At 37.2% G+C, this 58337-nt stretch overlaps 2 protein-coding genes across 2 annotated transcripts; one reads left to right on the top strand and one right to left on the bottom strand.

The window, feature by feature from the left end:
- Positions 1–13868: 13868 nt before the first annotated feature.
- On the bottom strand, positions 13869–34868 carry LOC127410837 (cytosolic phospholipase A2 zeta-like). The gene is given in 20 exon segments (XM_051646040.1): positions 13869–15526; positions 15528–15771; positions 18214–18400; positions 18511–18677; positions 19829–20008; positions 20192–20290; positions 20862–20999; positions 21517–21634; positions 21788–22010; positions 24658–24794; positions 25223–25361; positions 25505–25539; positions 25759–25875; positions 26707–26873; positions 32862–32919; positions 33327–33369; positions 33528–33568; positions 33689–33820; positions 34089–34225; positions 34569–34868. Coding segments are annotated over 20 exon segments (2520 nt in total). The 5' UTR covers positions 34660–34868; the 3' UTR covers positions 13869–15459.
- A 12235-nt stretch (positions 34869–47103) lies between these two features.
- Positions 47104–53014, top strand: LOC127410845 (ventral anterior homeobox 1-like). The gene is made up of 3 exons (XM_051646054.1): positions 47104–47320; positions 49961–50148; positions 52472–53014. The coding sequence occupies exons 1-3, from the start codon at positions 47104–47106 to the stop codon at positions 53012–53014; spliced, it is 948 nt and encodes a 315-aa protein (XP_051502014.1).
- Positions 53015–58337: the final 5323 nt, after the last annotated feature.

Here is a 58337-nt window from a genome sequence, read left to right as displayed (position 1 = left end):
TTCATGGTGGAGTTTTTATTCCCTTTAAAGTCCGTGATGATGTTAATTCCCTGCCACATGCTTCTAGAGTTGGTGGTGTTAAACTGTCCTTCAATCTTGCTCCTGTACTGATGTTTTGCGGTTCTGATAGTTTTTCGGAGGGCATAACTGGCTTGTTTATGCTCCTCCGCGTTCCCGGAATTAAAAGCGGAGGTCCGCACATTAAGTGCCGCGCGAACATCGCTATTTATCCATGGTTTCTGATTCGGATAGATCCGTATTGTTCTGGTCGGAACCACGTCCTCTACGCACTTTCTGATGAAACACATTACGCTATCAGCGTAAAGCTCGATGTCGTCATCAGAGGCGGACCAGAACATCTCCCAGTCCGTGTGATCAAAACAGTCTTGTAGTGTAGAATCTGATTGGTCCAACCAGCACTGGATCGTTCGGAGGGTGGGTGCTTCCTGTTTCAGTTTCTGCCTGTAAGCGGGCAGAAGCAGAATGGAAGAGTGGTCCGATTTTCCAAATGGTGGGCGGGGGAGGGATTTGTAGCCATCCCGGAAGGGAGAGTAGCAATGGTCCAAAACCCGGTCTCCTCATGTGTTGAAATTAATGTGCTGGTGGTATTTTGGTGCGAATGATTTTAAACTGGCTTTATTAAAGTCCCCGGTCACAATGAACGCGGCCTCAGGGTGCGCGGTTTCCTGCTCACTTATACTCCCATACAGTTCCTTGAGTGCCCGGTCTGTGTCGGCTGATGTAGAGAGTGTGTTAATTTGTATATTAAATTACCAGGAAAGTAGAAATATTTTATAATTATGCTTAGCCTTTATCAATTTTTTTCTAATGCCTGATGTAAAAGTATCAACCTTTGTAGAGCAATACTTCAGGCAGAATATTCCCACCAGTCACAAACTTCAGAAAATTGTGCATCATACATTAGAATGAGAACACAACTATTTCTGGGCTTAAAAGAAACAAGAACTAATTCAATGTGGAACACTGTATCTCAAAAGGAGTACAATGTGGCCCCCCATGTGCTACTTAAAGAAATAGTTCCCTCAAAAATGAAAATTATCTTATCATTTACTCACCCTCATGCCATCCCAGATGTGTATGACTTAATTTGTGTTCTGTAGAAGAAATAAAGATTTTTTAGAAGAATATTTCAGCTCTGGAGGTCCATATAATACAAGTGAATTGATTAATCCATGACTTCAGAAGTTATATGATAGGTGTGGGTGAGAAACAGATCAATATTTAAGTCCCTGCCCAGTTGATATGCAATATGCATGAAGAATGTGAATCACCAAAAACAAAATAAGAAGAAAGTGAAAGTTAAAGTGGAGATTGACTGAGCAGGGCGGAGAATTTATAGTAAAGATTGACTTAAATATTGATCTGTTTCTCACTCAACCTACCATATCTCTTCTGAAGACATGGATTTAACCACTGGAGTCACATGGATTAGGCTACTTTTATGCTGTCTTATGTGATTTTTGGAGCTTCAGAATTTTGGCATCCATTCACTTATATTGTATGGACCAAAAGATATTCTTCTAAAAATCTTTATTTGTGTTCTGCTGAAGAAAGAATGTCATATTCATCCAGGATGGCATAAGTGTGACTAAATGATGAGGGAATTTTCATTTTTGTGTGAATTATTCCTTTAAAGCCCAATGTTTTTTTTTTTATTATTATTTTTAATTTTTTTATTCCTTGCATTGTTTTTAAAATGTTTTATGCGCAATAATAACTCTCTCAGTCGGCATTAAGGAAAATTTAGACTCTACACATAAACTGATTTTAATGTAATTGTTTCATACATTATGATATTGAAAATAACTTTTTCATCTTTTCATTTCTGTAATCATGTCGTCCTTTTATTTTAATTTTTTTAATCAGATTCATGTAGTGTTTACAGTATCATAGTTGAGTGATGTATTTTAAAAGTTGTCAGTCCCAAACACTTATAAAATACCTATATTTTTTATTCTTTCTGGCAAACAGCCATAAAAGGGAATGTAAATTACGGTATGTGTGCTACATTTTTAAATTGCAGCATAGAGCTTTTATTATAAAGGGGCATAGCTTTTGCAACTCAGTACTCAATACTCACTACTCATGAGTACTTTTAAATGAGCTACACTTTTACTCTTACTTGAGCAGTTTTTAGGACAGGTACTTTTACTCTATTCAAATTAAATTTTTTTAAGAAGTAACAGTGCTTTACTTGAGTATTATTTTTCAGTACTCTTTCCACCTCTGGGTAAGTGATTCCCTCTCCAAACGCAGCGTGAGCCATTCACGTTCAGTTGTATCATGGGCTCCCTCGTACACTTAAACTTATTATACAAATCATAAGGCATGTTTTTGGCTTACCATCTCACATTAAGCTTAATTCATTAAAATTCCACATGGACTTTGGACTTTTCTTATTTCACTACTATCCAAATACACAGCTGTGTATAGGATTTTACCAAAAATTTACAAATGCATCTTATGCAGATAAACCCGGCAAGTGTGTTTCTCATAACGTGTAATGTTATCCATGTTTTAAAACCAATAAATTATCCGTTATGTATTTTCATGTTTTGTAACTAGCATGTTGAATATTTATGAAAATATGTCATATTTGCTATTGTTGAGTTTCATTTTGAATGTCCAGAATGTTAATGAAGGTTATTTTCTAATATTCCTTAGCGTAATTATGATATTAAAGCTCATGATTAAAACATGTACATTTTGAGCAGGAAACTGAGAACAAAAACTCAAAAATCACCTTCAGAAAGATGGACAGAGAGAGACCACAGGCCCTCTGAAAAGCCGCCTCTGAGTGGCTTAGAGCCTCTTTGGGTGTGAACAAATTGAATGGGTTAAAAGACTAGTCTTGACTCTCTTGGCTCTTCTCTGCTCTATGGCTTTCACACACTTCATCGACTTCAACGCCAAACAACCAAAGCAAGTGCCTCCAGACTTTCCCTGAAATCTGGTGCTTTCTTTAATATAATTTGTGTAACCCAATCTCATATCATGGCATGCTAAATGAAGTTTTTCAAAAAGGGTTTGTTCAAGGCAAGGGCTATAGACTCCATAAAGTTAATTTTCCATTCATCTTCTATCAAAGCTCACTTACCAACCCGTGTTTATGTTTGTTTGTCTCTGTGTTAGTTTATTTGTTTGTTAGTTTAATTTTATGTTGTAGATTAGTTAATAAAGTCTTGTTTGTATTCAAAGAGAAGTTGACTGTGTATTTGATTGAATCATATTGGTCCCTTGAAATCTGTCTGTGGCAGTGGGGGCGTGGTCAAGCGTCCGTCCGGAAAGAGAGAAAGCGGTAAGGGTGCTTGCACCTGAGCTAGATTATGTGTAACACCTGTCTCTAATTCCAGTGAGCATGGGGAGAGCGGCATATAAGCAGCCACACCACCAGCAGAGAGAGAGAGAGAGAGTCTGCACAAGGAAGGCCACAGTGCTCCTGAAGCTGCTACGTTTAATCTGTTATGTTCTTGAAGCTGATGTGTTTAAGTTACTACGTGCCTGTGAATCTAATGAGTTTAAGTCTACGTGCCTGTGAAGCTGACGAATTTGTGAAGTTGTAAAGCAATGAAGTGGCCGATTAAAAGTCCTACCTGAGCCTGGAAAAACCTGCTTCCCTGTGTTCTCCTTCCCTTCTTTTTGTAAGCTGTTACACTGTCGATCATAAGCTACATGATCATAAACAGAATTTCAATCTATTTGTGATATTATTTTCAATGGCCATGAAAGTAGTATTACTGTAAGAATTAATCTTATGTTCCGATCAACTTATCGCTGGCCAAAGACTTTGATTGGACGTAAACATTGATTCTTTTAATATTCCCCAAATCAATCGCTAATTCCCTTATTGAGCTAAATTCCTTGCATATAAATTATTAGCAGATACAACGAGCCTGTTGTATTACATATTGAATGGTGGAGAATTTGAATTATCTCGCAAATATTTCCCTACATTATTTTGGTGGTCGAATGCGGCCAAGATTCTTAAATGAATTAAGAATTTATTTATAATTTATGACATTTCATTTGTTTATTTATTTCAAGCTGATGAATGCTGTTTACTTCACCTGTTTCTGGGGTTTTCCAAAGAATAATGGTAATTGTTACACACAGCCCACAGATGTACATTTTCTGTAGAGAACTGACCTTATCATCTAAAATTAAGCATTTTGTCTGCTTTTGTCCATGTGTGAGGTTATTTATGTCAAAGAGCACAGTGGGCCTAATCTTGTCAGCATCATATATGTGGAATTCCATAATGTTCTAAGGAGACAAGAACATAGTGGTGAGGACAGTTTAGATGGGCTCAAAAGCTTAAAGTTCACACATGTGCCTCTAAGCATTTTCAGTTTTGTGATCTTACAATATATCAGATATCTTCAGGAATATTTGCGCAGTTAAATGACTTGTGGCACTCAGAGCTGTCAAAAATAAGCTGAATCAATTCAAGGCCTGTTTCATGACACAAACACAGAACAAGTCTGTCTGAGGTAGATGTCCCATTAAACAGTATTTATAAAGCATATCCATTTTTATGCTGGCAAGAGAGCTGGTCTCACATAAATCATATGACTGATTGAATTTCCCTCGCAACACCGTGACAGTATGGTTCCAATACGGCAGGAGCATTCTCTGTGAAACAGAATAAAACCAAATTAAATTAAAGAAAAAGGTCATTTTCAGTGATATCTGTTTTACACAAACTGTTTTGTATTGGTGCAAAATTCACAGACTCACTTCTATCCAATTTTGTATAAATACAGGTGGATCTATGGATAAGTTACTGTAACAGTTATGGAAAGGAGGAAGCTGGGGCCAGCTTGACAAAACACGTAGACATTTATTGTTGCATTTTTCAGTCGCACACAATAAGGCCGCTTTTCAGCAGTACACAAAAGGTTTGCTTTTCAGCAACACCACACTGACACGCAGATACACACAGACAGCTTCACACATCTCTCTCTCTCGTCTGCTGCTGTCTCCTCTCCTCAAATACTCCCGCCGCCCCTCACTGGAATGTGAGACCGGTGTGGCACACAGGTGGAGCTCATTCACCACTTATCTTCCCGGCCCTGCCCTGCTCGCCACATACCCCCATCACCAAACTCAGGTTGGGGAATTCTCTGGCCTGTGACATACTCCCCCCCATTTCAAGGGAGGGAGCGTTGATGCATCGTGATGGTCTGCGGATCTGACCCACACGTGCCTGGGAGTGGAAACAGGACGAGGGAGAGGAGAGGGGGAAGAGGAGAATAGAGAGAGAGAGGAGGAAGCTGAGAGGAGAGAGAGAGAGAGGAGAGAGAGAGACGAGCTCACTGACCCTGGACATGCCGTAGACTGGCCCTCAGCTCGCTGTCCTGCTTCCGTCTGTGATGCCGGGCGATGGCACTGGACCCCTCAGCCATCCCTTTCGGTTACCGGTTGATGCAGTGCTCCAGTACCACCGGATGTGCACTCCCTCGGCGTCGCGATCCTCAGTCAGCGGCGAGGACTCCTTAACGGCGTGTCCTTCCTCCTTCCTGGGTTTCTGCAACAGTGTAACAATTATGGAAAGGAGGAAGCTGGGGCTGGCTTGACAAAAAACTTAGACATTTATTGTTGCACATTTCAGTCGCACACAATAAGGCCGCTTTTCAGCAATACACAAAAGGTTTGCTTTTCAGCAACACCACACTTACACGCAGATACACACAGACAGCTTCATACATCTCTCTCTCTCTCTCGTCTGCCACTGTCTCCTCTCCTCAAACACTCCCGCCGCCCCTCACTGGAATGCGAGATCGGTGTGGCACACAGGTTGAGCTCATTCACAACTTATCTTCCCGGCCCTGCCCTGCTCGCCACATACCCCATCGCCAAACTCAGGTCGGGGAATTCTCCGGCCTGTGACATACTCCACCCCCCATTTCAAGGGAGGGAGCGTTGATGCGCTGTGATGGTCTGCGGATCTGACCTGCACGTACCTGGGAGTGGAAACAGGATGAGGGAGAGGAGAGGGGGAGGAGGAGAATAGAGAGAGAGAGGAGGAAGCTGAGAGGAGAGAGAGTGAGAGAGAGAGGAGAGAGAGACGGGCTCGCTGACCCCGGACACGCCGTAGACTGGCCCTCAGCTCACTATCCTGCTTCTGTCTGTGATGCCGGGTGATGGCACTGGACCCCTCAGCCGTCCCTTTCGGTTGCCGGTTGATGCAGTGCTCCAGTACCACCAGATGAGCACTCCCTCGGCGTCGCGATCCTCAGTCAGCGGCGAGGACTCCTTAACGGTGTGTCCTTCCTCCTTCTTGGGTTTCGGCACCAGCGTAATAATTATGGAAAAGAGGAAGCTGGGGCTGGCTTGACAAAAAACGTAGACATTTATTGTTGCACATTTCAGTCGCACACAATAAGGCCGCTTTTCAGCAATACACAAAAGGTTTGCTTTTCAGCAACACCACACTTACATGCAGATACACACAGACAGCTTCACGCATCTCTCTCTCTCTCTCGTCTGCCGCTGTCTCCTCTCCTCAAATACTCCCACCGCCCCTCACTGGAATGCGAGATTGGTGTGGCACACTGGTGGAGCTCATTCACCACTTATCTTCCCGGCCTCGCTCTGCCCAGACGCCGTTCGGCCCTGCCCTGCTCGCCACACTTACACAGAAATTTGTTTTGCTCATGTTTCATGAATAAGGCCCAATATGTGTAATTAACAGTCTTTATAAGATCTACACTACTCTAACACATCATAAATTGTAACAGTTATTGATCAATAGCAAATTCTCAGTTTGGTTCATTGTTGCATTTGGCAGTTTTTCTTGTGTGTGAAGTAAGAATCTTCTGGCATCATGTCACAACGAATACTGAATGAAACCTGTGAGGCCCATTCATCACATAGCTGCTTTTTGTTGTGAAGGTTAGGTTAGGTTAATGTTACAAAACAAGTTCATATAGTCAAATATCTATGAGACAAAGGTAACTATGCTCTGCATTGTTGTCTTCTCAGCAGGCAGGGAATTCAAAAGATTAAATGAAAATCGTGCAAGTCTATGTGAGATATAACACAAAAAAACCTGAGAAACTTGTTTGTTTCCAGCCCATTGCACCCTGTTTTGGGTTTGCCTTCATATTTGTCAGTCTGTTATGTTTAATCAAATAATTGAGGGTGGGTTCATATTTGCTTACTAGTTTGCAGTCATCTTCCATTTATAGAATATGTTATTAAAGAGGTTTTCAACTTTCAGAATATTTGCCACCCTCTGTTTGTCTAATATAAGATAATAGACCATTTCAAGGACTATTCGTTGGTTTAAGGAAGTGACATCTTTGTTCCTTGAACATTTCCTTGTAGTTGTCAAACTCATTAAAAATTCATAGTGACTTTAACACAAGTAATATTACTAACGTAAACACTATTGTCATAAAATTTCATTATTAAAACAAAGTTGTTCTGTGACTGGATGCTCCCTGGATGCCCATGAACTGCGGCAGTGAAGCGAGATGGCTAGTTACGTGCGGTACTAACAACTGTAGCACACATTTTATCTCTGGTAATTTAAAATTTCTCATTTTAAAATATTTTTCAGAACTAATTGTAAGTTTGATAGGTTGAGCTCTAAAAGTGACTATAGATCAATCCCATTACAATGAATTAATCTGTGCAAGTCATTTACTATTACATTTCGGCATTTAGCAGATGATTTTATCCAAAACGACTTAGAAATTAGGAAAACCAAAAAGAAATCCTAACCTTGTCTGCAGGTCATGCAGACAGCTTCATTGAACGGCTTCATTTATTATAATAGGAGCTATCCTATATTCCGCTGAGGAAATAATTCTGAGCATCTAAACTATGAGACAATTTCATCGCCTCTCTTGCTTAGATGCTCAGCATCAACAGCACGTCTGGATAAGAGCCTTATTTAAAGGATCCGGCAATGATAATGGAAGGGCTCCAAGGCCAGTAGTGTTCTAAGTCCTACAGTATGTTATTGTTTACATCCTTGAAATGGTCTATATGTCTAATTTGTTTTGCCTCTCTCGAGTATATGCCTAAAACTGTGGTAGTATTTCATTTGTGAATGAATCTGTGTTTTTGAACTAATCTATTAAGTGAACAAATTGTTCATGTTTACTTCCATCAGTCTTGAAAGGCTGAGTGTTTTTTAACGAATCAATTAAATCAACAATTCAAACTCACTCCTTAATTATTACACTCATTTTTCATCACCTACTGGTATAAATATGTAATCTGGAGAAATGGTCATTACAGTAAATGCATCAGTGAATGAATCTGAATGAATTGGTGAATGGATTCAAAAGACTTGAGTCGGTGGATGAATCACAATCCTTGTAATCTCGCACCCCCACAGTTTGAAAACTATATTACAAATCCTTGCTTTAAAACCCCTGTGCTAAAATGTATTTGCCAGATAAAGATTAATGTAAGGGTTACCCTGACAACCACTAGGGGTCGCTATGTATGTTTATTGTTCACTTCTTGTCTTTCGTTTGCTTATGGGTTTTGTAGTTCTTTTCCCTGTCTGTGTTCATTGTTTCTTATGCTTATTAGTACCAGGTGTTTCTTGTTTTCTCATTAGTTCCTTGTATATTTAATCACTGTGCTCCCCTGTGTTCCTTGTCAACTCTTTTCTTTTGCTGGATGTATTTAGTGTGAGTTTCAGTTCTGTTTTTTTTTTTTTTTTTTTTTTTTTTTGTCTTGTCTGAGCTTTGTTTTGTATTTTACCTTTTCTTTAATAAACTGCCCTTGGATCCACACCCTCACTCTCTGAGACTCCACTACATTACAATTCACATTTCATTCCCTTAACTGAAGGGAAGCCAAACTAGAACTGACAATGCAGCTTGCTAAGTATAAGTTATCAAAGGCTACATGCCAACATTGTTATTGTATGCAACATCTTCAGTAGGCTGGTGACAAAATTCTTTACTTCATTAATAAAATGATGGTGATACAACTGGGTGGTTCCTACCCTTAAAAAAACACTTAAGATTGAGAGCAGTGTGATCATGTCATGGTTGACAGTTTCCATGAGTAACTGTTTTCAGTTTTTATTTTTTTATTTTTTTTTTTCTTGTCAGTTACATTCTTAGAGTAGTTGTGTGTGCATTAAAACACTCCTCTGTCCACACATTCCAGCCCAGCCCTGTGTCATTCAATAAACTTATTACAATCCTTCCACCCTTAGGTAAGGTCATAATCTTTCTGACTCAGATTCCAATCTGAGAAGATTGAGCCATTCGGAACCATTAATGCTTGAATTTTTTTCGTAAATAAAGCTTAAATGTTTTTGTTTCAGATGATTTTGTACATGAAATGCTTTCATGCAATGGTGGAAACAAACCAAAACAAATCTAAACCAACCAGTATTTTTACTTCGTTACCGTACTTAAGTACATCTGTACTTTTACTGAGTATTTCTATTTTGGGAAACTTTTACTCTGGTACATTCTGAAGCAAAATATCATACTTTATACTCCACTACATTATAGAAATATATGTTGTTACACGTTACTTTAAAGTGGAAAAAAGAAAAGAAAAAAATAATAAAGACGGGCTCCAGAAAGCAAGCCAATCAGCACAGCTTTCAACTGGCTGATTTGCCCTGAACACTTGTGTTAGGTATGAATGAATTAACATTACATTTATATAGCACTTTTCTGACACTACACTCAAAGCACTTTACACAGTGAACAGGGGACTCTCCTCAACCACCACCAGTGTGCAGCATCCACCTGGATGATGCAATGGCAGCCATAGTGCACCAGTATGCTCACCACACATCAGTTATTGGTGGAGAGTAGAGTTGTAGAGCCAATTAGTGGATGGGGATTATTAGGAGGCCATGATTGAGAAGGGCCAATGGAGGGAATTTAGCCAGGACACAGGGGTTACACCCCTACTCTTCATGAGAAGTGCACTAGGATTTTTAATGACCACAGAAAGTCAGGACCTCAGTTTAACATCTTATCCAAAAAATGGTGCCTTTTTTAGAGTATAGTGTCCCCATCAATATGCTGGGGAATTAGGATCCACACAGAGCGAGCACCCCCTGCTGGCCTCCCTAATACCTCTTCCAGCAGCAACCTTTGTTTTCCCCAGGAGGTCTCTCATCCAAGTACTGACTAGGCTCAACCCTGCTTAATTTCAGTGGGCAACCAGTCTCAAGCTACAGGGTGATATGGCTGTTGGCAAGTAGCATACCTGCCTAGCAGTCATCAGTTTCCCACCAAGATGGCAACAGTTCAGCAACACCCTTGGCCTTATTTAAAAGATTTATTTGAGCTTCTTGAAATAAAAAGGACAGTGTTGTCATTAAATGTCTCCTCTGCCTGCCCAGTCTCCATATGATTTCGGCTTTCAAGAATTCAATATTAAATTTGAAAAAACACATCGAGGTAAGACAGTTTATTATATTTTAAACCTAGGGATTAGCTAGGTAATATAACCTGTTTGCTTCTAACTGGTAGGCATTCTCATGTTTAAGTATTCAGTAGTTTCAAGGAGCTTTGTAGCCAATATTTGTTCTTAATTATATGTCATTGGAAAGGTCTTCTATATTTTTATTTCTATATTCTATAAATTTTATAGCGACAATAATCTCTTAATGTGTATCAGGAGTGAACATCAAAACATGCAAAAATCAAAACAGAAGTTTATGCACACATTTGGTTTATTGTGTACTGGCAATGCACAGATCATGCAATTTCATCTAAAAACAATAAAACACTTTTAACCCTTAATGCTTACTGATGGTCCATCACCTTTTCCAAAGCTGAGATGCAAGATATTATCTTTTGAACAGCAAGAATGTTCTAAAACAGCAGAATATTTTAAAACAACAAAGTTCCACCGAGTCACACAAGGAACAATTGTGTCAAGTTTTATGTCAAGTTTCATGCAGTGGAATCCACTGCATCAGCAGGAACAGTAGAGCGATGGGCTTTGATTCATATTGCTCCACATTTCGCAGTTGAACTATTGTGTACCCTGCGGGCAGGACCCTTAGAGATGGCGTCCACTAGATCCTTTGAAGCAATTAAGTTCAATGTGTGAGTTGCACACCATTGGTATCATTTCATTCTTAAAAATGAAATTATCTCTATAGATCCAGTGGTTACACAAAACCCTCCCCCAACCCCTCTCTTCTGAAAACACTTAAAGACTTACCGAATGTATATGGTGTTGATTTACAATGAAACATGTAAAAGACTGAAAAAACGAGAATAATTAGTATGATCAATAAATTATTAACATAAATTATTAATTTACTACCGTTGCCTTGTTAATATGTAATCATGTAATCTATAAAAAAGTAACTGTAATCCGATTACGAGTATTTTAAAATGTAATTTAATCCAATTACAAGTACTTGATTTTTGTAATCTGACTGTGTAATCCAGAATACAAGTAATCTGTTACTACCCAGCACTGTGTATACTATGGAATGCCCAAACAAATACACATGATATGCTTGCACTCACCAATGTGAAACAGAGATCGATACACCTTCATTACTCTCACATATACATACAAACTAGAAGCATGTGCATTCACTTATGAAACGCTCACGCATATACAAACTTAACGCATACCTACACTTATTAAATGCTCACTCACGCACGCACACAAACTCAATACAAGCATATACACCTACAAAATGCTCACACATATACATACAAACTCTATGCAGGCATGCACACTTACTAAACATTAATGCATACATACAAACTCTATGCATGCACATCCACTTAGTAAACTCACACATACATAAACTCATGCTTATACACTAATTTATCATGCACACATACATATACATACTCACATACTTATTATGAAATTCTAATGCAAAGACACATTCTTTAAAATCTCTATGTATGCGCATGTGATTTCATATGTGAAGGTGCATTAAATTCTCAATGTAAACGGAAGGCATTTCAGTGTAAAAGGAAGTCTCCACCAAAATCAACATGAATTTAAGAGTGATCTTACTAGTTTTAAAGTTTATTAGTGCTTTACTTGCATCTGAACATTCATTAAATTGACTTGCATGTTATTTCTATCCTAATGAACACTGTTATTTAAAATAAATAAATATTGCTGCCAGTGTACTACAGTTTTTAGTTATTTGAAAAAAAATCACTAAAATTCACAAAAATGTCATTTTCACATTCCAAAGGTTGTGGTAAATTCTCAGTGGATAGACTGACTTACTACAGGTTATACAATGTCTGATTATAATGTATCACCTGTCCTATTTAGTCTTGAAGCAAGAGCTTTGGACAGGACTTTGTACTCAAGGCACAAAAGGGAAACAGGCCTTCAAATGGCAATGTTTTGAAGATCACCCTTTTAAGGCAATAGGGTGATGACTGCTCTTCTGCAGCTAAGTGGCAGAAAGCCTTTTTCGAGGCCATCTTTAAGCACTACGAGATCTTTTCCTATAATGGGCCAGAATATTTTGTAAAATTAAATGGGTAAACCATCAATCCTGGGGGATTTCCCATTATCCATACTCATCAAAATTTTATGGAGTTCCTGTAATGACAGAGAGAGTTGCAGTTTAGCATTGATCTCTTCATCTCACCTTTGGCAGACCATCATATAAACTATTAGCAGCCATTTTCTCTTCATCTGCTAGATCAGTTGTACATGGCTTTGAATAAAACTGTGCAGCGTGTTGCCTTATCTCAGCAGGATTAGTGAACTCCTGCCCAGCATCCGAATGCAAGAAATGAACAATTCTACTCTGACCATTTTTTTCCCTCCAAGCTAAAGAACAACTTGGATGGGGCATCCATTTGTGTAGCTTTCTGACTATATCTATATATATATATATATATTTGTACTTTTCCACAGTCCCACCACTGCTGTAAGGAGCTATACATATATTTCTGTTGTTTACAAACATCCCAAAAATAAAATAAAAGTATCTTTAAAATTATTGTCATCCAAAAGAGATGTATTAATGTGCCAATTACAGCAATTGACCTTACAGCAATAACTTTTATATTGCAGAGGACAGCACTGTGATCTGAAAAACCTACAGGAGTAATTTTGCAATACTTAAAAAAATATTAGATTCAATTTCAACTCATTATTTACAGGTTCACTTTATTTACAGGTAACCTGATCTGTGCTTATTAATTTTGTCTGGGCAGATGCGAATAAGATGACCAATTTTTCCACATCCAGAACACTTCATCGTGGTGTCAGACGTTGCAAATATAACATAGTCAAAGCCATCTATCTTAAATTTTAAAACCAGGTCAAGTTCATCTTCGCCATTCTTAAGAATCATATAAACCTGTCTTATAAAAGACACAAGATGTTTCACTAATGGTGATTTGCATCAAAGCTGAATTTGTTTTACTGGAGGAGAATAACTTTCCATAATACGACTGTTCCGAAACAACAATTTCATCTTTCACAAATGGAGTAACATTGGAAAGTAATATTTTCTTGGAGGGAGTGCTCAAAGGAAACATGGGCATGAGTGAACCAATTCAACACCCAGGGCTCGAGTTGAGGGGGGATGTGAGGGGATGCCATCCCCCTTGTTGCAAGTAATACTAAAAACCATCCCCCTTGTAAAAACACCATCCTCGCTTACCATCCCCTTTAGATCAATTATGTCATGTATTACTAAGAACTAATGGTGCAAGTAAAATATTTTATTCCCTACATTTGATAAATAACAGATACTGGTGATTAGCCGATCAGAATTAGATTATGACACGTTTGGGGTTGCCAGATTTCAAAAGATGAAATCTCCCAAACAGATCTTTACACTTTCACAGTTTGGAAATATTCTGCCAGTGTGACGCTTTAGTTGTGCAATCTGGCAACCATGAGCACGCAAGCTATCTCTCCACTGCGAAAAGGCCCGGTTTTCTGAAAACACCAACAGCAGGTATGTCGGAGCAATTGGTTGACATGTTCTTTCTAGCGTTCTTTCAAAAATGGCCAAGAGAACAGTTAGAGGAAATCTTTTGTCTTTCTTTAAAAAGAAGAGAACAGAAGGTAAGATACTGCTATGACAAATGTACAGTTACAGCATGTGCATGTTTTTAACTCAAACACTTTTGTGTGTAGAACAACTTTTAGCACCACTGTTTAAGCATGCTTCAAAAAGCCCAAACTTCCATTACTAAAAAATGTGTGTGTGACAGTGAGCGAACAGTAAACTTTTTCATGACCATATGGATTATATTCACAAAATTCATCATCAAATTCAATAACAGAGGGTAACAGGTGCATATTATGGCCACGTGTAAGGGACAATGACGTGACAGTAATTTTTTTGTCCAGATCTGTTAAATTAAAAATACATAAAAAAATAAATAAATAAAAAAGCAAAAGTAAAAAATGTGGTGTCCAGAAACATCAAAAAAATTAAATAATAATAATAATAAACATCAAAGTCTCATTAAAAGCTGAATTCTTGAAAAATGAAATGTTGGCATGACTACTGCAGAATAATCTTTTATTGTTATTTCTTAAAAATAAAGCAGTGAAACAACTGTGTTTTAAAATATGGTTAATTGTTTTAAATGGTTTTGTCCACCAAATCAAAGTCATGTGGTGTAACCAGTATGTAGGTAGCCATTGTGTTGCTTATGTTGACCATAAAAACCATAAAACAGAGAGGACACCTTGAGATCCTCAAGACTAAGTGTGAAGCTTTAAAAAAAAACATTTGATATTCATTTTGACTTTTTATGAAAAGGGCACATCTTGTTCAGTTTATGTGGTGTAACCCTGAGAAAACATAATTTTGACTCAAAAATGCATAATGTTTTGTTTTTGTTTTTTGAAATTAATGATTAAGTTATTTATATATATATAATATTATATAATATGAATACCTCTCATGTATTCAAGGTGCAAATTAAGTATTATTATACTTTTTACTTGGTTATGTTTACACCACATGACATTTTTAAAGTAATTTTATTTTTACACAAAAATTACACTTCTATTTTAAACTAGATTTTTAATAGATTCTTATTTTTAACACCTCGGACAACATTATACATTTTTGACAGTGCTAAAAAATAACACAATTGTATTGTTCATTCGAGATGCCGACACAATGTTATGACTTACAACATCACCAACAGCCAAACAAACATCCTCTACACTGACACTGGATTTTATTTTCACTCCATCTCAAATCTCTTATTTATGTCTAAAATACTAGAAAAGGTAGTATCTTCTCAACTGTGTTTTACATTTTTACAGAAAAAAACAAAAAACAAAAAAACAAAAATTGTATCTGTGAAGAATTTCAGTCAGGATTTAGTCCTCATTATAGTACAGAGACTGCACTTATCATCTGACCACTGTTACATTTCTCTTCTAGTGCTTCTAGATCTTAGTGCTGCCTTCAAGATACCATAGGACTTTGTTCTGAGGAGTACCCCAGAGCAGCATTTATCAAAGTCTTCTTGCTTCTATCTTTTGTGTTTTTTGTGATCCTGGTTTTGGTTGTGGTCTTTTTACCAGCCTTAATCTCTTTTCTGTTATCATTACCTGTCTGCCTTTCTCTGTTTCTGTTCAGAACTTTGTTCAGCATTTTTAAAATTATGTCTTTGTTGTTTTCGATGTTGTAGGAGGTGAGGTTGATCAGCTTCTGGAAGTCCTCTGGTGTGTAAGTGAGTTTGTGAGTGATATATGGAGAGGTGTTACTGTTAAGGTCAACATCAACTGCTCCCTCCCTCAGCTCTTTCTCACCCTCTCTCCTCACTCCTATTGGACACACAAAAAGATAATATTACATAATTATTATTATTATTATTTCAGTAATGGTGCACATTCTTTGTTTTCTGTCAGCTGGGCACAATCAACGCATAGTTAGATGTGCAGTGTAAACGTGACTGTAAAGGTTTATTAAATGTATGCTGGGAAGACAAGACCAATCACAATTCAGTGTGATGTAGATAGGAGACCAGAGACAATTCATTATGCAAACACAATGAAATATATACTGTATATTACCAGTGTTGGGTGTAATCTGATTCCAAAGTAATTAGTTACTTATTACTTTTAATTCAATAAAAGTAGTGTAACATAAAATTTTTAATTCTTGTAATCAGATTACAGTTACTGATTTTCAATTGAGCTAATTTTAAGGACATTACTTGGGATTGCACATATTTCTAATATAATATTATTTGTGTGAAAATATTTAAAATATAAATTATGATCATATGTACATCTATTGGCATTTCTGTGACATCTGAAGGCATGCGACAATGAGCAAAGAGGAATAATAGACATTATTTTTAAACTCAATGAGCAAAAATACCTTTAGGAAATACCTTAAAAGTAAATAGTAATAAAGTAATTAGCTGATTACAATTTTAGAGAGTAATTATTTTTATATATATATATGTACAGTGGTGTGAAGAAGTGTTTGCCCCCTTCCTGATTTCTTATTTTTTTGCATGTTTGTCACACTTAAATGTTTCAGATCATCAAACAAGTTTAAATATTAGTCAAAGATAACACAAAATGCAGTTTTTAAATGAAGATTGTTGTTATTATTAAGGGAAAACAAAATCCAAACCTACATGGCCCTGTGTGAAAAAGTGATTGCCCCCTAAACCTAATAACTGGTTGGGCCACCCTTAGCAGCAACAACTGCAATCAAGCATTTGCGATAACTTGCAATGAGTTTTCTACAGCGCTGTGGAGGGATTTTGGCCCACTCATCTTTGCAGAATTGTTGTAATTCAGCCACATTGGAGGGTTTTTGAGCATGAACTGCCTTTTTAAGGTCATGCCACAGCATCTCAATAGGATTCAGGTCAGGACTTTGACTAGGCCACTCCAAAGTCTTCATTTTGTTTTTCTTCAGCCATTCAGAGGTGGACTTGCTGGTGTGTTTTGGATCATTGTCCTGCTGCAGAACCCAAGTTCGCTTCAGCTTGAGGTCACGAACAGATGGCCGGACATTCTCCTTCAGGATTTTTTGGTAGACAGCAGAATTCATGGTTCCATTTATCACAGCAAGTCTTCCAGGTCCTGAAGCAGCAAAACAGCCCCAGACCATCATACTACCACCACCATATTTTACTGTTGGTATGATGTTCTTTTTCTGAAATGCGGTGTTACTTTTACACCAGATGTAATGGGACACACACCTTCCAAAAAGTTCAACTTTTGTCTCGTCAGTCCACAGAGTATTTTCCCAAAAGTCTTGGGGATCATCAAGATGTTTTCTGGCAAAAATGAGACGAGCCTTAATGTTCTTTTTGCTCAGCAGTGGTTTTCGTCTTGGAACTCTGCCATGCAGGCCATTTTTGCCCAGTCTCTTTCTTATGGTGAAGTCATGAACACTGACCTTAACTGAGGCAAGTGAGGCCTGCAGTTCTTTGGATGTTGTTGTGGGGTCTTTTGTGACATCTTGGATGAGTCGTCACTGTGCTCTTGGGGTAATTTTGGTCGGCCGGCCACTCCTGGGAAGGTTCACCACTGTTCCATGTTTTCACCATTTGTGGATAATGGCTCTCACTGTGGTTCTCTGGAGTCCCAAAGCTTTAGAAATGGCTTTATAACCTTTTCCAGACTGATAGATCTCAATTACATTCTTTCTCATTTGTTCCTGAATTTCTTTGGATCTCGGCATGATGTCTAGCTTTTGAAGATCTTTTGGTCTACTTCACTTTGTCCTATTTAAGTGATTTCTTGATTGCGAACAGGTGTGGCAGTAATCAGGCCTGGGTGTGGCTAGAGAAATTGAACTCAGGTGTGATAAACCACAGTTAAGTTATGTTTTAACAGGTGGGGCAAACACTTTTTCACACAGGGCCATGTAGGTTTGGATTTTGTTTTCCCTTAATAATAACAACCTTCATTTAAAAACTGCATTTTGTGTTTACTTGTGTTAGCTTTGACTAATATTTAAACTTGTTTGATGATCTGAAACATTTAAGTGTGACAACATGCAAAAAAATAAGAAGTCAGGAAGGGGCAAACACTTTTTCACATGTACACTTACTGTAAGACTGAAATGATTAATTATCTATTTTAATAATTATTTAAATCTTTTTTCTATAGTCTATGCATTAAGTGGTTCAGGCTGAATTAACAACACAAGTTTAATACTTAGGGGTTCAGAACAGAAATGCAGTTTTCTATTACAAACACCAATCAGGACTGTGGCAGATGAGTGTTTACAGCACTTACCAGGAGCTTTGAACTGTTTGAATGAAACATTCACCAAGGGAAAGTGAATCACTATGGGAGCCTCTGGATTATCTTTATCCTCAAACACATAAACTTCCTTTAGTGGCTCTGACTCCACCATTTTGAAGTCGATCTTCGGAAATGGAATCTTGCGATCAGTGCAGTATTCATGAGATTGCTTCAAGACCTATAGTACACATACACAAACATTGCAAAAACTTGAATTACGCACAGAAATCAATGTTCTGTACTCATGCAATGCATTCAGTCTTAACTAATCTTTCAGGTATCCCTCACCTTAAACTGTTCCTCCCAGGAAAAGTTTAGAGACAGAATAATGTCCACATGTCTTTGAGAGCGTACCACAGGAGCGAATCCTGAATTTGAAGCAAATCCAGAATCTACCAGGCTTAGCACAGGATCAACTGGTGTCATGTTGTTAGGAAAGGTATCTGGGTGTTTTTCTGTAGACATAGAAGTCATTTTATTACAATAGACTGTGCAAACACCATCAGCATTTACAAGTGTTTTATTTCGTGCAATGACAAACATTGCCAAATAATATTTTCATGATTAAAGCAGACTAAGAAAATTGCTGCAACATCAGTTAATTGTACCTTCAAATGATTTGGGTTTATCACTGAGTTGTAATGATCTAGAATGACTGATATTTGATGACTGCTATTTTATAACTCATTACTCATCAGTATGCATTGAATGTAAGCAAAGCATTGTCATTGTACAGCAAAATATGCCTCTTCAGGAAGATTACATATTTCAGATCCTCTGGGATGTAAACAATAAAAGGTATTTGGTAACACTTAACAATTAGGTTCCATTTGTTAAGATTAGTTAACCACATAAGTTAACATGAACTAACAATAAACAATACTTTGACAGCATTTGTAAATCATAGTTAATTTCAACATATATTAATACATTTTTAAAATCAAAAGTTGTATTTGTTAACATTAATCCAATATGAACTAATATGAACAAACAATGGACAATTTTATTTGTATTAGATTTATAAATGCTTTATATATATATATATATATATATATATATATATATATATATATATATATATATATATATATATATATATATATATTGTTCATTGTTTGTTCATAATACCAAATGCATTAACTAGTGTTAACAAATGGAACCCTATTACAAAGTGTTTCCAGATACTTTATTTTAAAGAAAACTATTGAAATATATTTTAACTTGCAGTATAAAAATAAAGAAAAAATTATGTTATTCAGTCAATGGGCCTACATAAAATATGTTGATGAAAAGTAAAATTGCTTATTACACAGTGCTCTCCAATACTTTATTCTGATTAGCCAGTCACATTCTGTGATAAAATATTTTTTATATTATGACCAGTTGTACGCACTGTGCTAGTTTCATGTCTCTCGTAGCACTCTTCGGCCTTCTTCTCACATAATAATACAAAAATAAATTACAATACAGTATATGACATAATGCACAGTCAGTGGTAGTTATCGCAAAATAAACCCCTTCAGGATGATATACCGTACTGTAATGTAACTGTTAAGGAAACATAGAATGCAAACTTGAAGTACTACTGTATACTAGTGCTGTAGACCTTTCCATGTGATGAAGCCAGTGTTCTCACTGTAGTCCCTGTGCAGATTCAAGCCTCTCAGGAAGTTGTATATCTGGCTGATAATGGGGCGGCTGTTCAGAAAGCCACTCACCATTTTAGCCAAGTCAGTCACAGGGCTGATCATGTACGTGCAAAGTGCTGTTGGTTTACTATCAGTTTCTTTACGGAGGATGACAAGGAGACAGAAAATTGCGATCATCACATTGTGTATAATCATGAAAGACTCAAAAGTAATTGGTATTACAATTAATTAAAATAATTCATAATTATAAAAATGATAAATAATTAGTTGGGTGTACTGCTTAAGTGGACATAGTGTTTGAATGCATCACAAACTCTCACCTGTGTTACTCACTCCTTCTGTAGTCCATGAGGGGGCAACTCCAGTGGCATAACTCCAGATCTGTGTCAGATTTATTGAGAACACACTGCTCCACAAGCCTACATATGTAAATAAACACAAACATAGACAGTGAAGTGTATTCTTAATAGAATGGAACTTAGAGACCTCTGGATAGTTAGGGTATATTTCTGTAAAGTCACTGTTTGTATTATGTTTTATTATTATAATGTGTTTTTATTTTGCCTCTGCACTATTTGCAGGTCTTTATTAGGAAAGCACGTTGTGCTGCACTGTCCTCTATTGTATAGTTTTTATAATTTGTCATAATATAGGTTTGCATTAACCTATACTCCACTAGCCAACTATCTTTGCTATTGTACCTGTAAGACCTCCTAGTAAATTACCTCTGTTACAGTTGACTGACCTCTTTGCATGTGAAATGACATTGCTTTCTTATAGGTTGGAGGTTTTCTGTTGGGTCCAATATAGTTGATCCTGCCCCATAATGATATGACCGCTTTAAAATGTATCATTTGTTTTTCAAGAAAGTAATGGTTCACAAATGTTCAGCACAACATGCCACCTTTTCACTTCTCTTCATTATGGTCTTTACTTTTTCTTTGGTTTTATGCCTTCATTATGTGCTAAAACTCACACAAGCAAACTCACCCAGCAGCATGGACAACCTAGGTTCAGGAAGTTTCTTGACCATGTGACCAAGGTAATATTCACTCCCAAAGTTCTGTGCAGGTACAAAGGCACCATACTTGGGAAATCCAACCTCATATGGGGTGAATTCACACCATTCTAAATGTAAAAAAGCAACAAAAAAACAAAACAAAAAAAATGAGAGAAACAAATTAGTACCACTTTCAAGAATTGGTCCTATAATAAAATCTGGTTCATTATTGTCTTATCCTTTTTAACCCATACAGTGCAACTATTCTAAATTGATGTTATGTAACTCTCTTTGTATAAGTTTAGAGCCAATAGCTGAATAATTTCAAAAAGCCACACTTTTGACTAGTCATAAAATACGGTCCTCTTTGCATCTTATTCTGGTCAAGAACCACCCAATTCAACAGGAAAAGCCCATTTGACCGATACAGTATATAAAGTGATCAACCACAATTTTAAAAAATATGATATGAAGTGGTGGAACGTGTAAATGTAGCTAATCAGGTTGGAGCTTGCGATTTTGGAAAGCTCTTTCCATTTTTGCATGCAATATCATCAGATGGTCCGTGAATGGTCCATGGGCATGCCATATGAGGATGAGACTACAGTTGTAGCTGAATGGCTATCATCTACTGTTAGTACATACCAGCATCCACTATACTTTCTGTCTTGCCATTCTTCAAGTTGACAGCACTGAAGATGGGTAGAGGGTTCTGGCCTTCTGACAGTGTCTTCTGCAGTTCAGATAGTGTACCCATTTGTTTCTATAAAAGCAAAGTAGCATACAGTATTTCAGATCAAGGCCATTTCTAGCGATCTCACCAAGGGCGCCAAAATGGTCAGAAACAGCCCTGTTTCAGATTTTCATATAGATACATTACTGACAGCCTAAAAAAATTTTTTTATATCTTCAGTACCTTCCCTTTGATGAGATACTCTATAGCCAGACCCCACATGTCAATGAGGGAGACAAGGTGTCCTTCTTTCTCTCTCTCTTCCAGTTTTTGTTTGTAGTGCTGTAGCTGCTCACGGGAAAACATGGTGAGCATACCTTTAGAGAGCTCCTTTTTAAGAAACTCCATAAACTTATCATAGTCACTCTTTGACCAGTTAGGGTCTTCATAAAGAGAAGATATAGCCCTGTAAGACAAAGATTACAAATGTAACATTGAAACTTAACAACAGATCTTCAGTTTTTAATACCAATGGTGGTCTAATTATTCATTCAGATCATGGTGGTGACCCATGCACCTACTTGTATTGTTCTTAAAGGAATATTCAGTGCAAGTTTAAAACAAGTTAAGCTCAGTCGACCGCATTTGTGGTATAATGTTGATTGCCTTAAAAATTGTTTTTACTTGATCCTTCTGTTCTTTATTTTTTTTTAAATTGAGGTTGTCAGGATCCAGCTACTTCTGTTGGTTTAGTTTTTGTGGCTGGATTCTGACATCCATGTTTTGTTCTGTCTTGTGTGAACACATGGCTTTGGATTTGTTTTCATAGCCATGTGTTCTTGTGTCTTGTCTATAGTGTGTGTGTGTGTGTGTGTGTGTGTGTTTTGTTTGGGTTTTTCATTGCCACTTGCTCTTCAGTCTTGAGTGATAACTCTACCTTCTTGTTTGCTTTGTTGTCAGTTCATTAGTTGCACCTGCCTTCCTCGTTACCCTCCTTGTTTTCTCTCATATAAAGCTGTTCTGCCGTGACATCAATTTGTAGGAGAACCTGGATTTTCCTATGGGGTTTTTCAACTTGTGAGAAAAAATAAGACCTGTGGTACACATTACTTGATGATATGTGGATATTTTCATACCTCAAATGTGAATTTTGAAGCCTGTGTGTGTGTTTTTTTTATTTAATTTTTTTATAAAGTATGCAATTTAATATAGTTTCAAAATTCACGATTGAGGTATGAAAGTGTGTAATATATGTTGTAGAACAAAAAAATCCACGTATTGTCAAGTAATGTTTATCACAAACTTTATTTTACTCAAACTCCCTTTATAAAACCCTATAGGAAAATCCTTAGGGAACCCATAATTAATTATCTTCCGGGTTTGTGGTCTACCACCTGAACAGTGCTATTTAAGCTCCCCTTGTGTTCAGTCTTGTGTGAGATTGTTTTGTGAGTTCATGAGTTTGCAAGTCCATGTTTCCAGTCGGTTCCTGTACTCCTCGGTCAGTCCTTAACATTGTTTTGATTTATCTTGTTTGTGTTATTTTCTCCCTCGTGAGAGTGTTTGTTTCTGTTTTTGATCATTTTAATAAAAGCCCTTTTTCACTTGCCTCCAGCAGTTGGGTCCTCGCATCTCTCAGAGAGTCCGTGACATAACAATCTGGCCAATTTTGGACCCAGCTAAGGCAATGGTTCAGAAGAAGCTGGTCTCTCATGGCATCACCCAGTACAAGAACTCTCAATGGGCGACCCATTGGCATTTACACCAAGGAGCTGGTGCATGAACCCCACAGGTGGTGCTATGATGAGACCTGTCTTAAACATGTCTTCCTGTCGGGCCTGGACATCCTGCTCAGTGCTGATGAGCTGGGTGATTTTTTTTTTTTTTTTTTTTTTTTGGTCATCATATTGGGACCTGGTGGACCACTTCTGTTGGATTGCAGAAGTGGAAGTCCTGTTCAGGCAATTGAACTCCAAACCTGACCACTCCTCTCTGCCTGTGCCCGGACCATCCCTGGGCTCTTTTCGGGCTTCCCGCCACCACAGGAGAAGGAAGCTTGTTGAACGCTAGGAGGCGGCTGAGCCTTTCCCGCCGGTCCCGCCTTGGTCTCTGCCTCCGGCTCCACCCTGGTTTTTCCCCTGTCTGTGTTTGTGTCTGTTTTGTTGGTCTTGTCTTTTGTTTGATGTTCCTTTGGGGGGGCGTTTACTTGAAGCATTTACAACCCCACCCTCTCTTTTGCCTTGTTATCAGTAAATTAGTTGCACCTGCCTTCCTTATTACCCTCCTTGTTTTCTCCGCTATTTAAGCTCCCCTCGTGTTAGGTTCTGTGCAAGATTGTTTTGTTTATCTTGTTTGTGTTATTTTCTCCCTCATGAGAGTGTTTGTTTGTTTCTGTTTTTGATCATTTTAATAAAAGCCCTTTTTTACTTGCCTCCTGCATGTGGGTCCTCGCTTCCTTCAGAGAGTCCTTGACAGAGGTTTCAGTGAGGCACTTACAATGGAAATGAATGGGGCCTTAGATTAGTTCTTCTGTTAAAAATGTATTATTTGAGCTGTAACATTGTTTAAGCCAATGTTTTTGCAGCAGAATACTAAATTACCGTGATTACAGGGTTTATGGCATTATGTCATCATGGTAATGAAGTTGTAAAATGATACATAACTTTAAACAGAAAAGGTTGTTATTTTATCACACTAAAATCATGTTGACCTGCAAATTGTTTACATCTTGTGGGTATAATTTTAAAACAGTGAGTATTTTAAAATTTATGGATTGGAAGTGATATGGGGCCAATATAAGTGCTTCACTGTAACCCAGGTTTTTGATTTTTTTTAAGAAAAGGAGGGACAAGCTGAATGTTTTTTTTTTTTTAAGGTAATCAACATAATGCAACAAATGCTGTCGATTATATGCTACCTTTTGCCATTTTTACATGTAAGATATTACAGGTATTTAGACATTAGTCCCTTTATGAAGCAGCTTTTCTTTGTGGAGACCACAAAGTAGGACAATTTTTACCATCATTGTGAGTATATCATTTTGGTGATCCCTACAAGAAATAAAAACAAGACCATCTAACTAGTTTTGGGCATTTAGTGCTCCTTATTCTCACCATGTAGAACCAGAAACCCCTGTGATGTAGCTGACTGCGTCAAGGAGTTGGAGCTTCTGCAGGCCTTTTAGGCTTCCGCATGTGCCAGTCATCGCTCTAGACCCACCCCCAGAACACACCACAGCCACCAATGGGACCTGATCAGTCATATCAGACACAAAACTGACATGATCATCAAACATTCTTCTGTTTGTTGCAGGGTATTTGTTGACATTGTAAACATATCAATTGCACAACATTCACTTGAGTATAATGGGAGTGGGCCATTGGGGTAAAAATGCTGCACTATATTAAAGGTGAAGTTTTTAATGTTTATATCATGTCGTTTGAGTGTCACCAAACAAATAACTGTCTCTGATTGGTTGGATAAACATAATTGTCCTACATAATTACACACAACACCTTTAAGTTTTTTAATTAGAATAAGCAGCACATGTTTGTGTAATAGTAAAAAGTAATGTTATATTATTAATTAAGTGAAACAATCCTTTCTGTTCTTTGTGGAGTCTAGGTTTTAGACTGTCTTTATATGGATATACAGTATTTGTGTTTGCATTTGTATTACCTTGCTGGGTTCAGGTGGAAATTTGAGATTCAAAGCTTTCTGTAGAGCTTGTGACACAACTTTTCTCCTTTTCACCAAAAAATTCTTTTCTTCTATTGGGATATCAAAATCCAGACGTACATCTAGATCTTCATTAGAGCTTCAAAACACACACACACCATTTGCAATGTTTCAGTGTTTTGCAAGCTTAAAATGCTTTGTTTTCCACAAAGGCCTACTTAAAAAATGTTTTATTGAATCTATTACTGGGGATACACATAAATTAATTCAAGGTTTTTTTACCGATAGTCTGTTTGGAGCTGCAGATCAACTTTTTCCTTTAAATAAAAAAAATAATAATAAAAAAGATTTATTAAGACTAAATTCACATATTTCAAATATACAAATTAAAACATGATATATGTATAGACTGAGAAACTCATTATGAAAAAATGCGGAATAATCTCAGTAAACCATTTTTGGAGTTCCATAGACATGTTTAATCAATTAATAATCTACAACACAGTTGTAAAAAAGTTGATTTTGCCAGTACTCACCTCTCCAACAGGCAAAGAGACTGTAAGATGGTGTTTGGCTGGCAGTGGTTTTAAAGGGATTGAGGATCCAGTGTTTACAATGTTTGCTGTTGCACAATCCACTACGTCTGTTGCAGCCTGGACATACAATAAATATTTAATCAAATAAACATACAGTACATTTAAAGCTTTTATTAATGTCTTCTTTTTTGTTCAAATCTATAACTCCACATGTGGGGCATACAAACCATTTTAACACAACTTTTAGAAGCAAAAAAATAATATACATATTTTTTTATTTAATTTGTTTGTTTCTTAAGGGGGTCACACACCAGACGCATCTGGCAGATGACATCGTGCAGTTCTAAAATCCGAAACAACTGTTTTCAATGAAGGTATGCACACCGCTGCCACTCGGCGTATGTCGGCGGCACCAAGCTACGACTCCGGAGGCTGCTTAAATTTCTGCCGTGCCACGGAGCACAACTCGCTTATTTTCCAATAAATTCAGCCCAAATCATTATCAAAGGACATAGATTATTTACTTAAGCGTTCTTCATTCTTGAAGAAGGGAAAAACCTTGGTAACTTTTGTGTGAACTGTCTGAGACCTGAACCACACTGACGTGCCCCGTGTTTGATACCTGTGCCATGTCCAAGCCACAACACGGCTTAGTGCTTCTCATCCAGTGTGCGACCGCCTTAAAAGTGTTTTTTTTTTTTTTTTTTTTAATTTTTTTTTTTTTTTGCTTTTAAAAGTATATGCGGTGTATATACTGTATATATTGCATACTGTGTGTGTGTGTGTGTCAAGGGCATAAATTTGGCTTGAACATTGGGGTGGTTGCAGCTTGAAACATTTACATGTTTGGTATAAATAATGGGGGGGGGGGTTGTAAATGCTTGTTTTAATTATTGGGTTGGTACCTAATAACATTTATCAGTAAGCATGGTGTATTTAGAGGAATACCTGTGTTAAGGAGATAACAGTCTCAGAAGTGAGATTGAGTTCAGTTTCCAGGTCTCGGTTGATGTAGTATCGTAATGTCTTTAGGAAACTAGAGTTCTCCTCAGAGTCTGAGATCACGAGATCCTCTTTGTATGCCCCTTTCAGCTTTAACACCATGTTCCGCATTGCTAAAACACACAGAATCCGAATAAACCTTTGTTTCACCCCCAGCTTTTATGCCTGTCCTTAGTGTCAACTGCAACAATTTGTTTATATTTGCGGTGACACTTTACAGTAGGGTTCCATTTGTCAATGTTAGTTAACAGTATAAGTTAACATGAACTAACAATGAGCATTACTTTTACAGCATTTCTTAATCTTGGTTAATGTGAATTTCAATAAATACTAATTGTAACACTTGGGACATTCTCCCTAGCGGCCACTAGAAAGATAAAGACTTTTAGTTTGAAGATTGTGTTTTGTTTCTGTTGTGTCTCTGTTCCCTGTGTTCCCCTTGATTGATCCCAACTGTGTCTTTTTAACCTTGTTAGTTCTTGTTCATAATGCCCTTGTGTTCTCTCTGTCTTTGTCAGTTGTTAACCTTTCATGGATGTAACGGCTTGTTCTGTTGTCGTGTTTTGAGTTCTTTTATGTTTATTTCTCTGAGTTTTAATTAAAAAGCCTGCACATAGATCCTCCTTCTCTCGCCTCTTTCCTGCAAACATTACACTTATATAAATAAATCAATAGTTGTATTTGTTATTAATTATTATAAACTAACATGAACTAACAGTGTATTTGTATTAACTAATATTAACAAAGATTAATAAATGCTGTAAAAAATATATATTGTTCATGATACCCAATTCATTAACTAATGAATGTTACCATATTTGCTTATTTTATGAAATAGTGAGTCAACAAAATTAATTTATATGTAGAACACAGCAAATTCACTTCAATATTTTCTATTATGTTTTATTGACGTATATATTTTGAATAAATAAAGCTGCACTATGTAAGATTTTTTGGTTAAAAATGAACAAATTTTCATTATTGATTGAGTTCATAAACAATCAGTGTTCAAAACAATGTCCTTACCTTACAACGATTCACTAAGGTAAGCCTATAAAAGTAATTTGTATTTTGAGCAGTCGGGTTCGATTTGGCGCAAAATCGCTGGCTTATGACGTACATCCTTACGTCATTACGTCATGTCCGTGAACTTAGAAAGAAGAGTGTGGCAGCGGGGGCGTGGTCAAGCGCCCGTCCGGAGAGAGAGAAATTATGCCTAACACCTGTTTCTAATTCCAGTGAGCATGGGGAGAGCGGCATAAAAGCAGCCACACAACCAGCCGACGAGAGAGAGCCTGGGTCCAGAAAATTATTGTTGTGAAGCTGAAGAGATTATTATTGTGAAACTAAGAATTTATTATTGTGAAGCTGAAGAGATTAGTGTGTGAAGCTGTGAGCGCTGAAGTGTCATTAAAATTCTTACCTGTGAGTGGAGCAACCTGCCTCCCGTGTCCTCCTTATCGACCGCCTTCACATACAGTCTGTCTTGTTCCCATGTAAACAGTAAATGGCGGTAATGCACTGTTTTAGTTTGCAAGTAGCCGTTAAAAAGAAGAAAGAAACTACAGTTCCCTTATGATTCAGTTCACTCGACATATGGGAAATCCTTTTCTAACAACCTAGTTGAAACCCTTCTACAATAATGGCAATCCTAATATTGGCTATAGCGTTTAAGCCTCGCCCTTTTAGGTATATAAGTGGATGCACAAACACCATTACTCAGAATTTTCTTCCTTCAAGACTGCGAGCATCTCTCTCGTCTAGAAGCCCTCTGCAACTTCGCCGTCAACATACACAAGTCAGCGGGTGGGATCTTCTGGCAACGAGAAGACTCTATGCTCCCCTGCAGTTTTCTGGTGAACATTTACTCTGCCTCGCCGCTTGACGCTTCGCTGGTGAACGGGCCGCTTCAGCATCCTGATTCCCCACAGCGCTTCGGCCGGAGTTTTGTATCCTTACAAGTTTATTGTTGATATTGTGTGTATATATATATATATATATATATATATATATATATATATCACAAAAGAGCTGCTTGCATGTACGTGTCTTTTTAAAGAAGTCATTCCACAAGTGTTCCAAGAGGCACATCCAGTCATCAGACGGTCATAATAGCTGTGTTCGATGCTTGGGCCGCGGCCACTCTGAAGCAGCTCTTATGGAGACAGATTTCCCTCACTGTGAGAGCATGAGTCTCAAGACGCTTTGCTCTCAGATCGACCTCATTCTGAGGGATGATTCTACCTTACACGCTCTTCCCCTTCTGTGACTCCCGAGGGATAACACGAGGGGGCACGGTGGGGCCGAGAGTCTAAGCTATATGAATCAGAGGTGGATTTCGTGTTGGCGCAAGCCCTCCAAGCCTCTCGATCTTCTCTTGAAGAGGCTTCGCCTATATATTATATGTGTGACGAGCTTCCCGGTGGCAAGCAGGAAGTCTCAGTCTCATCTAGCGAGCGAGCCAACGCGCCCATTATACTGCTCCGGGGATGCGTGGCGGGTCCGCACAGCTACACAATTCAGTTTGTACGCCGGCCACCTTGCTCTCAGTTTGAAATTAATCTTCCCTACCAAATTCACTAGGTGGGGAAATTAATCATTACATTTAACACTTGAGGTGTGCATGTTGAATGCTGTCACCGTCCTGTGTCGTCTGTGTCACCCTGTTATTTTCATCCCTCCCAAATTCACTAGGGAAATTAATCATTACAAATCACACTTGAGGTGTGTATACTGAATGTTGTCACCACCCTGTGTGGTCTGTGACATCCCAATTATTTCCTTCCTTATTACTAATCACACTTTTAGGCATGTATTGAATACTGTGCACAGCTGGTTCCCGGTGGTGAGCGACGCTCAGTCTCATCTAGCGAGCAAGCCGACACGCCATTTTCCTGCTCCGCGAATGAAGGGCAGGCCCTTACAGCCATGTCCGACTGGGTTTTAAAGATGGTCGGACATGGCTGCACGATTCAGTTCATACGCCAGCCACCTTGCTCCCAGTGTGATGTTAATCTTCCCTCCCGAATTCACTAAGTAGGGAAATTAATTATTACTTATCACACTTGAGGTGTGTATTGGATGCTATCACCGCCCTGTTTAGTTTGTGATATTCTAATTATTTTTCTTCCTCCGTGAACTGTTGTCACACCAAGGAGCGATGCCGAGTGAATGGAGACTTCATCCTCAGACTGTCCTGAGGATTTGGCTGGTACTTCAAGTCCCAAGCTCCGCTAGGTGTGGATGCAATGGCCCACAAATGGTCTGCAAAATGCAAATACGTGTTTCCCCTGGTATGCCTCCTTCACTCTGTCATATACAAAGTCCGAGAGGACAATGAAATTGTTCTACTGGTTGCGCCAAAGTGGCCGAACCAGTCCTGGTGTCTAGAAATGATAGAGATTCTGGATGGCTCTCCATGGGAAATACCGCTGAGGAGGAATCTCCTTTCTCAAGTGCAGTGCACAATCTGGCATCCCCAGCCCAAGTTGTGGAACCTGCATGTGTGGACCCTGGACGGAGCACGCTAAATGACCCAGAACTGACCCATTCAGTTATGAACACCAATTTACAGGCTAGAGCGCCAGCAAAGACACAGTGAACTGCCCTATACCTGAAATTCGTACATTTCTTTAAGAGTGATTGGACGCAGGGCTCACTCCGTCAACGCTCAAAGTTTATGTAGCGACTATCTCTGCGTATCATGCACCGGAAGCCGGCACCTCTAAATGCAAACATGATTTGATCATAAAGTTCCTTAGGAGTGCGAGGCAGCTAAATCCCCCTCACTCAGCTACAGTCCCGACTAGGAACTAACTTTGGTTTTAAAGCACTCGCGGAGCCCCCCTTCGAGCCTTTGGACTCTGTTGAATTACGTGCTTTCTCTTAAGACCGCATTACTGCTGGCTCTGGCCTCAGTAAACTGCACTGTTGGTCAACAATTCAAACCCATAAAAGGCTATGTGCCTACGGTTTTATGCATGTCTTTCAGAGCTCAGGTGGTTCACCTTCAAGCCTTTTTCTCTCCTTCATTTAATTCGGATGAGGAACAGTCCTTGCATTTGTTATGCCCTGTGCGAGCGGATGAGGAACAGTCCTTGCATTTGCTATGCCCTGTGCGAGCGCTGCACACATACATATTTGAGTGCACCCACCAGTTCAGATTGTCTGACCAGCTCTTTGTGTGCTATGGAGGATGCACAGAAGGAATGTTCATCTCCAAGCAAAGACTTTCTCACTGGATCGTTGATGCGATCGCCCTGGCTTATGAGTCGCAGGGTGCCAATTGCCCAGTTGGTGTTAAAGCACACTCAGCTAGAGGCATGGCCTCTTCATGGGCATGGACATATGGTGTGTCCTTACAAGACATATGTTTTGCTGCAGTTTGGTCTTCTCAAAACACATTCTCAAGGTTTTACAACCTAGACGTAACGTCTCTCTCTCTTCCCAAGTTCTCTATGTCTAGAGCGCTTGCTATTTCGTTAGCCGAACATTACTTCTGCCCTTTTTAAGTAAAGGCTCCCCCGTCAATTTACACAACCATCTGCATTCAGACCATTGTAATTTTCCATAAAGTCCCAAGCACTTCCATTATTAATAAAACTTCCTTTCCGACTGGGTTGGTGAAGGGGTTAATTCTTACTATATGACTATAGTTTATACATCTATTCCAATGTTCCCCTCCTGGCTCACAATGAGGGTTATTCACTTGAGGCATACTCATGTCAGTCGCCATCCCGCAGGACTACGGTGTCATGTTCTTTTGAGTATTATGCTTCGGTATCCCTCTCTTAGAGGGTTATGTCAAGTAGTGCGGCATGCTGGGACTCGTTTTCCCATATGCATCAGCATGACGCAATGTCAAGTGAACTATTAGGTATGTAACCTCGGTTCTCTGAGATGAAGGGAACGAGACATTGCGTAAGCTGGCCGCACTACAGACTCGTAGTTTTTTAGGTGCGAGCGATGCGCTCTTTGTCTCTCAGTCAGAAAATTCTGAGGAATGGTGTTTGCGCGCCCGCTTATATAATGGACAGCTTCACGCCTAAAAGGACGGAGCTTAAACTCCATAGCCAATCTTAGGATTGGTGTTATTGTAGAAGGGTTTCAACTAGGTCATCGGAAAAGGATTTCCCATATCCGTCAGCATGACGCAATGTCTCGCTCCCTTCATCTCAGGGAACTGAGGTTACATACATAACCGAGATGTTCAGTTCAGTCACACTCACACTCTTCCGGTGTTAACTGATCGCGATGTATCTACATTGTCAGGGGGATATACTTTGACATGTTTACTTATATTTATGACTTCTGAAATTGACTGTTAACTGTTATATTGCATTTTTAATCATATTTATTTTCATGTTTAATAAAGTATATTTTATCACCATCATTATTGAATCCTCGTTTTATGTTTTTAGTTTACTGTGTTATTGTGTGCATTCATAGACATACTATTTTAGTATTACGATTCACTTGCATTATCAACTGAGGCTGTACAATATTATATAAAAATAATAAAGTCTTCCATTGAACTTGTATCAGCCATATCATGAGTATCACCACTAAATTGATAAGTGTAGGTCAATACAAATATTAATAGTAGATAAAACACTTGAAAACAATGTATTAAAATATACTGGTAGTGATTGAGGTGATTGAGTCTTTACGAAAAAGCGCTTTGAGTGTAGTGTCAGTAATGCGTTATAAATGTATATTCATTCATTCAAAATATGTGAATACGAGTGTTGTTTATCTTCATCAAAGCAAGTAATATTTCAGTTTTAAATGTTTCATCGTATAACATTATATCAACATAAAAATAGCACGTTATGACTCCGGCTCTGAATATCTCCAGTCAAGGTAAGTTCAAATCATGAGATTCATCCACCAGAAGAGTGAAAGTGCTGAAACACGAATCATGTGTAGTGTTCTTCTGCAAATTGCTTGTAATTTTGAGTTTCAACCACAAATTTCGCTAGAGCACAAAGTTACGTAGTGCAGCTTTAATAACAGTATTTTTATTTTTTTTGTGGACATCAGAAATTGTACCATTTGCATAAAAAAATATATTCTCATGTGCATGGAAAATTTGTATGTACCTTCAGAGTTCTTGAGCAGCTTGTCTACTTCAATTTTCAGCTCACAAAAAGGACCTGCCTGATTTCATGAGAAAACATAATCAGCTTATCTGATAAAGGTTGTCTACAACATCTTTATTATTATTATTTTACATTTAAAGGGTTTAGTTGTGATGAGTGTGCTTGCCACCTAAAGTAAAACTGGAAAGCTTTATATTTAATTTTACCTAAAGGATGCCTTTAAACCCTCTTATAGGTGTAACACTGCATCAGTAAATACAAGTAGTGTTTCTTTTACCCCTGCCAAAAATATGTGTATCTGCTAAAAGTTAATTTTAGTATTTTTTGGAGTACACTAGCATATGGTCAACCTCAAAGATAACATGAACAGAAGCCACAAAACACCTATTTTGATTTCATTGGGTCTTCAAGCAGTCTGTAGCCTAACCCTTAAACAGATAACAAAGCTGTAGTAAAGGTTCTTACCACCAACACTCCATTAGAGATGCAGGGCACTTGGGTCTCAGAGCTGCAATAAATGAACAAAGGCAAGAAAGCTACTTAGTTCAGATGTATGCATATAGAAAAATCAGGACATGTCTCTCATGAAAGTGCACTATGTAAGATATTGTAAGTAGCACTTATTGTTGCAAATGTTCCAGAACCTACTAATGGTAATTTACTCACCTCTTTGTGATCTCTAACTCCACCCATAATTCATCCTTTGTCTGAGAAACAAGGTACATCACAGTGACAGATATCAGATAAGTTTCCTTTCTCTGCTGAAAGGTCAAATTTTTGCTGCATATTTTTACTACTGACGGTTTATATCTCTACATAACACTGACTGTATCATTTATAATGAAGCATTTTGTCTCCTTTTTCCCAGGTGTGAGGTTATTGATGTCAAACAGAATGGTGGCGATGTGGTCGTCTCTCATGAATGGGTCCTCATCATAGATCAAGAACTCCAGAATGTTCTTAGGAAAGTGAAAACAGTCAAAGTGTTGATAACCTTTTTTAGTTTTAACAACCGGTAACTACTACTAACTCAATTATATCAATTTTAAGTAGAGACTAATGACCACAAGAAGGTAATAATGATACAAAACTGATAGCAACAGTTTTTGGTAATCAAATGTCAATACACCATACCTTTATTAAATAGTTTGACACATACTCTTGGAAAGCAGAATAGTGAAAGTTAAGAGAATTATTGAAAAAAGAACACTGTAAGATTAGGTTTACCTTTACACTGCTGTGAAGCCTAAAATAGAAGGTTTCATTCCATTCAGGTGCATCACTATTTGGGATGGTCTTGGTGCGATTTGTACGGGCAGACGCAGTGGGTAAATTTAGGATGATATAGCAATCAGACGCAGACACTTGGAAAAAGTAAGGAGTTAGCATTTAGAAATGAACCTTTACCTATTTATACACATAAAGTACCTCAATCCTCACATAGAGAGATTTCAGTTAGTGTTAGTTGTGGAATTATAAATTAAATTGTGGGGAGCGCACAGGTACAACACTGTATAAATGGGCACACTCAGTAGTCAACAGTGCAAGTATGAAGATTTTTCTCATCAAAACTGCAAGCACAGGTTTGGACTTGTCTGCTGTAAGCTTTCCTGAAAACACCCCATAATTCTGCTAATAAGATTACATTAAAAGTTGTCAATCAATATAGCATTTTTTTATGCTGATAAAAGCAACTTATTGTCTCACAGTAGTCAGATGACTGACTGATCTTTGCACGTAAAACTTTGACGGACAGATTCCAGTATGGCTTGACTTCTCTCTGTTGAAAAAAAACCATAGATAATGGTGACGATGAGAAATAAACTGAAAAATCTCCTTCAGTTCTTTTGTTTGATTTCAAAAGTAGTTTTCATTATACATTATGCAATACTTGCAAGATTTACATTGTTTATAGACCAAAACAAGCCAAACATTACAATTCCCACACTTTAGATAATAAAAGACAACATATGTTGCAAAACAGTGCCACTTTGCAAAGATTTGTTTAGATTGTATAAAGTTCTTTTAAGAATTCCTCAGAGGAAAGGAAACTAGCCTACCTTGAGCATTGTTGAAAGTTTGTGCCGAGATCTCTTTGCACAAGCTGCCTGTGAAGCACAGTAAAGAGTGCTACATTGCAAAGGTGGTGCACATTTACGTAGTCAGCTTGAAAATCTAGTTTTCCTGCTTTTCCGATAAACATTCCAGTTATTAATCCCAGAGTTACGTATTGCTTTCTCTTCTCAGAAAGCAAAGTCAACCTTCTGCTCTGAACGCTTATGCCATTTGTTTCATAACTACATTCAAATATTAACAGGATAATTCAGAACAAGATCGAAAAGGACATAATATTCTACAGGGGATACTGGGGCTAGTTTCATAAGGGCTATATTTCAGTAACTATAAGGTTTTGAGTCAAAAGTCAGTTTACACAAAGGTGTGTTTTCTATAGCATGTTGGGGTTAAACACCTTGTTTAAAACCTTCTTAAATGTGAATCATTTTTGAGAATTACATCCTAACTAAAACTACTCGAATCTCAATTTCAATCTCAAAATCATATTTTTGTAGTAGCAGTTGGGCAAACAACACAATAAAACCACACTGGCAAATATTCAGGAAAGAGTCAATTATGTAGGTTTTAATTGAACGTTTGAACTATTTGTATTTTTGTTAGAGAATGATTAATACATGTAAAGTGGGACACTTTCAGATAATTTGTTTTTGTTTTTAAATATGATTCAAATGGCTACATTATTGCCATGCCACACTAGTTTATGATGAACTTAATGCTGATTTTAGTAATGGGAGAATTTACACAGTATGAATTTACACAGTCATTATTTACCAACCCACCCTGTATAACTATCTTTCTTCCATGGAGCACAAGAAATTCTGAAAAATGATGACGCTACCAGTACACCACCTAACATTTTTCCTTACATGAGAGTAAGTAAATGATGACAGAATTTTCATTTTTGAGTGAACTTTCCTACTTTACCACCTGTATTCCCCCTAGGTATCATGTTGAGAAGTTGCATTATTTCAGTACAAAATCATTTTCAATGTTTTTCAATGAATTTTAAGTGGACTACTAATAAATTTGTCCAGTGGTTCAGAAAATACTCACCCAAATCAATTGATACGAAGAGGCTATGCCAGTCTAGCTTCACACGAATCTTCTCATGAATATGTTCAGTGGCTCTGCCTCTGTATTATAGCTATAAATCATACTGTTGTTTCAGGGTGCTTCCTCTTTCAAACATATATCACAAGGTAGGGGGTCATCAGAAATAAGGTTGGTTTTCTGATGCATTAATATTCACTTCCCAATTCTAAGAAAGTGTAACATTGTCAGTCTTAAATCAAAAGAGAAAATTATTAGTTTTTACAATTAATTAAAGCACCCATTTGCTTTTTTACCAATTAAGCTTACCTCTACAAACCAATCTAGACCTGTTTATGTCTAATAGTTTGTTCAGCATTTCTCAAAGCTTTTAAATGAAGCCTGGTCTTATGAAAATTACATGATTGGGCAACATTTTTGCTAAATTATATTATGTGGTTCCTCAAACTTATTGCGGCAGCTCCGGGGTGAAATGTCCACTGTGTGGACCTCTGAAATGTTTAATCAAACTATCAGTTGAGCTGCTGTGCCTTTTTATTGTAGTCAAGCTTGTAAATGTAGTTGGTAATGTAATGCAAATGTTACAAATGTATTGCCTTACAAGTCATGTGCTATATTAAAACTGTTTAGATGTCATAACATAGTTGTGTGAGGAACAAGAACTGATAATCTGCCATTTTACTCATGATTTAGTGTGAAAGTGAATAGAAATCATTGTTTTTGTAGCGCCTCTGGTGTCTGTTTCACCAGGAAACTGCAGTGATATGCAACGAGTAGTAGTGGATCCTGGCATAGGCGGCTGCCTATGTTGTGCCTATAAGGTGACCCGAGTTGTTCCTGACAGGCAACTCAGCCTTAAAGGATCTATATGGTTAAGAGTATGAATGTTCATGATGTATTCTTACATTATGAACAAACATAAGATAATCATGATCAACAGTATAATATATATATATTGTTACTTCATTTCTATATTCATTGTCTAGTTATTTTTATATAAAGGGATAGTTTACCCAAAAATGAAAATTCTCTCATCATTTACTCACCCACATGCCATTCCAGAAACATGGCTTTCTTTCTTTTGCAGAATACAAATGAATATTTTAAGACAAGTACATTGACAGTGAATGGTGTGAGAAACCACCACATCTGAATGAGTGTCATGGTCAAATGATTACTGACTCTCTCACTTGTGTAATAACGATTTCCTGGCTTCATAATGTCTAGAAAAGACTATGCAGCACCCCGCAACTCCTCCACCTGCATGCTGAATGACCCAGGGTTCTCACTCAATGAGTTTCCATGACTTTTCCATGACCTTTCCAGTCATGATAACATAATATTTTTTTTTTTGTTTTTTTTGTTTTTGTTTTTTGCATTATTATTACTCACATTAATTGAAGAACTACATTGAATAATAATAAATAAATAAATAATAATAATAATAATGGAGGAAAATGTATACATTGTATAAATCATATAAATTCTAGCCTAAGATCATGTGATTTATCATCCACCCCTGTACCTTTTTTAAACTATATCATATGGTCCTTTATGTTAAGTTGGTTACTCTACAACGCTCTTTCAAGACCATGCAAGCACACATACAGAATCTCCCTCATTCATTATCCAACAAGAATCCTTGGTGAGGAAGAGTAAAAAATGCATCACTTTGTTTTGATCTACAAAGGTCTCCCTCTACACTACTTGTATCACTTAGCTGCAGGCTGATAGCAAAACAGTTACCATTGCAAAGTGACAGCTCCATCCGCAAACACGCACACTTTCACGCATGTGATGCTGCCACACAACCACAAGGTGGAGTCAGTCGATAAACTGTAGGAGAATGATGGCAGCTCACCTCAAACACTCTGGAGATTACTTTGGGCTTAATATAATCAAGGTCAGTGTTTCAAACCTCATCATTTCTCTATCCCTCTCAACCAACCTTGCCTTGTCTTCTATTTCATTTTACTCTTCACAATTGACTACAGATAGTGTTTCAAATAACCAACCTGGTCTGCAATCCCTGCCTATTTTGATGTAGTTCAATCAAAATAATAATACAAAACACATTTGACAGTGTGGTAATTTCAGAATAGATTATGTAAAGGTGGCCTGGCCACAGACTTTGCATTTTACTATAGTTATGATTTTGAATGCATTGCTCATTCTAAGAACTGCAGTCCCAGTAATTCACACAGACAACATGCTATAAATGACAGACAGAAGCGGCCTCCTCTGCCCACACCTGCAAAACGGTTTCTGCATTTTATTCCACAGCATGTCGCATTAATTCATCCTCAAACTCGTATCAGTGGTGGAACAGACTGAGGTCTTTAGGATGCTCCTATAAGTAGAGCTTTGTGGATGAAATGCTGAAACCAAGCTAAAGTGGGACAGTGGAAGGGGGAAGGGAGATCTTTAGAGAGGGTTTACAGCCTAAAATGCTGACTGATATTTAAGAACTGAAAAAGATCCTGCTGTGAGCATAACATTTCTAAAATTGTCAGGAAATGCATCTTAAAACTGTACCGCTTAGTTAAATTCTTTTCTTATTGGAAAAATAATAGAAAATTGTTAAATCTTCATTAAAAACAATGTTTTCAGCTTTGTTGTTTTTGTGATTGCATCCTATTTTCTTAAAAAATAAACAAAAAGACGGTAAAGCTCCGTACTTTTTGGACTCTTTAAAGAAGTTTTTATTGTTGTATTTTAATGATAGCTTTAACCATAAAATGCATATTTTACATTTATCCCTATAAAATGCGTATGTGGATTGAAAAAGACCCAGGTGAAATCTAGATGCTTATTCTTTATCAATCCAAAAAAAAAAAGTAAAAATCTTTTTTTTATGTATTTATTTAAATTAAATGTAATGATAATTGTATTACTTATGTACATTTTTAAATGGTTGATATATCTTGTATTCAATTCTGAAGAGCTTCACACACATTGAAAATGTAGTAGTAGTGGTAGTAGTAATAGTAGTTTTGGGTGACAGTATTAACATATGGCTGAATAACAGTCATTTGGGCAATTTCCATGTTTGATGGTAACATATGAACTATCTCAACAACCCTACCCACACAAACACATCAAATCTTTTTTTTTTTCTTCTTCTTCTTCTTCTTTTTTTTTAAGTTATAAACATGTACAATGACAACCTCATGTACTCTACAATTTAGCTGCATCATTATTGCTACATTACTTTATGTATCTATATTTGTTGTTTGGAATGGTTAAGCATACTGAAAAAAGAAAGGTTGCAGAGATAAACACACTAAGTAGTGGTCCAGGAGCTAAAACCATTGTGCCCTTGCTGTGAACTAGTTGTCCTCAGGTTGCTCCATGGGCACTGTCACTGTAATAGGCATAATGTCATGCACTTTGGATAAAAGCATCAGCTGAATGACAATTTGTTATATTACATACTATACATTAACATGAATTTTGTTTTTAATAGCTATTTAATTACATAACAGATGGAAAATGAAAACAGTTAATGTATTACAAATATAATACCAATGTTACGTGCATTGAATATACGACCCATATATTCTTTCTAGGGGTAATGTTGCAAATATCTATTAAAAAAAATATTAAACAAAATGTTAACATAGTCAGTTCACATGATCAAAGACACCATAATTAAGGAATATCTGGAGTGTGAGAGGAAAAGACTATTTCATGTAGTTAAAAAGTAGATGGCCGTGTCATTTTTGACCCACATATTTTAGGGATAAAGTGCAAAAATGCTGTTTACTCATTAGCAATCTCAGTGCCTTTTCATAGGCATTTTTGCATATTTAAAATCTTTTTACATATTAAGACATTTGCGTTATTAAAGCTGGTGAAGCCCTCATCGAAAAAAAAAAATAATAAAAAAAAAAATAATAAAAACAAAAAGCACATATTTCTTATCTCTTTCCAGCCAAATACAGAGCAATCTGTATGCAATATTGTATCCCACAAAGCAATGCGATAGACTTGACCTTTTATTTCCAGTTTGATGAATCAACCAGAAGTAATTTTAGCCATCAATTTTAACATCTCTTTGACCAATTGTTTGATCGGACTGCCATGTGTAAAACATTATTAAAAAATTACAAAAATTGTTGGAAGTATACAGTATAATGTGCAGTATTCAGTGGGCTAGTATTTCATTCCCAATAGCCTCAAAGTGTTTAAAAAAGAGACCAGCTGCAAACACCCCTCCTGCTCCACCTGTGGGCCTGTAATGACTCTGACATCCCACATTAGAAATCACAAAATGTGCTCTGATGAGAACACTCAACCTGTACACACACACACACACACACACACACAGAGAGAGAGAGAGAGAGAGAGAGAGAGAGACTGCAGGTCAGACTAGCACACTTAGACAAATCTGTCCCCCCACACCCCCCCCCCCCGTACTGATATGGTCTTTTATGATTTGAATATGGTCCCTGGCACTGATTTGAACAGGAGAGCAAATGCTGAGAGATGGTATTGATTTGCTATATCTAAATAAAGGGCTTTAGATAACAAGATGAGAGAGAGAGAGAGAGAGAGAGAGAGAGAGAGAGAGAGAGAGAGAGAGAGAGACAGAGAGAGAGACAGAGACAGAGACAGAGAAAGAGAGCAATGACCACATACCCCAGAACAATTATCTGAAAATGATTTCCATTTGAAAACAGCCAGAAATATGTCTAATGCCTAGAGAAGATAGAACCTGCCAGCTTTTTTGAGCCATTGCATGTAAAACTATAAATATGTCATCTGCTTGAAAGAATGTTATAAAAATTAAGCTATGTTGCAGTTTGTCATTACAGTGTTGCTTATGTTGTCTGAAAAGACTCAATTTGATTTATTAAGAACTTTTCACCATATTTAGTGGCCCCAAAAAGTACTTGGATATTTTAGCCATGCTAAAATGGATGAATGTCATTGCATTATATAACAAATGTCAAACCAAATGGCATTTATTTTAAAGACAACAAAATCACACTTTTCAAACAAAATGTATTAGAGAAATAAGTTTGCTGGATTTTAAATGATAAAAAAATATACTGCATTTTCAAAATGAAGACGTATTTAGACACTTTCTGGTTCTCAAACATATTGGACCATGTCCATAGTTAATGTCGTGAACTACACCATCACTCTGCTCAGGCATTTGTATGAACTTGAGAGGAACTGACTGAAAAAATGTCCTTGAGACCAGTTAATTCTCTAGCGTCATTTGTCTGCAGATGACACTTTGTTTGATATTATGCTATTTAATGAAATGGCATTTATATATTTTAAGTGTGGCCTAGCTGTCCAAATACTTTTTGCCTCGACTGTATACAGTGTAAATATTTTTTAATATTTATGTTATTCATAATATCTATTACATTTTAGCAATCCAAAATATAAATATAATCCCTGGAAGAAGCAGGAAGATAATTGTAGTTCACAGTAGCCTATGTGTGTATGGGTTTTGAGGAGAAATGTGTGCATTTAAGGTATGTGTGTGGGCTTGCGTGTGAGAGTTTGGGGTCTAAGATAGGCTCATTATTGACCCCCAATTAATTGTTTTGCATAAGGAATTACAGTGAATTACTACTGATATGCAGATGATTATGCTGCATGCACTTGTTCTACAATCTAAGTCCCTTAAATCAATAGCAGTTATGATGTGTTTAAGTTAGTTAGTACCATATGCCTTTAAATATGGTTCAACATATTTCGTTACATTTCGTTACAGCTCTTAGTGTTGAGTGTATACTACTAAAGTAGCCATGTTTGATTTCACATGTCATTTTGGGGCCCAAACTCTAGAACTTCATGATACTCTTACTGACAGAAGCAGCTGCCTGTTTCACTCCCCTCCAACACAATCCACCAGGCAAAACTGCCTTAAACGTTAAAGAATGAACCTTTTTCAATTCATAGTAACCTCACTAATTGTCGCTTGTCTTGTATGTGTTAAAATTGTGCCCAGGTTTTGGCTGTGATTGGTGTCCACGCACATTTGATAAGCTAGAGATGGCAGAAAGGTACCAAGAACATTAGCAGAATAAAGGTGCTAGCAATACAGAAGAGAGCCTGCTTAGCTCGACCTATGAGCTATTAAGACCAAGATAGGACTTAAGTCTCTCTTTTTCTCTCCCTCTCTTTCATTTGTAGCCAAAACACACTTTGTCTGTTAATGGGTGTATTATCAGTGTCTGGGGGTGGAGAGTGGGGTTTGCTGAGAACACATTAGTGCAGTTTTTCAGCAGAAGTAGATATGTGATGTACGTGTTAATGTGTCACCACATAACAGTAATGTAATTCAAGTTTTTGTTTTTTAAACAGGGAATGCATTGAGATTACTTCTACCCATAATATGAATCAGTAGGTCGAAGACATTGCATATTTGCCCTGCAGGAGTATTTTTATTTAAAAAATCACAGTGTAGTGTTTAGTCATATTTCTGCAAACTTGACAGAGCTGCTAGACTGCTGATCAACTGTGGCAATATGACGACAGTAGTGTTTGGTATGTACTGTATATTGTGTGTTGCTGCCTACTGTTCTATATCTGAACAATCCCTGCAGGAAAATCCAGCTTAAGTTGGTAGCTGTTTTGGAACATGTTAGCTGGTCCAAGTTGGTCATGAGCTAGTCCAAGCTAGTCCAAAATGGTCCTTAGCTGGTCGACCAGCTAATGACCAGCTTGGACCAGCTAATGACCAGCTTGGACCAGTTAGAAACCAGCTCCCATGTCCCAAATCACAGCTACCATCTTTGAGATTAAATAATTAAAAAATGTAAAGGTGCACTCAGAAATATTTGTTTTTATTTTGAGCTGACACCTAGCAGCGTAGATACAGCATCAAACTACAAATGAAGTTCTCAGTTACCAAAGTATTATGCTATTTGCAGTCAGTCATGATTAATTTATTCCATGAGTAAAAACATCCAATTACAGGGCATTATCTAGATAAAACAAGTAATATTCGTCTGGACATGTGATCTCAACATGGTGATGCTCATGAATGTGCACCTGCACCATACAGTATGTAGAATAAACCAGCTTTTCTCTAAGATTGATATGACTAATCTTTATCTCATGTGAGTGTATTCCATTTTAAACATATATTATTTTATTCTACAAATACTATTTTTTTCCACCTAAAAGTTTAACAGTGAGCAAAAAATAAATAAACAAAATCACAGTGCACCTTTACTGAATGTTCATCGAAGTCTTAAAGACATTTCTGAAGCAGATCAATCATATCTAAAATTAGATTTTTTTGGTTAAGCAAATGTCTTTTTTCCATTATGTTTATGCACACCATATTATCTTTTACTCAAAACCATAGGGGGTGTGTAAAACGTTTACGTTCCAAAGGCTGTGCAATTTAAACTGTGGGGAATGTGCCAACAATGGCCAAACTGAAAGGAACTACACAAAACTGAAAGGAACTACACAAAATGTGCCTTTCACTACTTTAGGTATTGTCATGTCATCCCTTTATTTCTTATTTATCTACTGATATGTCTCACCATCTGTCTTTTTGTCTCAGTCTATGCGTTTCCGCCCATCTCCTCTTTGTCCCCTCTCCTATTTTGGCACTGAAGTGTTTTGTTGTCTCTAAATAAATTAGATGTGTGAGTTTTGCCATTCTGAAGCTGGGGGCTTTACTTACCATCCGATGGGAGGCTTTACCAGCAATGACACAATAGAGGCCAAACAGAGGAAGAGGAAACAGCTATGATATTGTTCTGGGAGCCACGATGTCTGGTAACAGCTACTTCATTAGGGAATCTTATAGAGATCTCATAGGGAACCTTAACAAGGTTATTTACTAAGAAGAAGAAAAAAAATACACAACAGTTTGTTTGAAAGCACAAGAAATATCATTTCATTCAATCAAAAGATTTCAAAATGTTATGACAGAAATTACTAAGCTAATTATCAGGCTATATCAGTTTTTAATTTGGAGCTTTTTAGCTTACAGGACAGTAGAAACAAACAGTGGCGGAGAGATAGGGAATGTGATTGGGACATGACCCAGACTGGATTCAAACCTGAGTCCCGGTGAGCCTAAAGCTCTAACAGTATACTGTATGTTGCGTATGCATGCATATCTTCTGCATACCTTCTCCAAAATATACATTTCATACAAATGTGAGCCAGCACAGATCACTAAATTGGTGTCCACTGAGGTTTAGACTCATAGGAAATGCCCCCTTATACCACTCACATGATTATAATGAAACTACAGTGGAATTTGTTACATTATACAGAAAAACTTGCAATATTTGTAAGTACTGAAAGGTTGGCGAGTGTTTTACGTAACTGCATGTTGAAACATTTAATGAAATATGTACCTATAGAATGCCTAAAACAGTAGTTACCCTTTAGCCTAATTCCTTTTTGCAAACTTCGTGTAACAGTATCATTGAGATTAGAGCAATCTCATTTTAAATATTGAATATTTTTATATAAAATCTTCAAAAATACATATTTACCTATATTTACATTTACATTTATCCAAAGTGACTTTTCATTTCAAAGTTATTTATCAATAAACTGTACGTGTTCCCTGGGAATCAAAGCCACAGCCTTTGCGTTGCTATGGATGCACTGCTACAAAATCTGTGTGCCGATACTGATATCCAAGTATTAAAAAACACTAGTACTGACAGTTTGGTGGTTCTGCTTTTTTAATGCTACCTCATTTGTAATCACTGTTAATACACAACTTCGAAAGAAATGTAAATAATAACTTGAAAAACTTTATTCAACAACAAAAGTTTTGTAAGTTTTGTCTCAGTTATGGTATAAACAAAACACTAAAACAAAAGCACATTATTAACTCACCTTAACATTCTTAACTCACATTTACTGAATTCCGAATAGTCTCCTGTCAGACTCGCATTAAATTGGTAAGATTTTTTAAAATTTTTCAATGTTATTAACTCACATTAACTGAAGTCTGAATGAAGAATTTTTAATGATTGCAACTCTGCTGTCACTGTCACCCATTTCGCAGTAATTCCACACAAGAGACATTTTCTTAAACACAGCATGAGTTGTAGACTATTTGTCTAATGTGTTTGTATGTCCTCTTTTGATTGAGAGGAAATAATCAGCCTTGATCATAGGCTGTTTTGAAACAACTAGCTTTTATCGGACACTTCCGATTATTGGCCTAAAAATTGGCGCATCTCTAGTTGCTCTACTAGGTGAACTATATACAATGTAGGAGACCTACAGTCTCAAAAGCAACAAATATTTGAAGATGTCTCTGTAACGCAATCGCAAGGCCTACAGTATAGTGTCCCACAGCTGCATCTGTGTCTGCGTGCAGGACAGCTTCATCTGTACTCTTTTGTTGACCTGGAATCAGCTCGGACCACAGCTGGTACATGTCCCACCAAAACTCTTTTCCCAAGCTCAGCGCAGAATCGCCCTCCTGCCCCAGCAGCCCCCTTTCCGTCGCTCATCTTACCTTTTCTTTAAACAATCCCTCCCCTCTCATCTTTTCTTTAAACAACCTTTCCCTCTCTCCAACAAGCTGCCCCACACACTCGCTAAATGAAGTTAGTCCAGCCCCCCCAGCCTCTTCTGCTCCCAACCAGACACACTCACAGAATTGTTTGTTAATAGTCCAATTAGATAATTACCATCTTTCACTCCTTTTGCTCTCGGTTTCCCATAAAGGAGTGAATGGCTTCAGGAGGGGGGGAGTTCAACATGAAGAGGGCCTCTGGCCCTGCAAGGTGACAAGAAGGGTCCAAGCTTGTTCCTTGCTCACAACCATTGGCTTGAATTGAATCATTGTAGCCTAATCAATGGTCTTATTGGATTACAGACCACTGCTGTTCCCCCAGATATTGTTGCGTTGACAATGAAAATAGGCGAGAGACTGAGTGGGTGGGTGTGTAGTGGTGTGGAAGGAGTTGGAGAGAGGAGGAGGAGGGGGTCGTTTTGGTGTTAGCGTTGGGATCTCAGGCAGGTTGTGTAGGTTGAGTTTTTTGTGTTTTAACAGACGTATTTTAAGGTAAGGGTAGATCCTGCATGCGTTCCGCTAGTCTCTAGGGCTGTGTAGGGGTTGGAATGATTGGAGCTTGCTCGTAACGGTAGGGTTTTTGTTTTATTAGTGATACCAGGTGAATGCGGTGGCTGTTTCACACACTGTCTCTGCGTGAGAGAGTTGGATTGTGTTCATCTCCTTTCTTTGCGAATCTGTGTTCATTAACACTACAAATTCCAATCGAAGTGGATTCTGTTATTTTCGTATTCTAGGTCTCTCCGCCTCCCTCACTGTGTCTCATTCTCTGCCTCTCTCTCTCTCTCTCTTTCTCTCTCACTCTCTACTCTGTACCGATCTTTCTCTCTCTCTTTTCGCTCTGTGCCTGTATTAGCTCCGATGTGTAGAGGGTGCAGTCTGTGGTTTTGGGCCGTTCATTATCTGGGGGAAGATTCATCAAAGTGTGCGTAAAGTTAGCTGGCCACAGCCTGACCAAACATCCAGGGCCTGAGAACAGGGGAATGGCTTTGGAGAACCAAGGCATCAAGGAATGAAGTGGAACTTTTCTAGCGGTTCTTCGGCTCTGTGATTGTGCGGCTGGTGTGTATTGCCTCGTGATCCAAGACAAATCATCTGCTTTGATTCAGTGTGAACGAGGGTGGAGAGGGGGGTCAGAGTGAGTGGACCCCTTTATCAGGACAACGTGTATTTCCCAAACAGTTTAGAGTATTCATGAGGTTACGCAAATGTGGAGGCAGCCAAATTACCGTAATCAATTGAAGCGGTGAGCGTGCGTCCGTCCACAGCTCTGATTACCCAGAGATCAGCCTGATGTGAATGTTACAAGGAGAGGAGCTGTTAAATTGCTGTTGAATTTGGGTGAGAAGTCTATGATCATTGGGCAAGTGAGTCTGCACAGAGATAATAGGGCAGATCAGTGGACCGGGCAAGTGCTGGAGGCATATTAGCTATCTGACTCAGACTCCAAGCTGCTGTTTTACAAAAAGACCAAACAACATATTACCCAGAATAAGTGGTGCACAAAACCCAAACGGTTATTCCCTCTATTTCTGCCCAAGAAGGAGAAAAAGAAGGCTACATTTTCTGAGAGGATAAGAGACTATGGAAGTCCGCTATAGCCAAGACACAGAGTCCGGAATGCTCCTGAAGAATGGACTTAAAGAGGGGAAAGAGGGAAAGGATTCCCAGGGAAACATTTCAAAAACCTTCCTGAAGGACCAGCAGGAGTCCTTCTCTCCAACGGGACCGGTGGAAAACTGTGAAAAGAGCCGCACAAGCTCAGGAGATCCTGATTACTGCCGGAGGATTCTAGTTCGAGGTAAGTTTAAAAACACTCCAGAGGAGCATTAAGTTCATACTGCAAAAAAAATAAAAAAAAATAAATCACCTTACCAGGAACTGCTTTTATTTGATAGTTTTTTTTGTTTGTTTGTTTGTTTGTTTGTTTGTTTTGCTCCATTTATGAGGGTGTGTATAGATTTGACTGCGTGCAAGTGTATATGATGCAAACTGATATACACTGAATAGACAGCAGATGAGAATGAGATCTCCATTGAGGAAAGAAACTTCGATTATCAGCTCTTATGGCATGCCTTGTAGCTTTATGACACAATTCCTCCAAAGCCTCTTTTCAAATATTTGAAAAAGTTATTTCACATAATTTTTAATATTTATTGCGATTAGGAAAAGAAACAGCATATATATATATATACATATATATATATATATATATATATATATATATATATATATATATATATATATATACACACTACCAGTCAAAAGTTTTGAAACACTTGACCGAAATGTTTCTCATGATCTTAAAATTTTTTGATCTAAAGGCGTATGCTAAAATGTTTGAAATTAGTTTTGTAGACAAAAATATAATTGTGCCACCATATTAATTTATTTCATTATAAAACTAAAATTTAATTTAAAAAAAAAGTTTTTGAAATTGATGAATTGGACCAAATAATAAAGAAAAGCAGCCAATAAGTGCCCAACATAGATGGGAACTCCTTCAATACTGTTTAAAATGTATCCCAGGGTGATACCTCAAGAAGTTGGTTGAGAAAATGTCAAGAGTACATGTCTGCAAATTCTAGGCAAAGGGTGACTACTTTGAAGATGCTAAAATATAACACAGTTTTGATTTATTTTGGATTTTGTTTAGTCACAACATAATTCCCATAGTTCCATTTATGTTATTCCATAGTTTCAATGACTTTACTATTATTCTAAAATGTGAAGAAAAAAAAATATAATAAAGAATGAGTTAGTGTTTCAAAACTTTTGACCGGTAGTGTATATAAAATAATGACTGAAACTGGAATTTATTTTAGCACTGTACAGTATGATGTCAATGTTTTTTTAATTTTTTTAAGTTTTTTATTTTTTTAAGTTCTTTTTTTTTTTCTACACTTATATAGCGCCTTTTTTTAACCTTAGTGGTTCCAAAGTGCTTTACATTGTGTCTCATTCACCCATTCACACACACAGAGTTCATACTGCTAGTTTGACTTGAGTTATAATTATTTTTGCTCATAACTTAAGGGATAATTTAACTTTGTTTACATAACTGATCATGGTCCCAATGTTTTAGATGGTCAAATATAATCTCTGCGTTTCCTGCTTTGTGAGATTCACTACTGTTTTTGGTCATCCTAACAAAAATATTGCAAACTGAAACAGTATTATTGAGACTGTAGCAGCAATTAAATGTTTAATATATAATTTTTCATATTACATTTTCAGAGAGGCTATTATAATGCTTTTGCAATCAGCTAGAAACAGTGTTTGTCTATATTTGTATTAAATTACTAACATAGTTGTGAAGCCCCTCCTGTTTGTGTCAGCTGATTGTGAAATTAAGGAGAGCAGTCAGCTTCATTAATTTATTTAGGTTGTGAAGTTAAATCTATGTCAAATTCAGAAGCCTGCTGAAATATGAGAAAATTAACCTTATGAAATTATTGTGTAATTTCTTCAGTCATGATTCAACAGCCAACACTGTAATCCAGTATCCAGATTTAAAACATTTATGTGCACTGATATTTTGTGAAGAAATTGTCACAAAGCTTTTAATTTAGAATGTATTTATTGATTTATATGAATAATTGATGGTGATTTTATCACGCAGAAGAAAATAATAAAAAAAAAAGAAAACTAAAAATGTGACTGTTGATATTAAATCTAACTCACCAGTGTTAACTCACTCACTATTGTGTATGTTTTTAAATGTTATTTATTTTTATAGTTTTTATATTATACGTTTTCTCAGAACACCTTTACTTCATTGTCAGTTAAATGTTTTTAGTAACCTTACAATCTGTTTTGAAAAAGTAGACACATTAGAAATATTTGTAACTAATAGACAGAAATTTCAGTATTATTTTGAATTGTTTCTTAAATTTTACATTCTATTTTACACAACACATTTTATTTTACTCCATGATCAATTAATTAAAAAAATATGTATTTTTTAATTTTAAAATCATTTTTAATTAATACAATAATAAATAACCAGTCTGCATTTGTTATGCATATTTATTTGCTGCTACATGCCTACAAACTGTTGCAATTTTAAGAGCCACATTTAACAGCGAAAAAAGTTATGCCTTTAGTATTTTAAGTATTAGTATTTAAAAGTATTTCCTTATTTTAAATAAAGGCATATTAATGTATTGTGAGTTAGATATATGCACAAAATCTGTATGATTCTTATATTGTTTGTGCATATATATATATATATAATTTGTTTTTGTTATGAAAGCATATATGTATCCTATATATTTCACAAACAAAAGATAGCACTTTTACCATATTTGAACTATCATCTTTGTAATTTATATGCAGATTAGTTCTGCTTATTGTAGGTGAGGATATTTAGATAATATTCATATAGCAAATGTGAAGTTTGAACTATTTGCTGAAAGCATTTTTTCCCCTTCATAAACAGATGCCAAAGGTTCAATTAGAGAGATTATTCTGCCGAAGGGTTTGGATCTAGACAGACCAAAACGCACTAGAACCTCGTTCACAGCTGAGCAGCTGTACAGACTGGAGATGGAGTTTCAACGGTGCCAGTATGTTGTAGGACGAGAAAGAACTGAGCTTGCACGACAACTAAACCTGTCTGAAACACAGGTACACTCACATGCACATATCGATACACACAACTATCACAAATGCACAGAAACAAGGGGCGAACAATTGAAGGCTACTGAGGCAAAGAAATACACATACACAAATGAAAACCAGCCTATATGTACAACGATAAACCCAGACAAACACATAAAGTATCACACACATCCTTGTGACACACATCCTATTATCAACTGATGTATCTGATCTAACTGCAAAATATCATCCTGACATTTTTCCAGATAATTCCCTTTTTGTGTCCTTACTAGCAGTGCAATAGTTTGACAGTTTGTTAAGGCCTGCTTTTAAAAAAAATAAGCCAAGCGATGCATTTGTGGCACATGCTTTGCACGGGGGTCAGCAAGAGGTCACCAGCTTGAGATTACATGACTGAACTGTACATGCACTCTCTCTCTCTTCCTCTCTCGCCCTCTTTTATCTCTCTCTTTCGCTGTGTCTCCCTGGATAATCTGCAGTGTGGTTAAACTCTGCCCTATGCCTGACTGAAGTAGTAAGGCTAATTTTGAAGCCATAGTGTTTATTTGTTTATTCATTTGTAACAAACAGCATAATCAGTTAGTCTGCATGTTCAGTGGCACACACCTGTGACTAAGTACTGGGTTTAATAGTAAAAACATGGTAGCTCACAAAAAAATAATAATTATTATTATAAAATAAAATGATACATTTACAGTTTGCAGTTATTAGTTTTACAGTATATATATATATATATATATATATATATATATATATATATATATATATATATATATATATAGTTCTCACATTTTTAAATCATCACTTATATGTATTATCTTTATTGATTTGAGGACTTCCCTAATTGAAGACCCCGAACACCTGTAAACTGAAAACGCTCTCAACGTGTCTAATTCTGTTGGCCATTTGAACCCTGTCACTTTCTATAACATCATCACTCCACTAATGACTTTAAAATTCTTCTGCTCTCCTGTGGGGGGAAATTACAACATTTAAAGCCCTGAGACAGATCGGTGCTGCTAACACAGGAAGGACAATAGAGTTAGCTTCACTAATGCCCTCTCTAATACCCCGTGCAGCAGTGCAGTTCAAATCCATGCCTTGATTGCATTAAAGCTTCCCATGTCTCTTCTTGGCCGCCTGATGAGGAGGGTGAAGTGCCCCTTAATGACGCCTTCGTGAAATTAACATTTAGTTCAAAGACACAAAATGTTCTGTGGCAAGATCAAACAAGGAAAGTCATCCATTTATTTATTTGGTAGGGTTGAGAATGTGCTGTGAATGAAAATTGGTTATAATAAGGAAAATATTGCATTTTTAAAAGATGCGTAGGAATTGCTGGTAATTCAATGTTTCCTCTTTGGTACAGAGTATCCACAAAACATTGTGATAAGGGGATTGAACAAGAGGGGTCACTTGAATAACTAAATAAAAATGACAAAACATGCAGTTTAGTTGTGATTTAGACACAATGCCTGGTTTAATCTAAATTTAGGAACTAGTATTCCATTGCAACACCACTGCAACTACAAAGGCATGCACCGTGGTAACAAACAGCTCTCTGTTAAATAGAGCTGGACATTCTTTCTTGAACAGTGTAATACAAATACAGAACTGATGATAATGTTGCAAAAGCACAATCATAAACTTTATATAGGATTACAGCCATTGCTGTATTTTCAAAATCAATGCATTTAAGCTCTTTATTTTATAGGTTCTTTATTAATATGACTGTTAAACTGTGAAACATTTCTGAGATGTTAGTCATTCTTGTTCATATTCCTTCATATTTATTATCAATCATTTTAAGTACAGTGAATACAAAGTGGGTCTCTTTTCTATATTAAAATTAATATAAATAATATGATTTTTTATTATTCTATTGGAACTGTATCCAAACTTGTATTATCTGGAAAATGCAATTCCACTTTCTTTGTGAGCCTAAATGATAAAGATACAGATCAATTATGTTATTCCAAACATATCGTTTTGATCTATAAACAATCTTTTCAAGAGGCGCTCATGTAAAATCCGTTGTGGTATTTTTGTACATAATATACACACATTTGTAAACTAAAACAGGTTTACATTTACTCTTTTAAATTTCATTTAGCTTTTAACCCTCCTCCACATGCACTAGGGCTCTCCTATGTTATTGCCTAAAAAAAAGTTATATCATGATATGCAAAATGTAACTACATTTTTACTAGACATTTGTCCAAATTACCAAGTAGCATTGTGCAAATTCACAGTGTGTTTACTTAATGTATGCTTTGGTGTATTGTAACCTCCCCCCTGTTTTCCTCTCTCTTTTCTTCTTCTTCTTCAGGTGAAGGTGTGGTTCCAGAATCGACGCACAAAGCAGAAGAAGGATCAGGGCAAGGACTCTGAGTTGCGCTCTGTGGTCTCTGAGACAGCTGCCACCTGCAGTGTCCTGCGGCTTTTGGAACAGGGCCGGCTCCTCACTCCTCCAGGTCTGCCTGGGTTGCTGCCCCACTGCGGGAGCTCGTCGCTGGGCTCTGCACTCCGTGGGCCCTCCCTGGGCATTACGGCCAATGGAGGTTCCTCCAGCAGCAGCAGCGCCACCAGCTCGGGCACAGCCGGAGGAAGCCCCCCGCTGCCAAAAGTGACCAGCTCAGGGACAGTCACAGGGCTGCAGGGATCCCCGCCTGCCCACGGGCTGTTCAGTTTCCCTATGCCATCTTTGCTAGGGTCTGTGGCCTCACGTATCTCCTCCAACCCGCTCGGCATGGCTGGATCACTCGCCGGAAACTTGCAGGAACTTTCTGCCCGATATCTGAGTTCCTCCGCCTTTGAACCCTACTCGCGGACCACTGGTAAAGAAGTGCTAGACAAGAAAGATTTGGAATGATCACATTAAGGTCTTTTTCTTTTTTCTTGTTGTTTTGAAATTAGTTTCAGCTCTGATTATCCCTCCTTTTTTAAATCTCTTACTCTCCTTTCATCTTGTCTGTGCTGTTGCGTTTTTTTCATGTCGTCAAACTGCACACTGTTGGCTCTCAGAACTGTAAAAAGGTGGACTCATACTTGTACTTTTCCAAAACAAGGATTTTCAGAGCTTTTTGCACTAAATCAAAGTTTCTCCACCCTGTTTTGAGTATGAACACAAAACCTTGAAGAAGGAATGTAGCAAGATATCATGGAGGAGAAGAAAGAGAAAATGTTTGCTGTGGCAATATTTTCGGGGCACTGTTTTCCCGTACTCCTTGTTTAGAGCTGGACATTTTATCACAGATAGAAAAAAAAAAATTAACTAGTTTCTACTCAGATTGTAAACAAATCTTATAAAGCTGCTGGGTAAAAATGGTACAGAAAAGGGTACAAAACATAAAACACCAGAAAAAAAATGTAACTTGTCATAACACGGCATCATCCTTCATGTTAACTGTTTGAAGTTGGAGAGTAATCTAAATGTGATTTTTACAAGAACAATACAGTATACATTATAACTGGATTTATTTCCAAAAATTGGAATACACAGATTGCTTACAATAGTCATGAATTTGTCTTATGAAGCTATAAAATCAGATGTCTATACCATTTTGTATTTGTTTGGTTAAATATTTTCTGACTAAATCAAAGGAAAACACTGTCACACCGTTAAATAGTCCAATAGTCCTGTGTTCATTGTTCTCTAAATGGTTTCTGTGAGGGTGCTCCCCAAAATGAGTTTTGAAGGCAGTCTCAGTTTGTGAGTTTGTATGTCTTAAATATGCAGTTTTTCTCCTGTGTGTGTGCTGGTACTGAAGTTGTAGTCTTGGTTTCTATATTTTGGTATGTGTTTAAGCTAAAAACCTTTTGAGAAAACTCTGAGGCCCAAATGAGGAGAGATGTGATTGTCTGGGATTAAGCTCTGGAGCATCAGTTAGACCCTCGCATTATTGGACTAGATGTTTTGCCGAGAGCAGCAGCCTCAACCAACATGGAGCATTTCATCAAAGCTTTCCAGAAGAATTCGACGCCCTTTCTATCATCTGAGTTGAGATGAGGCAGATCTCTGGGAAGGAGGCATGGGGTACAATTATTGTAGTATAAAAGGAAGAAGATTGAAAATTGTAACTAAAATTGTTATTTTATTGTAAATTATTCACGTCTGTAATAAATAGATCTGCAAATATGAAAGAATGAATGTATGGGGAGGGGGCAGGGTTTCTGGTTGAAGAACCAATCAAAGCTCTAATGGTGTTGTTGTTAAATATCTTGAAGTTTGTGAACTGTGGTATGAGTGTGGGTATATATTATATATAACTAAAAATAATCAAACTAAAACAAATCTGTTCTTTTTCATTCCCCATGTTGTTACACAGAGAAGCTTCTTTGACAAGACAAAAGATTTCTCAGCTGTGTAAATTCTACATGTCTTTTGTGATGATGGATCCTACTTGAGAATTTATGCATCAATGTATGTCACCCAAGGTCACTTAACACTGCCAGCTCTGGCATTGCACTGTTTGACCTTGTCACTTGTGCGATGTTTAAGAAACAGGCATATAGCCTCATTCAAATCAAAATCAATGTGGGTGCAGATCCGAGCAACACAGCAGTCATGACAGTGATGAGACATATACCAATGACTGCTATGTTGCTCGGCCTCATATGAATGTATAGTTGTATGCCTCTCAACATACTGAAATGGCAAAAAGTCTTACTTTGATATATTTAGTCTATATGAAGTACCTCATTTTATATGAACAGAAAGGACTATGTTGGTTTTCATACAGTACATTGTAAATTACAGGATGTGTTTTTCTGATGAGATTTAATTGATGAGACTCTAATGTTGCTCTTGTTCTGGTCTAATGTTTTAACAACTGAACAGTGGTCAGTCTGATCACACTCTGTGTACATTATTACAATTGAAGTGAACACAATAGCAGGGAGTCCATGAGAACATTACTGGCACTGGTGTCAGAATGTGATATAATAGAAAGTAAACAAGCAAAGTGGTCACTGATCCAAAAGATAGATATCTGTCAATTGGAACATTTTTTTTTTTTTTTTAACTTATTTAATTAATTAAAACACGGTATTTAAAAGAATTGGATTATTTCTATCAAAGGCTAATAAATGAGATCCAATTATTCTATTCTGAGATAAATTAAATTGAATGTAATTGTCGCATAAGGTAAAGTAAGGTTAATCAAACAATTACATTCTTCCCACAGAAAGTGGGGAAAGAAAGACAGAAGCAGAAAATAATACACAATTGCATTTTATGAAAGAAACAGAAACTGACTGAAAACAAGTCGAGATCAGACAAGGAGAAAGTGGGAAGTGGGAAGAAAGTGTATGGGAATGTAGTTAGAACAGAGTTTGAAGGTTACCGAATGGCAATAACCAGCCAAAAGAAAGCAGCATTTCAACACATTGGGGTTCCTTTCCATCTGCATGTCTGCTTTAAAACAATTGCTTGATCACCACAAACTGGCATTTGAAATAATAACCAAATATAGAGTGCATCTCAATCAGCTCCCTAGTTAAGAAGTCAAGGCACTGATCAGGGAGTCAGACATTTCTAGGGCTGTCTCAGATGCAAAATCGCTTCAGTGCACTGAAACATTCGCTCCCTAAAAACTCCCATAATGCATTGTAAATACCAGGGTGCATCGTTGCTCCCTATGTTCCCCTACCAGAAACGTTGTCATGTCTTCTGAAGTCTTTCAAGTCATTAGAAGACAAGTACAAGCATAAAACTATGAAGTCAGAGCCTTATTTTCTCTTTAAAGGAGATGTTGTTTGTAATGTATTTCATCCATAATGATCATGAAAGGGAAACAATCTTTTAAATATTTAAGTTGTTAGAAGGTTAAAAATACACTCCTATATATTTTTATTTCTTTATTTATGTCATTTGTCTTTCATAATAGCACTATATATTTGAATATCTACTACGAAAATAAACGACAGTGTCATTTATACAGCAATGTTGTTGATTAAAAACAGCTGCCTATAAATGTGCATGCTCGTTATCCTGTCACAGGTAATTGAGTCATAACTGTCCCAATGTTCAGCGAATGAACACTCTTGCCAGTGCCCGAATTCATGATCATGATATTCTGATTCACGACATAGGGAGCTAGGGAGCTGATTGAGATGCACCCATCACGATTTTGCAAAGAAACACAGTAATAGAAGTGAATTTAAAAACCAGGTTAAAAGTTTTAAAAATGTACGGTGAGGTTCAAAATTCTATGTCGGAATTCTAAGATTGTAAATCTAATTTAAACCTGGAAATAAAGGTATAGGAATTTGACAAATTTACAACACAAATATGTTATGATGTCAAATCAATACAAATATTTTAAATTCTGCTATTGCTTTTAAATTATAACTATTTCGACACAGACTAGAATAACTCCTTTGTACTCCTTGGTCCTATTTCCTTGCTTCCATTGGAATATGCTCAGATCTTGCTGGGATAACATGGATCATCTGGTTTATGGATTGAAATAAAAGTGGGACATTCTAAAAAAAATTCTATTGATATTTCATATTTTCAGTTCACTTTCTCACTCAAACTATTATGCTGATATTATCATTTGTAATGAAAAAAAACAGTACTAAATTAGAAAAATACAAAACAGAAGAATTTTCACAAGTTTTGAACCCCACTGTAACTTAAAATATGACGATTTCTGGCAGACATATTCAGAGAAACCACATCATGTTAAAATTGTTAACTATTCTAAACTATTTGGACACTTGGGATTTCAGAAGTTTTCCTGCATTACAAACTGATGTTATGCCACTTGGCAAAGCCAGTGATAGTTTTAAGAACTGAACAACTACAAGTGTATGTGTCTGTTTACAGTACATGTGTGCACTGATTGGAAGACCTTTGTCACTTATGTGCTCTGAGTGTTCGAGCAGTCTTTACCATTCAGAATCTTGGGAATCTTCATAATTTTTTATTTTTTACGGTCTTAGCTTCCTCTCTCCCTACCCCCTTCGCTCCATCTCTCCTACCTCACAGTCCAATTAAGCTGAAGGTCGAGCTGCATTGTGGTTGGGGGTGAGGGAATGGGTGGAGACAATGGGGGAGTGTGTGAAAAAGGCAAGGAGGGATTGTGTGAGACCACCAACATGTTCCCTGCATCACATGACCAGCCCTTAAACCCGGGCCTACAGCGGGAGGAAAGGCAGCATCCTGTGAGCGTTTTGTGCTCTTTGTGAGTTCTTTACTTCCTCTTTTATTTGTGCTTACATATGGTGATCAGAATGTAAACGTGCACTGTGAAAGAACATTGTGCAAGTGTAGAGTGGACTCGTAACCCTGATGTTCCTGGGGAGCTTTAAATCCTGTCACGGCTCTCCTGGGCCTTCCTTAAAGTGTCATACAGGCTAACAGGCTTTTCTAAATAACTGATCCATTAAACTAATCAGAGGATTTTGTAAAGCAGCTACATGTGGATACCTTCAGCACGTAGAGTGCATTCACCTGAGCTTAGTCATTCAGCTGTTTATGTGCCCTTAAAGCAGAGGTGCACTAGGTAATTGTTTCTTTACATTCGCTGGCCGATACAATAGTGATCTTGTAATTTGTGTGGATGAAGTTTTAGTTAGTGATACATTGTAGAAATACTTCAATCACAGACATTTTTGTCACCTATTATTCATTTATTACTACATTTGAAGGTGTCTGATGATAGGGGGATTCGGCTAGTCATATGATCCCACCATGGCGACCACCTTGACGATGGCCCTGTTGAGAAGGCCTGCTTAAAATGTTAGTTCACCCAAAAAATGAAAATTCTCTCATCATTTACTCACACTCATGCCATCCCAGATGTGTATGACTTTCTTTCTTCTGCAGAACAAAATTGAAGATTTTTAGAAGTATTTCTCATCGCTTTAGGTCCATACAATGCAAATGAATGGGTGCCAAAATTCTGAAGCTCCAGAATCCACATATGGGCAAAATAAAAGTACTCCAGACAACTGTGGTGGTTAAATCCATATATACTGATGTGATTTGATAGGTGTTGGTGAGAAACAGATCAATATTTAAGTCCTTTTTTTACTATAAATGATCCTCCCTGCTCAGTCAATTTCCACTTTACTTTCACTTTCTCCTTCTGTTTTTGGTGATTTTCATTATTCGTGCATATCACCCCCTACTGGGCAGGGAGGAGCATTTATGTTAAAAAAGTTACTTAAATATTGATCTGTTTCTC

Source organism: Myxocyprinus asiaticus, chromosome 20, assembly GCF_019703515.2.
Source record: "Myxocyprinus asiaticus isolate MX2 ecotype Aquarium Trade chromosome 20, UBuf_Myxa_2, whole genome shotgun sequence".
Lineage (NCBI taxonomy): Eukaryota > Metazoa > Chordata > Actinopteri > Cypriniformes > Catostomidae > Myxocyprinus > Myxocyprinus asiaticus.
Note: the sequence above shows the minus strand (reverse complement) of the source record. Positions and strands in the feature narration are given on the sequence as shown.

Excerpts from the sequence above, each read along its gene's own strand:
- LOC127410845 (XM_051646054.1), top strand. The coding sequence starts at position 47,104 with ATGGAAGTCCGCTATAGCCAAGACACAGAGTCCGGAATGCTCCTGAAG. Across the intron at positions 47,321-49,960 it reads CCGGAGGATTCTAGTTCGAG|ATGCCAAAGGTTCAATTAGA; the intron begins GTAAGTTTAAAA and ends CTTCATAAACAG. Across the intron at positions 50,149-52,471 it reads TAAACCTGTCTGAAACACAG|GTGAAGGTGTGGTTCCAGAA; the intron begins GTACACTCACAT and ends CTTCTTCTTCAG.